This window comes from Marmota monax, unplaced genomic scaffold (genome assembly GCF_021218885.2).
Source record: "Marmota monax isolate L192 unplaced genomic scaffold, Marmota_monax_Labrador192_F-V1.1 WCK01_AAM20220418_F8-fsc00201, whole genome shotgun sequence".
Taxonomy (NCBI): Eukaryota; Metazoa; Chordata; class Mammalia; order Rodentia; family Sciuridae; genus Marmota; species Marmota monax.
Genome location: NW_026695150.1, coordinates 1,809,373 through 1,881,461, shown reverse-complemented (window position 1 = coordinate 1,881,461; position 72,089 = coordinate 1,809,373). Strand labels below are relative to the sequence as shown.

At 40.9% G+C, this 72,089-nt stretch overlaps 2 protein-coding genes and 1 pseudogene across 2 annotated transcripts in view; 2 read left to right on the top strand and 1 right to left on the bottom strand.

Moving 5' to 3' along the window:
* The window catches only part of LOC124081851 (serpin B4-like), a 6,847-nt gene extending 4,324 nt beyond the window's left edge, over window positions 1-2,523 (top strand). Inside the window, exons 6-8 of the mRNA XM_046428229.2 lie at window positions 217-359; window positions 623-778; window positions 1,668-2,523. Of these exons, the coding sequence (XP_046284185.1) occupies window positions 217-359; window positions 623-778; window positions 1,668-2,075 (707 nt within the window). The 3' untranslated portion in view covers window positions 2,076-2,523. The remainder of the gene's footprint in view (window positions 1-216; window positions 360-622; window positions 779-1,667) is intronic.
* An 18,939-nt stretch (window positions 2,524-21,462) lies between these two features.
* Window positions 21,463-24,570, bottom strand: LOC124081852 (serpin B13-like; annotated as a pseudogene).
* A 29,155-nt stretch (window positions 24,571-53,725) lies between these two features.
* Window positions 53,726-60,589, top strand: Serpinb4 (serpin family B member 4). Its single transcript, XM_046428200.2, has 8 exons — window positions 53,726-53,855; window positions 54,449-54,633; window positions 55,135-55,191; window positions 56,384-56,512; window positions 57,175-57,292; window positions 58,263-58,405; window positions 58,669-58,824; window positions 59,728-60,589. The coding sequence occupies exons 2-8, from the start codon at window positions 54,472-54,474 to the stop codon at window positions 60,133-60,135; spliced, it is 1,173 nt and encodes a 390-aa protein (XP_046284156.1). The 5' UTR covers window positions 53,726-53,855; window positions 54,449-54,471; the 3' UTR covers window positions 60,136-60,589.
* The last annotated feature ends 11,500 nt before the right edge of the window (window positions 60,590-72,089 follow it).

Below are 72,089 nucleotides of genomic sequence, written 5' to 3'. Positions count from 1 at the left end.
CTCCTCAGTGTCCCCTAGACAGTCTCACCTCCTTTCCTGTCTCCATCCCTGTAGCTCTCTAGGGCTGGCACCATGAGAAGGCTGCACCTGGTGGCAGTCCACAAGTCCCTAAAGCAATGGCACATAAATATAAGGACCAGTCATGAAATTGTGCATAGCATTCTCTCCAGAAACCATTTGTACTTACATGATGACCTTTTTTTTTTCCCCTTACAGAAAAAATCAAGGACCTATTTCCTAGTGGCAGTATTGACCAAACCACCAGACTGGTTCTGGTGAATGCAGTCTACTTCAAAGGGCTGTGGGATAAGGAATTTAAAAAGGAATTGACCACAGAAGCAAAGTTCTGGCAGAATAAGGTATTGCATGTGGAAAGTTAAATTTAAACACATCTTATGGGATGGACCACTAAAGTAGAAAGTGACGTGAACAAGCAGATATTGTTTTGTTTTATTCTTATAATTTTAGTTAGTTAGGAGTGCCTGCAAAAAATAGTAACTTCTGTCTTTATTGCTCAAAATTCCTGAGTTGTTTCTCCAAAAGAGAGGGATGTGTTTGGTGTCTCATTAATATTATCTTTTTGTCTAACTTGGTATTTATTTGATGCCTTAATTTATTGTAGAATGTGAGCAAATCTGTGCAGATGATGGCCAAAAGCGGGCATTTTAATTTTGCCTTCCTGGAGGATGTGCAGGCCAAGATCCTGGAAATACCATACAAAGGCAATCACCTGAGCATGGTCCTGCTGCTGCCCAATGAAGCAGATGGCCTGCAGGAGGTAACACTCGCATTGACCTTTCTTCCTTCTATTGCCTGATTTTTCCCCCCATGGTAACTGTTTAAGTCTAAACAAGACAAAAACTTTGAGGCCAAGGTGCCTCGAATAATAAAAAGTTCAAAACAAGGAACAATGACTCCGTCACTGAATCAGATGATTCAGTGGCATATACCTGTAATCAGCAACTCAGGAGACTAAGACAGGAGGATGACAAGTTTGAGGCCAACCTCAACAACTTAGTGAGATCCTCAGCAATTTAGTGAGACCCTGTTTCAAAATAAAAAAATAAAAAGGGCTGCAGATATAGCTCCATGTTTAAGTGCCCCTGGGTTCAATCCCCAGTATATCCTTACATTATAAATAGTTTAGCTTACAGCCTGACACAGGCTTTATTTATTATCATTTACATAGAGCTATACACATTAAATGATGGCAACAAGCAACAATTAAACCTAGAGAAATGTATAGCAATGTGAGAAATGTTTAAAAACATATCAAGCAAAAACTAAGAGTAAAAATAAGTCATGTACTATAACTGCAGTATGTAATAAATAATCTGTGCAAGAAAATAAAAAGTCTACAAAATGACACATACAGAAGATGGATGGCATAAGAAGTAGTGATATATAGTTCGTTTGGTTCAAAATAATGTAATTCTATTTTTACATACATGTTTGTACATGTGAACACATATAATCAAATAAGTCTTCATATACATTCAGGCATGCTGTTTTTGCTTATTAGAATAATGTCTAATAAACTGGATCAACTGTGTATATTGCATTTATTGCTGAACTCAAAATTTCCCACGTATTCCATTCATTGTTAAAGTGTGCCAGAGTCCAAAAGTTGATCATGTCAGTTTCATTTTTTTTTTCCATCTTTATAGCTTGAAGACAAACTCACTGCTGAGAAGTTAATGGAGTGGACCAGCCCAGAGAGCATGGAGATGACTAATGTAAATGTGTGCCTCCCTCGATTCAAAGTGGAAGAGACCTACAACCTCAAGACCATGTTGAGCGCCATGGGGATGGAGGACGTCTTCTGTCCACAAAAGGCTGACCTCTCCGGCATGACAGGGACACAGGGCCTTTCAGTGTCCAAAGTTGTGCACAAGTCCTTTGTGGAAGTGAATGAAGAGGGCACAGAGGCTGCGGCCGCCACGGGCATAGTAGTTAAACCAACGTCCGCCCCAATGCCAGCTATTAGTTTCTATTGTGACCACCCCTTCCTGTTCTTCATTAAGCAAAATAAGACCGACAGCATCCTCTTCTTTGGCAGAGTCTCTTCCCCCTAAGTAGGAGGCCTCTGTCTCTCTTATGAGGACAAGTCACAGAGCAAAAAGTAAACTGAGGCTGGAAATAACAGGTCCTTTGTGTATTCATTTTCTTTTCAGCCTCAGAGTCCCCGCTAAGAATGCGATGGTTGTAGGAGCCTCTCTTTTCTCTCTTTCTGCACACACATATGAACCAGTTTCCTTCTTTTTTTTTTCTTATAAAAATTTCCTTAGAGAACAAAACGTTCAATGTGAAGATTAAAACAATCCATACCTCATCTTCTAAATTGGACATGATTGCTTCTGTCCTGTTTTGGATGAACCAAAGCAAATCACACTTTCTCTTCAAACTCATCAACCTAGACACCCACTTTTCCTTCAATTGAGGTGATATCTGGGACCCTTCTTATATTTCTAAATTCTGTGATTCTATTAAATCAGTCAGCAATAAAGGAATGACCTGCTCAAATTGTTTGTTCCTTTACCTTTTTTTTTCTTTCCAACAAAGTACAAGTGATCAACCACACCTAAGAAATAGGTCAGAAATATATTAGTCATAGAGAAAGAAAAATTCAGATCAAGCTCAGGAAGGCTGAGTCTAAAGTGGTAGGAAGATAAACTTCTATAGATATTCATTTTGTATTTCTTAAAATCAAGGAAATTTTATTTATTATTTGGCTGTTAGCTTTTGAGGTTTTTTTATTTGTTTTTTGTTTGTTTGTTTGTTTTTACACTTCTGGGGATCAATAAAATCCAAATATTCTACCTCTGAGCTAAACTCCCAGCCCAAGAAAATGCTAGAACTCTACTTTATGACAAAATGGACTTATTCCAGCTGTCCACATTTTTAAAATATATTAATATAATTGGCCATATTAACAGATTGCAGGGAGAAATTTCTTAGACCTGCATTGTACAATGCAATAATTATTAGCCACAGCAGCTATTTAAAATTAACATTAAACAAAATTAAAAGTATAGTTTGTTCATCTCACTAGCCACATATCACATTCTCAACACCCACGTATGATTGACAGGTATCATGTTGGACCATGCAACCGCTGAACACGTCTAGTATCAGACCCCATCACCAGAGAGAACTTGGCTGGACAGCAATGCACAGCACCTGGAACATTACATGACAAAATTAAACATATGTGCTTTATGAGGATTCTTAATAGGATAAAAACAGAAGGAGACTGATTCTTTAACGTATTAAAATATGTTAGATACATAAAATATAGCTATCTAAATTTCAAATCCAAAATCAAGTTAAATAGGAAACAATTAAAGCATTGAATTCAAAGGGTAAAAAAGAAATCCAATATTATTGCTATTTTTGACAATCTCTGACAATGAATTAGTTAAAAGGAAAAGGGCAGGTCAGTGTATAGATTGTGGTACCATTTGTGGTTTTTGAGAAAAAATAATAATAGTAAAGTGTGCACACATGATTTTAGCTAAACCTGTGGTTTGTCTCTGGAGGAATATGTAAGAAGTTGGACCATTTGTTTTGGGGAGGAAGGGTACCCCAGTGGTTTGGTGACATTGGGGACAGAGGTACTTTGAACTATAAACCCTTTTCACCTTTTGTGTTTTAAATATATCTCCTATTCAAAATATTGATCAAATCTATATTTTTAAGAAGTCAACTGATTCTGATTCTTTAGTTTTACTTATAAATCAAGGTCTGGCTTTTAAAGTAATATCATATTTGCATTTATATATACCAAGTCTGGGGCCCTGGGTTCAATATTCAGCACAACATAAAAATAAACAAATAAAAATAAAGCTATTGTGTCCAACTACAACTAAAAAATAAATATTAAGGGGCTGGTGTTGTGGCCCAGTGGTTGAGTGCTTGCCTTGCATGCATGAGACACTGGGTTCGATCCTCAGCACCACATCAAAAAATGAATAAATAAAAATAAATATTAATATATACCAAGTCTCTAGGAATGTAGAGTATGATAAAAATACTGCTACTGTGTGGTGAGCCGTGTTTGCAGACTGTTGCCGCCATTAGAAGATGGCGCCGGTCTCCGTTGTAGATCTTGGTAAACAACTCCTTATTAGGAAAAGTCGGCGCGCTGTCCCTCAACACCCTATGAGAAAACCCCGCGTGGCAGCTTTGGATTGGACTTGAGTAAGCTTTATTAGGCTGTGTGTGGGGGCGTGGAAAAAGCGCGCGCTTGAGAGAAGACTAGAGTTAAGGCCTGAATAAACCGCTGAAAGAAGAATCCTGTGTCGTGTCTTCCTTGCTGGCAAGGGGGTCGCGACAATTGGTGGCCCGGACGGGGAACCGAATACCTCTCAATCCCAGGATCCAGAACTTTCAGCGGTCAGGGTGGTGCACCGGTAAGTTCCCAGGTAAGTGGGAATCCGCGGAAAAATTAGCGGGTCGCTCCTCGGTAAAAAGAGAGAGCAGGGATTTTTTGGACTTTCGCTTTATTTCTTTGCTTTCGCTTTCTGCATTAACGCCATGGGCGCCTCTGCTTCTAGCCCTATTCTGTTAGCCCTGGATGGACTGCTACGATCTAAAGGTTTAAAAGTTAAACAGAGTACTTTGCAGATGTTCTTAAAACAAGTAGATCTAGCAGCCCCGTGGTTTGCTTACTCGGGCAGTCTCACGACCCCCAGCTGGGAAAAACTAGGCAGGGATTTAGATTTTGCATACGAACAAGGGACCCTCGAAGGTGGGGTGATCCCCTTATGGAAGTTAGTAAGGGGTTGTTTATCTGACAGTAGATGTCAGGATGCCCTAACCAAAGGACAGGAGGTTCTTGAACAATTACATGAGGAGAGGTCCGAGGGAGCTGAAAGTATTAAGAGTGGGGGAAGTGATAGAGATAATAAACGTTCAAGCCAGCCAAAGACTAGACTTTATCCAGATTTGGCTGAATTGAAAGCCATTGAGGAAGACAGTAGTTCAGACAATGAGGAAGTATTGGAATTGCTATCACGGCAAGCTAGAGAGAAAAGGGGAAAAGGTGAAACTAAAGGGCGAAGTGATCCCCATAAGGCTGTCTACACAGAACATAAGTACCCAGAGACAGATGTGGGATATGAGAAAGAGGGGGAGGATGCTTTGGAGGTTCCTCCTGACCCTCCACCCTATCCTAACCCAGGACTCAATAGGACGTTTCATGCACAAACATGGAGAAAGGTTCATTCGGACATGGGTCTAGCATTCCCTGTGTTTCAAGATGCCAATCGGGGGCGATATCATGAACCCCTTGACTTTAAAATTGTCAAGACATTGGCTGAATCAGTCCGAACCTATGGTGTGGATGCTGCATTTACACTTACCCAGGTGGAGGGCCTTTCTCGCTTTTGTATGACTCCATCTGATTGGGCGAGCCTGGTGCGCGCCTGTGTTTCTCCAGGAAAGTATCTGGATTGGAGAGCATTTATGTTAGAGGGGGCAGTAGAGCAGGCGGCCCAAAACCATGCGGCGGGACGCCCTGCCTGGGATAAGGACATGCTTTTGGGACAGGGCAGATTTGCCAATCAACAAACAGGGTACCCACCGGAGGTATATGAGCAAATCAATAACATCTGCATCCGAGCCTGGAAGTCCTTGCCTAACAGAGGGGAAGTATCTGGTAATTTAACTAAGATCATTCAAGGCCCCACAGAGCCTTTTTCTGACTTTGTGGCTCGGATGGTGGATGCAGCAGGGAAGATATTTGGGGACCCTGATAGAGCTATGCCCTTGATCAAACAACTTGTTTTTGAACAATGTACTAAGGAATGCAAAGCAGCTATAACCCCATATAAAAATAAAGGAATAGAGGCATGGATGAAAGTCTGTAGGGAAATAGGTGGGCCCCTTACTAATGCAGGGTTGGCTGCTGCCGTTCTCCAGCTAACCCGAAAACCACCACCTCATACAGGAAAGTGCTTTAGATGTGGCCAGGAGGGACATTTTAAGCGTGATTGTCCCCGAACATGTCAGTTACAGGACAAAAAAGGGTCATCCTCAATTGTTCGACAGCCGGGACTATGTCCTCGTTGCAAAAAGGGTAAACATTGGGCTAATGAATGCAGATCAGTCAAGGATATCCATGGACAGCTAATATCAGATAAACAGGTGCCAAAAAACGGCCGGAAGGGCCCTCGACCTCAGGGCCCGCAAATATATGGGGCAATGGAGAATGGGACCATGGAGAGCGAAACATGGCCATCTCTACGACATCCCAAAGACCGCGGAGAACCACTACAGGTGCCGCGGGACTGGACCTCTGTTCCGCCTCCAGACTCGTATTAACACCTAAAATGGGAGTCCAATTGGTGGAAACTGACTTTAAAGGACCTTTGCCACCTGGTACTGTAGGGTTGTTAGTGGGGCGTGCTTCTTCCGCTTTACAAGGCCTTTACATCTTCCCTGGAATTATTAATCCGGATACAATAGGAACAGTAAAGGTTATGGTAGAAGCTCCAAAAGGTATTGTGTCCATCTCCCCAGGAGACCGGATTGCTCAATTGTTAATTTTACCCAGTCTACATACCCGTTTTCCTGCTGGCTCCCATTTGAGATTAAACGATAAGATTGGAACTACGGGGGAAATTGTGTATTTTTGTCCTTAGAAATGGATGACCGTCCCACATTGAAATTAACTATAGAAGGCAAATCAATTTTAGGATTACTGGATACTGGAGCAGATCATAGCATAATAGCAATGAAGGACTGGTCAAAGGGGTGGCCGGTACAACTCTCGGATCAATCGCTGAGGGGTTTAGGATATGCTCAAGCTCCACAAGTCAGCTGTAGACATCTATCATGGAAAGATTCTGAAGGACATTCTGGCATTTTTCAACCATATGTACTTGATCTTCCAATCTCCCTATGGGGACGTGATCTTATGAAGGACATGGGGTTTCAACTTAGTAATGAATAATCAACAGTTGCCCAAAAGATAATGCAAGACATGGGATATAGACCAGGTCTTGGATTAGGTAAAAATTTACAGGGACGTAGACGTCCCATACAATCAATACCAAAACTTAACAGACATGGGTTGGGTTTTTCTTAGGGGCCGCTGAGGATCAGGTGCCCATTACCTGGAAATCAGGGGAGCCAGTATGGGTGCCTCAGTGGCCACTCTCCTCTGAGAAACTGACTGCAGCACATGTTTTAATTCAAGAACAGTTAAAGTTAGGACATATAAGGCCATCCACTTCTCCTTGGAATACACCCATATTTGTCATTAAAAAAAAAGACTGGAAAATGGCGGTTGCTGCACGATTTACGGGCTATTAATGCTCAAATGCAACTCATGGGATCTATTCAGAGAGGGTTGCCTTTGCTTTCTACTATCCCTAAAAATTGGCCAGTGATATGTATAGATATTAAGGATTGTTTCTTTTCCATCCCATTGCATCCTCTAGATTCAGAACGTTTTGCTTTCACCTTGCCTTCGTGTAATCACGAGGAGCCTGATCAGAGGTTTGAGTGGGTGGTTCTGCCGCAGGGCATGGCAAATAGTCCTACTATGTGTCAAATGTTTGTCGGTGCGACTGTTGCTCCACTCAGACAAAAATATCCATCATTAAGGTGTGTACATTATATGGATGATATTTTGTTAGCAGCAAAGACCCAATGTATGTTGGAGGCTGCTTATACTGACTTAGTACATTTGCTACAGTTAAAAGGCTTGCTTATTTCACCTGATAAGGTACAGATAGGGGACTCCATTAATTATCTTGGTGCTACTATCTCTTGTAAAACTATCACACCCCAAAAGATAACTCTGAGGACTGATAAATTACAGACGCTAAATGATTTTCAAAAATTATTGGGTGATATAAATTGGATTAGAAGCTACCTACATATTCCCAATGTTGAATTAAAACCTTTGTATGAAATTCTTAAAGGCGATTCAGATCTTACTTCCCCTCGACATCTTACTGAGGAAGCCAGGTCAGTGTTGGTTAAAGTGGAAGAGGCTATACAACATGCTAGCCTTTGTAGGTTTCAAGAGGATAAACCTCTCCAACTATGTGTGCTCGCCACTGTGCGACAACCTACTGGAGTTTTATGGCAAGATGGTCCTTTACTGTGGATACATCCACGTATGTCCCCTGGAAAATCCCTTGAGTATTATCCTGATGCAGTTGCTTCCTTAGCTATGTTAGGGATACAACAAAGTGTACAATTTTTTGGTTTCTCTCCAACGTCTGTGATTGTTCCTTATACATGTCAACAAATTCTGGTCTTATGTGCTAACTTGGATAATTGGGCTATATTACGATGCTCTTTTTTAGGAGAGATAGATAATCACTATCCATCACATCCTCTTATTACATTTGTTAAGGAACATCCTGTCATTTTCCCTAAGATCACCTCTTCCACGCCTATTCCAGGAGCTGCAAATATCTTTACAGATGGATCTAAGACTGGTATTGGAGCTTATGTGGTAAATGATCAGCCTCCTATCCAACATCAGTTTGCTCCTGGTAATCCACAATGGGTGGAGCTGCAAATTGTCATAAAAGTTTTTGAACAATGTCCATTTCCTTTTAATTTGATCTCGGATTCTGTCTATGTAGTTCAAGCTTTAAAGGTGTTGGAAGCAGTGGGTCCCATACACACATCAGGAGTAATGTCTTCCCTTTTTCTCCATCTTCAAACATTGATTTGGAATCGTTCCACCTGTTTTTACCCCTTGCATATTCGAGCCCACACAGGTTTACCGGGTGCTCTTTCTGCGGGCAATGCCCAGGCAGATCTTGCTACTCGTCCTTCTTGGGTGTTCCCTATTTCCTCCTTAGATCAAGCTCGAAACTTTCATAGTAAGTTTCATATTAATGCACGAGCACTTCAGAAACGCTTTACCATCTCCCGTGCTGATGCTCGACAGATTGTGTTGGATTGTCCTAATTGTGTGATTTTACATCATCCTCCCTCTATAGGCGTAAATCCTCGTGGTTTACGGCCTTTAACTATATGGCAAATGGATGTTACTCATGTTCCTGACTTTGGTAAACTTAAATATGTCCATGTATCTGTAGATACTTGTTCTGGCATTATCTATGCTTCCGCTTTGTCTGGGGAAAAGCTGGAAATGTTACCACACACTGCTTGGAAGCTTGGGCAGCCTGGAGCTTACCACAGTCCATTAAGACGGACAATGGTCCAGCATATACTGGGCGACAATTTTCTTCCTTTTGCATCAAGACGGGTATCCAACTTGTCCATGGTTTACCTTACAATCCACAAGGCCAGGGCATTGTAGAGCGCGCTCATAAGACTCTAAAAGAGATGTTACTGAAACAAAAAGGGGGAATTGGCTTAGGCCACTCCCCGAAAGAGCGCCTCTCCCTGGCTCTATTTACTATCAATTTTTTAAATCTGGACATCCAAGGGCGCTCTGCTGCAGATAGGCATTGTTCGCCCTCTTCCCCGAATTTTGGGTATGTTAAGTGGAAAGATGTCCTTTCCGGACAATGGTATGGGCCTGATCCCGTGCTGGCATGGGCACGAGGTTCTGTTTGTGTTTTCCCACAGGACCGAACAGAGCCGGTGTGGATCCCTGAACGGCTAACGAGAAAAGTCTCGAAGACAACTGACCAACAACGGGGGACCCTACGAGAGTCCAATGATGAGACCCTTCATTCTGCTGAGTATCCTGGCCCTATCACAGACGATGATGGTCCAGATGTTACCGATGCAGTGGTGGGCGATAGCTCGGACATGGCCAATGCCGATGCCAGTCCATAAAAATTCTAGTGTCCTCCCCACTCTTTTTTCTACTTCATGTGAGATGTCTGCCCCTTGTGTCTCCCCTAGAGGAGACGGGGAACGGGTTTTCAACCTTTCTCGTGTTAATCTCACAGGAACTTTCTGCTTCAGTTTCTTGAGAACCCGTTGTATTCGCTTACAGCGCAACAATTTGACCAATTGGGAGGACCCCTTACAGAACAGTAGGGTCTCATTGGGAATCTTGTTTGCGGCGCTTAGCCAAGTGAGTGCGGGGATGAAGGAGGGCTCAGGAGAGACTACAAATTCGACCGAAATGAATATCACCACTTTGGCTATAACTTCCCAGGTGTCACTCCCGGTGGCTTTTTCTAACGCTAGTAATGCCACTTATTTTAAGGCCTCTCCTTATTGTACCCCGTACTATTCTTTCCCCCCGACATTCATGCCTTGTCAAGATCATTCTTGGGAGAAGCGCCAAGTTGCTGTGGGTTTCTCTCTTTCCCCTTCTCTTAAAAGGTATTTGTATAACTCTTCCAAGGCTAATTCCACTACAGGAACAGGCTGGTCTTGGTTTCAATGGTTGATTTCCAATGAAAAGGGGGCCACAGCCGATGTCTCTGCTCTGGCTCAATTGAGAGGAGTCCAGAGTTGGCTGTTTAATGTGTCTGGCTCTGTACAGGACACTGTTAATGGTAGGAGGCTTAAAAACATTTCATACAATTCTCAGGTGTCCAATGCTACACTGCCCCCTGCAGCAATCTGTCTTCATTCTCCGTTTCTGTTCCTTTTGATCAATGATACCAATACTACAGAATCGGATATGATTGACTGTTCTAATTGTACATGTGTCTTGTCTGAGTGTTGGAATGGATCCTGGAGCACGGCAGTTGTTATGAAGGTCCCGACTTTCGTCCCGATTCCGGTTACTGCGGATCCGGACTCCTTCCCTATTATTGAGGTGCTCAGGAGCCGTAGGGATTTTGGAATCACGGCAGCTATTGTGACAGCGGTTGCCGTGTCTGCTGCTGCAGCGGTCACTGCCGGAGTGGCCATGGCTAGTCAAGTGCAGACTGCGGCCACGGTTAATCAGGTCATCCAACAAACTTCCAGCATTTTAGAGTCTCAAAGTAAAATCAATCAACATATTTTATCAGGAATTTTGGCCGTTAATCAAAGGGTGGATCTCCTCCAAGCTCAGATTGAGGAATTGTCAGACCTAGTACATTTGGGTTGTGCTGATCATCGTGCACATCTATGTATAACATCTCTCAGATTTAATGATTCCAGAAATACCTCTCAAATCATTGGACAGTACCTGGCCAGAAACTGGTCCATGGAAGCAGAGAAGTTGATCCAGACCCAACTGACACAAATTGCCATGTTGAACAACACTCGTGTGGACCCTGTGACATTGGGCCAATTTACGAATTGGCTGTCTTCTGCCTTTTCTTTCTTTAAGGAATGGGTGGGAGTAGGCATTTTTGGAGTGATATGTTGTTTTGGGGTTGTCCTTTGTCTGTGGCTTTTCTGTCGCCTAAGAGCTCGCCATAGCCAAGAAAAGGCTATGATCGTCCAGGCTTTTGCAGCCCTAGAGAATGGTATCTCTCCACAAGTTTGGCTTGCGCAACTTAAGCAATGATTTCCTGGGTTTTGGCCATTGCACCCCAAGTCATCTTTGACATTGCACTGGGTTTGGCATGCCCTCCTCTTCCTGCCTTCCCAGTTTTGGAAGGCCCATGCACTCTGCAGGCCTTGTTGCCATTGCACGCAGGTGGGCTTCCATGCTGGTGCTGCACTTTATGCTTTGGACCCTTCGTTTTCTCAGGGGCTGAGGGATGGTGTTGCCACTTCCAACCTCATAGTCACTGACCGGCTACTTGTAAAATCCCCTTTCTTTTTCACCGTCAGCACGATGCAGGATGCGAGGCAAGGCACTGCACTTGAGTGATCCGATCTCCGGACCTCAAGGAAAGCATGTCCTATTGCTTACGGGTTTGGCGTCCACGCCCCGTCCCACGAAAAAAGGCATCGGCTGATATGGTGTCAGATCTAGGGAAGGCGCCTCCTTGGGACTGAGCCATACATTGCAGCCATGTTTGCACAGTGGGATAGGACCTCTACTTTCGCCTGCATTGTTTTTTAAGAGATAAGGGGGAACTGTGGTGAGCCGTGTTTGTAGACCGTTGCCGCCATTAGAAGATGGCGCCGGTCTCCGTTGTAGATCTTGGTAAACAACTCCTTATTAGGAAAAGTCGGCGCACTGTCCCTCAACACCCTATGAGAAAACCCCGCGTGGCAGCTTTGGATTGGACTTGAGTAAGCTTTATTAGGCTGTGTGTGGGGGCGTGGAAAAAGCGCGCGCTTGAGAGAAGACTAGAGTTAAGGCCTGAATAAACCGCTGAAAGAAGAATCCTGTGTCGTGTCTTCCTTGCTGGCGAGGGGGTCGTGACACTACTGGAATAAGATATGACCCATATTAACCAAAACAGAATACTCTGTAATTATACCAGATTATTACTACAAAGATTCACTATTACACTGTATTTCTAGTATGTAGTTTTGACAACTACCATTTCCAAAAGACTGGTAAATCTAGTTCAAGGTACTAAATAGTGATAAAGAAAACAATGTAATGACTTGAAAAAAATGAGAAATTGAAAATATATTAATCCCCACATGGTTCTATATAAATTTTTGAATGAAATATGACAGTTAAGATAACAAGGTTGTAGCAAATGGCTATGCTGTCAAATGATAACCCATGTCAATGTCCCCTTTGTAAGGACAAATCCTCCTTGCTGAAAATAACCATATATTTTTAAGAGTATTTGCTTAGAAATTTTGTATTTCTAAATATTCTCCTCCTTCTTCAAAATGTAGATAAATCTTTTTGAAGAATGAACAGATCTTTTGTGAGTTTCATGGCCAAGGAATGTCTTTCTTAAGGACCTGGGAACCACTCCCTTGAAATGGAAGCATCAGAGAAGATAATGCCCCTATGTCCAGGAAAAGACTAAGAGTCTGACTTCAGGGGTACCTGACTCCAGATTCCAAACGACCCCCATCCTAAAGATAGAAGCTTGTTTATCCTTTGGGTGAAGTCAGTTCCCTAACTCAGGTGGCCATCCCAGTCGCCATGTGACTCCAGGATGAGTCATGAGTGAGGGATGGAGACATAAAGTGCTCTTACTGGAGGACTCACTATTAAAGCAATAATCTTGAGAACAAATATCTACTGTGTGTTTTCATGACTGTTGTTAGGGTTTGGCTATGAGGTGTGCCCCTGAGGTCCTGTGTTACCGCAGGAATATCCTGAAGTTAAAAAAAAAAAATAGACAATGAGAGCTGGGGCCTGATCAGTCCACCCTTTAAATGGAGTAACTATAGGCAGGTGGGGCATGGCTGGAGGAGGTGGGTCACTGGGAGGACCCCTGGAGGGTGCATCTTCCCTGTGGCCCCTGCCCCTTCCTCTCTCTTTGCCTCCTGGTGGGCTTGAGGTGAGCAGTATTCCTCCACCCCACACCTCTACCATGACATTCTGCCTCCCTTGGGCTAAAGCAATGAAGCCACCAACCATGGACTAAACCTCTGAAACTGGGCGACAAAATAAACCTTTCCTCCTCTGAGTTGTTTATATTGGATATTTTGGTCACAGTGATGCTGACTAACACAACTCTATGAAAGGGTGAGATTTCCTTTCCCTCTGTCTTGGTGATTTCTTAGCACATTATCTGTATGCACATTACATTCTGATTTATGTTTCCTTTCTCCCTTCGTGGGGAAGATTTGGGGGTTGGGAGAAGATTCTGGTTTTGATTCTATTTCCCCAACACATAATAAATACCTACCCACCCCACCCCTGAATCCTGCCATGGGTCACTTAAATAAATGTGTGTGCTAATTACAACAGTGAAGAGAAAGGTTGTTTACCTAGGAGCGTGCGATGCCTTGTGGGATGGAGAGGCCACTAGGTATCATCCTCTGTGACACCTCGGCCTCAGTATTCTGAGGTACCTGGAGGCAAGTGTGGGACCTATCAAGACTGGAAGGGTTCACAGAGATGCTGAGTCTTTAGTGCCTTCACTTCTAAATTCTCATTTTTAGAGCAACTGACTACATGTCTAGGAAATGGTGCCCTCAGACACCCAGGACAGCAGAAGCCAACTCCCTGGCCACAGCTCTGAAATTTTCATCTCCTAAATATCTTGGGAACAGGAGAGGAGTCACTGGCAGGGTCATTCAGAAAGAGAATAAAATCTCACATGAAATTCCCAGTCTTGGGAAGGATTCTGGTACCTTGCTGTTGGGGTAAACACTCAGTGCCCAGAAGCCATGCTGTGTCTGAAGGGGAACAAGGGGCTCCCATGGATGTATTGGGGGAGCAAGGAGGAGGGAAAGTGGTCACATCCCTTATCTCCAGTCTTAAGTGGGGATCAGAGCAAAAGGATCTTGGTTGTGAAGTCAAGTCATGTACTCATTAAACATCTGAAGAAACCCCTATGAGCAGTTGACACACACCTATCAGGTAGTTATTCCCCCTGCTGATAGGGACAGCACCACTCTGAGGAATCCACGAGTCTAGAATGTTCAAAAGCTCTCTGTTGGGTCCTCCAAGCTCTTCCTTTGGAATTAGAGAACAGCATGCCCAGGCCTTTGCAGCCCCGGGCTTGACTATTTTAACACTACCTTAAGATTTTTTAAATTTTACTAATCATTATAGTAGCAAATGTAGCTCAAAATTATGAGTATTTATAACACTGATTTTTTAAATTCACAAATCCCATAATACCCTCCATGAAATTCTCTGTTTGGATGTTTTTCACCATATGAGCCAGATATTCATGAGTAGGAAAAGAAGAGGGCCCCCTGGGAGACCAAAAGGATCCCTTTTCCCTCTTCTCCCGCCTGCCCCCACACCTCACGCGCACTCCCCTCGGATTGCTGTGCCACATCCAGCTCTGCCAGAGCCACCGCACACAGTCTTCCCTGATTTTACACAGGTTTACTCTATGGCTTCTCATAGGCCCTGTCAACTGACCCAAAATCCTACTGCTCAGGGGACCAATGTAAGCAATATCAGATGGTCAGCTTGGTGAGGCTGATGTGTGACCAGGACACTAGAGGTGGGCAAACAAAGCCTGGCCTCAGGGGTCCCTCTGGGAATGCATTCCCATGCCCTCGAGGACTGAAAGACTGATCTGTGTCCTCTGAGTATTACCCACATGGGTCTGGAGAAATCCTATCCCAGGTGAATTCAGTGAGTCCAGAGCAGATTTGGCATGAGTTTAACTAACAAGACTACTTGTTACATTAACCTGCCAGACGAGAGCTAACCAGCGGACGATTCACTCAGTAGTTAACACATGGAGGAAAGTCCGGGAGTTTTAAGGGCTAGAAAGAATGGCAGTTATGCCAACAAAGATGAAAATTGGATAGTGTTATCATAATTATGGAACCCTCCTGGTGTACTGTTAGTCTTCTTGACTTCTGTTTCTCATTGTTTAGATAAGAAATTGAACCAATGAGCTCTGATGTGCCTTCCAACATTCTATTGGTCATGACTTCCTTTAAGAAACCTTTGACACACTTCAGTATCTATTTCTTTTTAGAGCAAATAAACTAGAACACCACAAAAAATTAAATTAATATGTACAACCAGAGATATGAAAAATTGTGCTCTGTAACAAATTAAAATTTTAAAAAATGAAAGGAAAAAAATTAAATAAAATGTTGATGATACATCTTGAGACAGGAATACAATGGTGCAGGAGTGACCATACAGGTAAACTGTCCAGCTTTGGTGGAGTCTTGAGGTCACAGCAGCCCTGAAGACAGTTTGCCATGGCCTTGGGAGAGACCCTAAGCCAGAAGCATGCAGCCAGGTTAGTCAGATCCTGACCCACAGGAGACATGAAGTCACAATTCTCTATCACTTTCAGCTGCTACATTCACAACAACTTTTAGGTACCAATAGATACCTAACACAGGAACCTAATGCTTCATTTTAATTCGTTTTAAACAGTGTAGCACATTGGGCTGGTGGCTCCCCTACTGAAGAGCACAGGCTTAAACTTCATGATGGACTTTCTGTTTCATGTTTCCATTCAGGAATTTGGAGCCTCAAACAACATAAGAAGCCTGTAGTTGGGTTGGGGATGTGGCTCAAGCGGTAGCACACTTGCCTGGCATGCGTGCGGCCCAGATTCGATCCTCAGCACCACATACAAAAACAAAGATGTTGTGTCTGCCGAAAACAAAAAATATATATATTAAAAGTCATTCTCTCTCTCTCTCTCTCTCTCTCTCTCTCTCTCTCTCTCTCTATATATATATATATATATATATATATATATATATATATATATATATATATAAAAGACAAAGAAGCCTGTAGTGGTGTAGCCCTGTGAGTTCACCACGTTTACCCTGAATGGCCAGGCTGCCTGCATACTGCTGATCAAGAGTTATGTGAATTCCCCCTAAAACTTCTTCAGACAGTAGAAAAAGTGATAGCTAAATAGAAATTTAAATCTACACAAAACAATGAAGAGTGACCAAAAGAGTAAATATGTGGATAAACATAAAAGACATTTATTACTTTTAAAAGATAATCAACTTTTTAAAGCAAAAGAGTAGTGACATACTATGGAATTTATAAGAATTATAAAAATAAAATCTATAACTACCATAGCACCAAGGACCCAGGGATAAAATGGAAGTACACTGCCATAAGGTGGTCACATTAAAAGTTAGTTGTGTAATACTATTTAAAGGTAACCTGTACTAAACTAAATAAACATTTTATTGGTGTACTATGATTATACATAATAGTGACATTTGTTGTATATATGCATATTTTTAACTCTAAAGCAACCATAAATATGTCAAAAGGGGAAATGAAATGGAATACTAAAAATAATCAGAAAGAAGTCAGGAGAAGAAGAACACTGAACAGTTGAAACAAGCAGGAAATATATGGCAATATGGTAGCTTTAACCCCAGCCACAACAACCACAGTAAATGTTAATGGTCTAAACACCATTTAAAAGGTATCTCGTCAGACTGCATTGCAGAGCAGGGCCCAGGGCAATAAAATCTGGCCCCATGTTTGATGTTTGACTGCAAACAGGGTGAAACTCTACCCTCCTTCCTTTCCTTTGAGCCCCATCTGGCTTATAAGAAAGCCCTAGAGCTCCCTCCCATGTGGCACCTATGGGAAGTTCAAACCAGGCAGGCCCAGTGGTCTCAGACACCCTCACTCTGGGACCAATCCTAATCACAATAAAAACCAAAACCAGTTGACCCTTCCTGGCTCCCTCAAGCCCGCTAGCGAGCCTGTCTCGAGCTCCAGAGAAAGTCTCATTCATCAAGTACCAGCCTTTCTTACTGTCCTGGTGTGTGTGCAGCATCACCAGTCACAGCAGCTGACTGATTTTGAGTAGATGGGACCCATCTATCCTCCATGGAGAGATCACAACATCCAACTATAAGCTGTGTATTTTAAAATTTATTTTGAAAGTAATAACACATTTAAGTCAAAAATAAAAATATAAATAAATACTATTCCAATCCTAATCAATGGAAACTTGAGTGGATACAGTGATATAAGACAAATTAAACTTCAGCACAAGGACCATTATCAGGGATCATGGGGAGTTGAAATAATCATAAGGATGAGAAGGAAAGTAAACAATCCAGAAATAGGCCCATGTATTTACATCCCACAAAGTGTCAAGGTAATTAACCCAATAGTGTAAGGAGTTTTTGCAATTGATCATGCCAAAAAAAATGAATATATGAAAAATAGGTAACTCCAATCCTTACTTCACACACACTCAAAAAAAAATCAGAATAAGTCAATCATAGGACTAAATACAAACCTGAAACCATAAAAACTCTACAAAAAAAATGCAGATCATGGCATAATTGAAATTGGCAAAGTTTTCTTAGATTTGACAAAGTAAAAACCATAAAATAAAAAGTTAATGAATTGGATCTCATCAAAATTCAAAACTGGCCTTCAAAAAACACCATAAAAATGTACTGCATGTATCTCAAAAAGAACTCTTGCTCAGGAGAATTTTAAGAGGGCAGAATAGAGGTCACTTTCTGGGACACTGCATGGTGTGAAACCAAGAAAGCAGTTAGGCAGCTTCTCAGCAAGGAGGGTGAAAAAAAGGTGGAGGTACTTTATTCGAAATTAATTCTGGACATTCAAAGCAGATTGGGGACTTGAGAGGTTGCATATAATAAGGAAGAAATCTCCAGCACCTCCACCACTGCCACCTCCATGGGCACCACCAGCCAGAGTGGTACCCCATGAACAAAGTGGAGGGATGAGAAAATTAAAGGAACCCACATTTTTAGGAGGCCTGAGGCATGCCTGGATTCAGAGAATTCAGAGATGAAAAACACTGCCAGACTAACCTGAAAGGCTTGCAACACAGTATCCTTGTGCAGGAAAGAAGCCACCTCTGTCCCAGCTGTGTGCAGAGGACCCAAGAAAGAAACATTTTGCAGCAACAGCTCAGAGGCCAGCAGCTGGGGAGCAAGCAGGGGCTTAGTCCTAAATACAGACCTGGTACACCCACACTGCATGACACAGAGTGTGCCTAAGTGACCAGGAGAAAATCAAACAGGGAGAGAGGTTTACACAGGGGAATACTGGTGGGGGAAACTCACCCGGCTCTCCCCATCCCTCTAATCCAATTGCTTGCAGGACCAGCTGGCTGGGAGAGATGCACCTGGCCTGAATTCGAAAATTTAGAAGTGGGAGAGATTGAGTTTGGAGACTGAACCCAAGAGACCAGAAAATGTGGGGTCTTCAGGTGACAGAGGGACTTAATATTGGCTCCTCCACCACACTAATGGATCCCCCGTGAGATCCCTGGGTCACAGTCTTCCAGTGTGGACCAGCAAGTACTGGGTGCTGGAGGTAGACAGATTTAAAATCCCCAGGCCAAATGGCATTCAGCAAAGAGCCTGGAGCCTACCTAAGCCTAAGCCCTGCCTCCAGGAGCTCCACCTACAGGACTTCCTTGCACACTGCAGCAACCCAACTAACACTGCTGAGAAGGGAAGCCAAGAATCCTTTGAATCCAATGAAAACAATTCTTTAGCTTTTCATGGAGATTATTTTTTCTTTTTATTTTCTCTGTTCAATTGTGACTGATAGTTCATGGAAACTTATACAAATTCATATTTGTTTCTTTATTCTCATTTCCAGCATTTTTTGAAGGTAGTTATTTTTCATGGATCAGTATTTTGAGAACTAGGAGACTTAATGAGTCCATTTCATTTTGTTTTGTATTCTTTCGATTTCATTTTTTAAAGTTTTTAGTTTATATCTTTCTTCTCTCGCTTTTCTGCTTCTCTTGATTCTCTTTCTTTTCTTCTGCTAATAGCCAATTTCTATTGTTCTCACTTTCACTCTTCCTTTAATGTTTTGCTTCTATTTTCTCTCCTCCTCTCTCATAATTATCACCTGCTACCTCACTTCTGTTCTCTCCCAGTTCACCATTCAAAATGGCAAAGCCTTACTCTTTTTACTGCAGGCAATATCGGATTACATCATTTCTTTTATATTTGCATTGATTGTTGTTATTATCTCTCTCCCCCTAATAGTGAGGTTCTAGAAACCTTCAGGGACACTATAAGTCTACAGGGTAGGAACTCCACTACTGCAGATCCGTACAGTTAGACGGGTAGACACACAGACAACATGAAAAACATGACCAGAGTGAGATGGAATCTCGGCATAGTTTTGATTTGCATTTTCCTGAGGGCTAAAAATGTTGGACATTTTATCATTGTTGGCTACTTGTACTCCTTCAGAATACATTTTTTAAAACAATGAAGAGTTAATAAGAAGATGATGTAATTTTTAAATGCGTAAAGATTTGAATAGACGCTTCACAAAAGATACATATACGTTAATAAGTATGTGAAAATATGTTCCAAATAATTAGTCTTATAGGAAATGTAAAAGTTAGAATTTTGCTGAGGATTCCAGCATGACGGCAAAGAATGACATATTGAGTCATACTACATCTTAGATGGACTTTGAATGTATTGTGCTAAATGAAACATTATAACATTAATATAACATGTCCAGAATAGGCAAATCCAGAGAAATGGACAGTAGAATCATGATTTCCATGAGTTGAAGCAGGGAGGAACTGGGAATCATGGTTAGTGGATATGGAGTTTCTTTGTGGAGGATTACAAATGTTTAAATTTAGATAATAAATGTGTCTACTACATGACTCTGTGAATGTACCCACCACTGAATTGTGCACTTTAAATGTAGAAATTTTGTGATATGTAAATTATATCTTTAAAAACTGTTTTATTTTTAAATAATATGAAAAATAACATTTAATTTAATTTAAAACTTTAATTTAATTTAATATTAAAACTAAAAGAAACCACAGACTGTGAAGAAATATTTATACATCATAGATTTGATAAAGGACTTATAGCCAAAGTATATAGAAATGTCTTTAATTCAATAATACAGGAAGAAGACAAATTACTTAATTTCAAAATAAGCAAATGATTAGAATATAAGAAGGCATACAACTGGCCAATAACTAACATAAAAATTATAAACTTAATTAATCATGGAAATGTCAATCAATGCCACCTTCACCCATTAGAAGGACTGTAATCATGAAAACACTGATGTTGGCAGGGATGGAGAGACACTAGAACTTCATACATTACTGGAGGGATGTAAAGCAATACAAACACTGGAAAACAGTTTACAGTTTCTTTAAAGCTAAACAAATTATCATATGACCATGCAGTGACACCCTTAGGAATAGACCCAAAAGAAATAAAAACCTACATTCACACAAAGACCTGTACACAAATGTTCATAACTCATAATGGTAATAAGTGGGACAGAGCATAGGTTCATGAGCTGGCATCTAGATAAATAAATTCATCTTTTTTACAAAACAGAACAATATTCAGCAATAAAAATGCATTAACAATCGATGCAGGCCACAATGAACTCCATTATTCTGTGTAGTTAAAATGCACTAATAATTTTTAAAAGCATCAATACCTGCTACAAAAGGATAAAACTCAAACACATTATGCAAACGAAGGAAGACACACAAAATGTGCATTGTATAGTTCCATTTACATGAAATGTAGGAAAAAAATTATAAACGTAGAAAACCAATCAGTGACTGCCTAGGGCTGGAAATGGAAACAGGCATGAGGAAAGTGCTTTAGGGGTAATGGAGATCTTCCAAACTTCGATTTGGGTGATGGATGCACAACTCTGGGAATTTACCAAAAATCAGTTAGCTGTAATTTACAATGAACATGAATTTAATGGTATGTAATTTATAGTTCAACAAGACTGTTGAAAAATAAGTCAGTAAGATGATCTTACTAAAAACTGACAAAAGTAAAATGGGCTTACAATGAAGAGCACCAGAAAAGATTCCAAGTTTTTAAAAAGAATCTTAAAAAAAAAAAAAATTGTTGACCAGGGATGTAGCTCCATGGTGGAGTGTTTACCTGTTATATAAGAGGAGCTGGGTTTAGTCCCCAGAGCCACAAAAATAAAAATAAAAAACCATTGGGTAATACTTATGTCTCACTAAAAAATTAATAGAAATACATAAATGGGGACAGCAAGTCTTCTAAAAGTTTTTTCAAGTATTTAGGTTCCAAAACCTAAAAAAAAAAAAAAAAAAAAAAAGACAATGTAGGAGTACTGATGGCTGCAACATTTATCTCCTCAATTTATTACATGCATTTCCAATATCAAAATGTTTATGGAACATAACAGTGGATTATGTTTGACTGGAAGGTGAAAACAAGTAAATCCTCTCTCTCTGGAATATCATTTCATTCAATACTCCGGCTTTTGCATTTTAATTTACGTTTCCCTAATGTGTTTCTAAGTTCCCTCCGCTGTATGCAGTTACACAATATCTGCTGAAAAGAAACAAGGAATGCACACATTGAATGATTGTCGTATTTTACTTGTATAATATGCCAAAATACTGGAACCAAAGAGAACCCTAAAATCCCAAGAAGAATCCACTCTCTTTATCCAAGATACCCCTTCTCCCCACTGATGCACAAGACTTTACAAGAGGTTCATTTACTTCCAAAGGAAACCCCTGGGGAGTCTCAACGAGTTTGGGTCTGATTCACATTCTGCAGGGCACAAACAAAAGGACTTTCACCTTCAAGGAAAGTCATAAATACACATTATTACGTCATTAAATCACCGGTTTAACGCTGGGATTGGAAGGCCAGCAGCTCAAGACAGAAGCGCACGGATGGTTTCCAGGATCCTACCGCTGCCCCAACACTGCTTCCTGATCTCCAAGGTCATGGCCGCGACTTTCTTAGGGAGAAGAAAATCTGCCAAAGAAGAGGACACTGTCGGACCCGCGGTGCCTGATGAAGAACAGGAAGGGGTGATCGCAGTGGACTTGCTCACAGCCCCCAGCCGATGAGACCATGTAACCTATGCCGGTGGCCGCCGTGGCCTCCGCGCCTTCCTCGGTGACCTGCACGAAGGACCGGTGCAGGAACCTCTGCGCCTGCAGCCCCGAGCGCGCGCACATCCCCGAGAAGTCGGCGTCGCTCTCGCTGAAGGCCGCGCGCAGCCCCAGGGCTGCCAGGACCGGCTCCAGCTCATAACTGCCCTCCACCTCCAGCCTGGGCAAGCGCAAGTTCACGTTCCTGACCTCCATAAGCTCTGGCCTGGTCCACTCTATCAATTGCTCAGGAGTGACTTGATCTATAATCTGTTTTTTAAGAGGGGGGAGGAAAGCAGATTGGCATGATTGTGGATAAAAATTTAAAACGGCAAGGTACTGATTTGTATCAGAAATTAATAGTTTTTGTAATACATAAAAGTGAAACTTCATTTTACCCTGCTGCTGTCACTATATAGCAGGCATTTCTATTTCTCTCTTTAAATTATCTGTGTGCGTGGGAAAACTCAATACAATTGAATGAATTTTTAAAGATTAAAAATAAGTCATGTTTTATTCTAGAACTTGATACATATTTCATTTTTTTAACCAATTCCTCCAGTCTTTACATGTGCACATATATTTACACAGTTGCAATCACAGTGAATATCTATGTAATTTAAGTTTTTCACTCTATTGCATATCTCGCCTGAATACCTTCAAATTGCTAGATAATATTCCCATCAAGCTGATACATTTCATCTCTTCATTCACTTTACAAACATTAGTATTACCAGGCATTATGATAGATGCTAATACTGCAAGAATTAAAAACAGTAGGTATCATGAATTTCCAATTGAGTATCCTGATGTATTCAATACTGAAATTCCTGATTTGACTCAGAAGGGCAATTTTTATCTTGTTGTTTCCTTAGGGTAATTCTCATAATTGACATTTTTTAATAAGAGAATAAATACTCTTAAAGCACTCATACATATTGCCACTTGGCTCTCCCAAAATATTTCCGTCTTATAATGCTACTAGCAAGGTAACAGCACAGAATAAATCTGGTATTTTAAACATACAGCAGCTACCATTTATTGAGTGCTTGCTATACCCTCCACCCATTCAAGGCTCCATCTCCCTAATCATACAACACTACATATTAAGCACCATGAAGCCTGATTTATGCCTGGGGAAACATTGAGGTTCAAGAAAGGTACACAGTGGTCAGAAAGCTACTAAAGGAGCAGGGATTTGAATTGAAGCCTTCCTGATATCTAGAACACAGGATATTAGCCACATTCACGTTTTAACTCCAAAGTGGGTGAGAATTTGCTATAAATGAGTGTATGTGATTTTTTTTTTCCAAGAAAGGGATTCATAGATATCAACCATGTCTTGGAAAGGTGGGGAAATCTTTAGAAAAACTCTCACTGAATCCTAAATGTTCATTTTAGCTCACCCCAAAATATCTGAGTACTGGTTACTCCCAGTGAGCCTGATACCATTTAGTGTTCCCCTGCAGAGCTCCACTGTGGCTGCAGAGGGAGAAATGCTCTAATGTACACCTCCAGGCACCAGCTACTACTCAGACACCTGCTTCCAGAGCACAAGTGTTGGGAGCAAAAATTTAGGAAAGGAAAGCACAGTAGGGACCAAGGGGTTTACCTTCTCCAGACCCTCTAAGTCGTTGAGTAGAAGCACAAACATGCTGAGGTCATTGTTTTTATATGGAATCCCCACGATTTTGGCCTCCAAGTCCTCCAGGAAAACGAAACTAAAAGAATGGTGCTGTTCCATCATCCACACAGATTTACTTGTATTCTGCAACAAGTTAACAGAGCATAGGATGTCAAAAGGCATTAGACAAAGGCACAGGCAACAAGCTAGCTCACTGAAGTATTCAGATAATAATGATGCTAAGGATCAGTCACAGAAGGGGCATTTGCCACCAGTGTATGTTTGCTCAAATATGACTTCAGATCTTATACTCCATGTGTAAGCACATCACGTAAATAAAGAACCATACCTTATTCAGCCAAAATTCCTCTTCCTTGGTATTTTCTTTATTAAACTCCTTATCCCACTGTCCTTTAAAATAAACTGTGTTTATCAGCACCAACTTGGTAGAGCTACTAAGAGAGCCATCTGGAAACAGGTCCTTGATTTTTTCTGCAAACAGAAAAAAAAAAAAGGAAAGATTGGTCCATCTTCCAGATCAAAGATGGTATGTGTGGCAGATAGGAAGCAGACAGCCTTGACTGATTACTGAAAATTCAGCCAGGTCAGCACCTGAAGGCCTTGCTGACAATGCGTTCGCTGCAGAATCGGTGGGGAGGTTGTCACTCTGCCCATCTCCTATTTATCCCACTGGATAAATTGAGGTTGATGGTTAAGAGTCCCGGCTCTGGGGTCAGATTGCCTCTGATGGCATCCAGTTCTGCCTCTTATCAGCTGAGGAATCTTGGGCAAGTTATTTAAGCTCTCTGTGCCTCAGTTTCCACATCTGTAAAATAGGAATAAAACCTGCCTCACAGGGTTGTTGGAAGGAGTCAGTGACTTAATATGTAGAAAGCCTCAAACACTATCTGGCACATCATAAGCACTTGGTGTGCAACTGTTCTGCCCTAGTCAATATGGCTCCCACCTGAGGTTGAGAGATTGTTTATTCTATGAAAAATGGAACTGATATTTTGGGCTCTGGGTTCAGTCCATCCCACACTACATTCTGAAAACACTGTTCAGCCAATCTTTTGAAAGACCCTTATATTCTGATTATTTTAAGTTTCTTTCTTTGAATGAAGCATGAAAAAAAGTGCATTCTGTAATAACAGCAATCTCCCTGACAAATGGAATAAAAAATGCTAAATATCAGCTATTGTTTCCCAAAGTGAATCTCCACATTAACTTTTCTTTCCAGTATTTCTTGTGTTTTTGACCCATACTGGGAATGAGAAGGGGATAATCGGGAGAGGAATTCATCCAATTCTCTGATGTAGATGGGACTGAGTACTGTATCATCCCTGAATGATGCCCAAGTGGAGATGAGGCCCAGGTGGCCCCAGCTGTAGGTAGCAGAGACAGGTCTTGATGGAGAGCTGTGTGCTTCTCATGTAACAAAGGGAAAGGGAACTCTCTGTGACATTTGCACTTGGGGACCCAGACACAAACAGAGATGTTCTGATATGCAGGAAAGAATATACTCAAGAGAGGCAGGAGCCCAGGTCCAGGAACCCCAATGGTACTCTAATACACAGCCGTGCGCAAAGAGTCCTCCAAGGGTCTCCACACAGCCGCTTCCTACGGTCCCCTCCTTGGTTCCCCTTGAGTCTCCCCATTTGCTGTGTCCATTTCACTATCTGCAGTGTCCTCCCCTTACGCCCAGCCCTGCCTGTTCAACCCAGCAAAACCCATCTCAAGCCCCTCCCAGAGTGTCCACCTGGCTCCCATGCAGAACCAAGCCCAGGGCTTCACTCACAGAAGACAGTCAAGAAGTCTTTGTATGACCAATGACCCACCCATACTCTACCATTTGTTTGACTTTCAACCCAGGAATTAATCTTCTTTCGACTTTCATCAGCTTCATTTATAAAATCAACAGGTTCCAGAGATGCATGGTAATATTTTTCAACATAATCTAAGTATTTCTTTAGGAAAAACAGGAAAGACATAGAAGTTTAACAGTCAATTTGTCAATTGCCAACAGCTCTAAATAAAAGTACCAGTTGATTAGGATGACTAAGGTCAAAAAAAAATTTAATTCCCTGCAAAATCACTTTAAATGCCTCCACACACAACTTTATGCAGATGCAAGAGGATTAAGGCAAAAATTATGCTCAGAATGCCAGAGTTAAAAATAAATGTCTAGGGCACAGACCATCAGTGATATGGGTAGAGCCAAGCAGCCAACTTAGGTGGCACACCCCTAGGACCCACAGTCCTGATGGTCACTTGGCCATTCAAACTCACACTCACAGATGTGGTGAACACAGCAAAACTTACTTGAAGGAAGAGGAATGTTTTTTCTCCAAACAGCCTGTTGGCTAAGTTCAGTTCATAATCATTAGTGAGTTTGCTTATTTCAGTCAAAACCTGTTGGAATTGGTGATGGATCTCTTCTGTCTTCTCAATCTTGAAAATCAAGACAAAAACTCAATAGGTTATCTGGGCAAAGGCAAACCTAGATTCTCCTTCAAGAGGATTCAGCTACTGGGTCTTCCCCTCAGGTGGGCACCCTTGAGTGCAATCTGTGGGTTCCTGTGGCCCTTAGATGACAGTAGGCTTCTACATGAATCATATGATCCTGTAAGTCATGACAAGTCTCAGCTCCACAGAGAAGCTTTGTCCACCAGCCCAACACCACAGGTCTTTCTTTTCTGACTCAGGTTGCATTTTTGGTCTCAAATGTAATTGTCTACTATGTTTTATACATTGTTTTTATTTGCCCACGACACTCCAGGCACCTAAGAGAAGTAGATAATTCCCACCAGATAATTCTTATCTGCCAGAGTTTAGACATTTCTGTTCTAGACAGACAGTGGATAAGAAAAGTGACTCTTGATGGAATAAGTATGTATTTTTCAGAACTACATGTAGAACTAAAATGAGATTTATCACTGTCTCTAGGAAACAATAAAGCTTTTCTGGACATTTCCTACAGGATCCATCCATTTTCTGATTGAGGGCTGAAGTGTGTTCCATGGCAGGGCCAGCTAACCCCGAACACATCTCTGGAACAAAGAGGAGAATGGTCTCATTGCCTGTTTAGTGATATCTGTCTGCTTAAAATCACAGTGGATGCAAAGAGAGGGCATTCTAGTTTTGAAGTGGATGACCTGTTTGCACCTGGGAACAGAAAGGCCAGTAGAGTGTAGCACAGACAGACAGCAGAGGGCGCTCCAACTAAAAAAAACAACAAACCTCTTACAGATTATGTCACAAGGTTGAGAAGTCCCCTGAAAATAAGTTTGAGGGTTTCTAGAATCTCTAATTGAAGGAGGTACTCCATATACTAAAGCAGACCATAGGAGAGGTGGCTAATTTTTCAAATGCCAAAAACTAACAAAAAATAGCAAGGAATACAAAAAACAAGAGAGAAAAACCCAATCAATGAAACAATCTCCAAAAACTGACCTAGAAGATATAGAGATAGATGGGACTGGGGTTGTGGCTCAGGGGTAGAATACTTGCCTCGCCAGCATGAGTCCCTGGGTTCGATCCTCAACACAACATATATAAATAATCAAATAAAATAAAGGGATCGTGTCCATCTACAACAGCTTTTTTAGTGCCCAGAAGTCAGAGCAATTCCTTTTCTCTCACTCTATGTCCTTCAAATTTTCTAAATTTTTGCTCAGTCTTAGAAATAATAGAAATTTCCAAATGCACACCACATCACACAAACATAAACCCTCAGACTTTTACGCCCATGTGCAAAAATACACATATTAACAGACTACTGTTATAGCCATAAGAAAAAAAAAAAAAACACAGAACAAACAAAATAAAGAAATTCTTTCTAACACATGGTGATTAAGGCCAAATGAGTGGAGATGAAATCCTTCAAGGAACCAAGAGAGGTTTCATCCTACAGGAAACAGAGCTATGCATGACTAGCTCTGTTTCAAATAAGGATTATTATTAACTAGAAAATATCCACGGATTTTCATTTTACTCAACAAATCAGAGATTTGAAATCAAGTGAGCCCGCCTCAAAAATTTTAAAATGCACATTATCAAGGATATTCCAGTGTGTTCATGGATTCATAAAGGAATCAACAAAAGCCACACTTATTAAAATATAAGCTTCCCCCTCATTTGGCTCACATGTCAAAGGGCCTTACTTTGCTTTTATTGGTTCCCCTTTGACAATAAGCTCAACCAGGATAAATGACAGAAATACTTCTCCTTTGCTGCTTTCTGATGGTGAAGTGGACAGCTTGGCAGGCTGGACTGGAGCTGTGTCCCTCAAGGAAATGCAAGCCTTCACTTTTTGGCCCCTCCCTTTCCATTTGTGTCCTTAGTGACTCAACTCCCCACCTGCTGGGCACAAAGCCCAGCCCTAACAGGAAGTGCTTGTCAAGGGCCCTGAGAGCCACTGTGAGGGATGGCTGGGCTCTCTGGAGAAGCTGGAAGTTCTAACCCTCTTTCTGCTTTACTAATAGGGAAACATTGACAAACCCAGCCCTGATGCAAGAAAAATAGGCTCTTTCTAAAGAGAACCACATCGGCACATCACGTTGGCAATGCCATACTCAGAATTCCAGGGATTGCCAGTGTCCCTGAACATGACACAAAGCTACTCAACAGGAAGGATTCAGTTGTGACAGATGCTTCCCAGCCTGAGGCACATTGCTCCCAAGATCTCCTGGGAGCATATATATGTTTACATGTGGCACTTCGGCAACCCCCCAGCAGGCAAATCCTGTCCCTTAAAAAGAACACAAGAGTGTGTTTAACCCAGAGTTATTCTGTGGTTTCCATTTAAAACCTTGGCAGGTAGAACAAGCCTCTACTACCCACAGGCTGAGATTGCAGAACTGGGGGAGAAAAACTACCGATGAGGGGTGGGGTGAGAGCTGCACATGAGAACTCTTTGGGGCATGCAAGAGGCAGAAGCAGCATCAGAAGTAAAGCCCCACTTCCCCTGGACAGTCTGTCCACAATCCAGCTGACCCAGAAGGACACCACCTCCAGCCTTAAGCTGTGAGGGCCGACTGCACTATGTGTGATGAGAGAAAGTCCATATGGCATAAATTTTTCTCTTCTTTCTCAGCATGCAATGTATCTGCCCTCAGTCAAAACTCAACCATTCTACAAAACACAAGAACCAGAAACTTTGATCTAAGACCTAATGACCACCCCAGGTTCTCATAAAAATAATTGTACATGAGCAACCACATGGAACTCAAAGTAGCTCACCACCTTCCAATCCCTTCTTTGTGTTGAGAGGAAGTATTTTCTGACATGAGCCAATTCCCCAATCCCACTGGGGCATCCATGGTTGGGAAGGTTCGTATCCTCTGTTGAAAACTAATCCTCTACCTCCTGATTTTGTTTTCATCTTTCCTGAAATCCCATAAGAAGAGACAAAAAGTTCTTAACTTTCTTTCTATGTAAGTATCAGGCTATTTAAAGAGACTCTTTATGTCCTTGGTCAGGATCCTGTCTCTGTTGTCCCTATTGGAGAGGCACTTACTTCTTTCAGATGGGAGGGTGTACGTTGGCCCAGCACTCTTGCCTCTGTTTACCCTCCCATTGACTCCTCCTCCCCTAAGGTCCTAACCTGGATTCCTTGGAAGAAGACCCATAGACAGAGTCTTACATTCGGGTCATGTATTTGGAACATGATCATATGGAATAGAAGTAGGAGAGAAAGAGGTGGATCAGGAAAGGAGGGAAGGCTACTGCCATGATTGTGCTTAAGTTAGGCTCTGGCACCTGGGCCTTCAGACCTTCCAAGGAACCTTGCTTTCCACCCAGGAGGAAAACAGGGAAAGCAGTTCTCTATTGGCTTTCGTCCCCATGGGTCCAGGAGGGCTCCATAGGTGCTGTGGGCTGGAGCCACACTTTATTAGTAATTTAAAGTGAGAAGGACACTTTCAAAGGGTATTTTGCTGTGGCTTGCAAAGTCGACACCTCTCAGGCCTCCAGATCCCTGGATTGTGATCTCCACAACCCACCTCCATTTTTTGCAAAAGTTTCATCATTTACTGGCAGGACATTAAAAAAAATTAACTAAAATAAAATAAAAATAAAAACAGGACTTTCTCAATGAAACACTTCAACTTTTACTTTCCCATGCATAAGGCAATTCTTTTAAAGTAAGTCATGTGGTACAAAACTAATAATTTTTTAAATACCTACAGCACTTTCCATTCAGTCAGACAAGCCTTTGACAAAGAACTATATGTGAAAAAAGAAAGAAAGAAAATGTATAAGGCACATATCCATGAAAAATAATCAACAATGTCATTGTTATGTTTTCCAGAATGGAGAGAGAGAGAGCCCTTTAACAATAGGGAACCTTTCTATGTCCCTGAGGGTGGATGCTTCCAATCTCACATGGGCCTCCTTACCTCGTCTTTACACTTGGAAATATTTCTCAGGCAAGTCAAGAGGGATCCCCTACTAAAAGATAAACTGAGAGAGAACTAAGTACATAAAAACAGGCTGTAAAGTTCATCAATAAATACTATTAAGAAGTAAACAAGGGGCTGGGGTTGTGGCTCAGTGGTAGAGCACTTGCCTAGCATGTGCGAGGCTCTGGGTTCAATTCTCAGCACTGCATATAAATAAATGAATAAAATAAAGGTCCATCAACATCTAAAAAAAATTTTTTTAAGAAGTAAACAAGCCATAGACTGGAAGAAGATATTCACAATGCAGATTTAAAATGATATTTGTGTGCAGAATACATAAAAATACTGCAACTCAAAAAGTTACAGATACAGAAATAGGCAAATATCTTGTACAGGAAATTCATTGAAGAACATGTGGATGGCCAATAAGCACACAGAGAGCTCAATGCCATTAGTCATTACAGTACCTTGAATTAAAACCATAGGGACACATAACATCACACCCATGAGAATAAGCCAGTGACACAGTGACCAACCCAAACTGACAGGGTTGTGGAGCAACCAGAACTCTCCTACAAGGTTTGATATGTATTTACCCTAAGATCTAGAAATTCCTCCAAAGTACTTCTCTAAGACAATTGAAAGTATGCCCACTACAAGTCTTTTAGAAGAACATCAGTAGAACTCTAAACATAAGAGCCACACACTGGGTGCCCACCAAGAGGAAAAACCATGAAGAAACCACATTGCACCATGTGGTGAAGCATGACCCAGCCTCAAAAAAGAACAAAACACAAACACACAGTACAGATGAAGCTTAAATGCATCACACTGAGTTACATAAAAGGCACAAACTTTTTAGCAAAACCATCATAAAATAACAAAATTCATGAATAGTTATCTTTGGGAAGGATTGGCTAAGAAAGGATGAAAAGGAACTTTCTGGAACAACAGAAATGCCTCATTTCTTGACAGGAGTATGGCTTCCCTGGGTCCAGAATGACCTGACGTGTTTGAGCATTTCACTATATGTAAAGAATACATCAACAATAGTGTTCTATTTTAAATCAAACTTTTTATTTTAAGATAATTGTGGATTCACTCATAGGTTTATAGACATAATACAGTGATCCTGTGTACTCCTGTGTGTTTCTCAAGGGTAGCATCTCATAGAGTTATTTTACAACTCTCAACCAGGATATTGACATTAACAAAGCCAAGAGACAAATATTTCCTCTTCCACCCTCTGGTAGCCACTCCCACTCCCCCACCCTACCTTCTTAGAGCCTGGCATCCACTAATCAATCTGAATCAATCTGATTTCCATTCTTTTAACTTTGTCATTTCAATAATGTCAAATAAATAGAATTGTGCTGTATGTAACCTCTGGGGTTTGGCTTCTTTTTCCCTAACCACGATTTTCTGGAGATGCATCCAGGTTGCTGCATATATTATTGCATCCCTTTTTAAGTCTGATTGGTATCCCATAGTATGGATAGAGCACAGTATATTTAACCATTTTCTGACTGAATGATACCTGGGTGGTCTACACTTTGTTGGTCTTACAAATGAAGATGGGTCATATGGTAATTGAATTTTTTTTTAAGAAATTGCCAAATCCCTTTCTAAGAATACCATTTTGTATTCCACCACTAATGAGCAAGTGACACAGTTCACATCGTTGCCTAGCATTTGGGACTGTCACTATGCTTAAATTTTTGCCATTTTGATGGGTGAGTAGGGAAAGCTAACTGTAGTTTTCATTTCAATCCCTAATAGATAATGGAATTTTTTCATGTGATTATTTGCTATTTTTCACAACTTCTTTGCTGAAATGTCTCTTCATGACTTTTGAACCATTTGCTAATTCAATTATTTCATGATGCTGAGATTTGAGAAGACTTTCAATATTCTTATGGCTTGTCCTTTGTCAGATACCCTGTAGTTTTATCTTCTGCACAAGGTCTTCTACATAGAAAAGGCTTTTAATTTTGGTGTGGCCCAATTTATCAATTTTTTTCTTCCATCCCTCAAGTTTTTGGTGTCAAGCCTAAGAATTCTTTGCCTAGCCTTAGTTCCCAAAGATCTTTTCCTATCTTTTTGTTGATGAAAGTTTGATAGTTTTATATTTGCACCTAAGTCTGTGGTCCATTTTGAGTTCATCGTGAATGAGGTTTGAAGTTTAGATCAAGTTTTCACTGTTGCCAGTGTTTGTTTCTGCACTGAGTTTTAGGGAAGACCATTTGCTTATTTTCCTATAGATTCTGACTCCTCCGGCCCCATGGGTTGGAAAGGCCATCATTCCTCCATGAGTTGCTTTTGCACCTCTGTCACTAATCTGCTGAGCATATCCCTGTGGCTCTATTCTGCGTTTTCCATTCTGCTTCATTCTGCCAACACCACGGTCTTGATGATGTCTGTAAATAAGGCTTGAAATAAAGTTGACCAATCTTTCTACTGTAGTCTTCCTTTTCAAAATAATTATTTTAAAAGACATTTTCAAGTGGTGTTAAGCTTACATTTGTTTTTCAAATACTATAATAATAGTTTGGGGGGCAGAATTTATAAACTAATAGAAAGTTACTATGCCTTAATGACACCTTCAAGGAGCTTTATGACCTTTACAACACCTCCCTCTGCCCACACTAAAGATGACTTCCAAAATTTCTTGTAGGACTTCTTCATCATCACAGCCATGAACAAAAGTAGGTTCCTGTGGTTCTATAATAGTTTCATGCATATAAATTACTTTTCTGACATAGTGGCCTCTTTTTTAAATTTTAATTAATTTACTTATTCTAATTAGGTATGTATGACAGCAGAATGCATTTTGATCCATTGTATACAATTGGATATTTGCAGTCAGACTTGTACCTAGGGTAATGATGTCCATCTCATTCAACCATCTTTCCTGTCCCCATACCCCCTTCCCTCCCCTACCTCCCCTTTGCCCAATCACAGTTTCTCCATTTTTCCATGGTGACCTCTTATATTGGTGGTCCCCAAAGAACTTCTCAATATTCACACTTTGTGTAGTCTTCTCCCCTGTTGACTGGTTTTAGTGTTAAAATATGCCAAAAATTATGTTTTATTAGTATGCAAAATTCATTACTTTATTATATAACAAAAAAATGAACACATGGAATTCAAAATTAAAAATATAGAACTGTTTATATTAGCACCAAAAATATGTGTAAATCAAACAAAGACAAGGAATACTGCAAAATTTTCATGAGAGGACTCAAAAATGATCAAAATAAATGGAGAGATATTTCATGTTCTTGGTTAAAAATACTCAATGATATTCAGATGTTAGTTCTTTCCAGTTTGATCTAGAGATTCAATACATACACAACAAAATTCCAGAAAATTACATTGTGTATATCTGCAATCTGATTCTAAAATTTATATGGAAAAACAAAAGACCCAAAATAACCACGATTAAAGGAAATATCAGTCTTTTTTGGTAGAGAACTGATACTCAATTTTAAAATTGACCATACAGCTATAGTAATCCATACAATATATTATTGATGAGAGAAAAGGCAAATGAATCAATAGGGTAGAAAAAAGAGCCCAGAAGTAGATCTACACCAGTAGAGTCCACAGATCTTTAACAAAGGAACAGAGGCAGCTCAAATGGAGAATGGATATTCTTCTTAACAAATTATGCTACATACCAAAAAATCATTCTAGACACTAAACCCACACTTCAAATAAAAATAAACTCAAAATTAATCATAGACTTAAAATGCAAAGTCGTAAAATTTCTAGAGAAATACTAGAGAAAATCTATGCAACTTCTGGTTTCATGATGAGGTTTTAGACTCAACTCCAAAAACATGACCTAAGAAAGAAAAAAAAAATCATGGTAGGTTTAATTAGAATCAGAAACTTCTATGCTACAAAAGACATTGTTAAGAGATAACAGGTGATCCCACAGACTAGGAAAAAAAATATTTGCAAAACACTCATCTAATAAAGGATTTGTAGCCAACATATACAAAGAACTCTTAAAACTCAATAATAAGAAAACAAACAACTCAATTAAAAAGTGGGCAAAAAGTCTGGACACTCCACCAAAGAAAATATATAAATGGCAAATAAGCACATTAAAAGATACTTAGCATCACACATCATGAGGGAATTGCAAATTGAGATACTGATAAGATACGCATCTAGTAGAATGGCTAAAATTCAAAGTACTGACAATGTCAAATGCTGCTGAGCATATGGAGCAACAAGAACTCTCAGTCACTGTGCCAGGAATTCACACTGGTTCTGTCACTTTGGAGGACAGTTTGGCAACTTCATAACAAAACTAAATACAGTCTTATCATTCAACCCAGAAATCATATTCCCAAATTATTTACCTAAATGAATAGAAAACTTATGTGCATACAAACACCTGCACACACAAGTTTACGGAAGATTTTTCATAATGGTCAATAATTGGAAGCACTGAAAATGTCCTTTAATTTGCAGACAGATAAACAAACTGTGAGACATCCCCACAGTGGAATATTAATCAGCACTAAAATCAGTGAGCTGTCAAACTATGAAAAGACATAGAAAAACCTAAATGTATCTTGTTAAGTAAAGTCACTCTGAGAAAGCTACATGCAGGACAAAACTATGGAGCCAGTAAAAGACAAGTGGTTTCTAGGACCTCAGGGAATGGAAGGGGATTGGGAAGGGTTGGACAGGTGGAGTACAGGGGACTTGTGAAGCCTTGGGAGTTTTCTATGTGACACTGTAATGGTGAATACATGACGTTGTGCATTTGTTAAAGCACATAAAACTGCAATACAAAGAGTGAAACCTAATGTAAACTATAGACTTAATTAATGATATATCCATGCTGGTCCATCAAATGTAACAAAAGTACCACATTAATACAAGATCTTGTTAATAGGAGCAGATATGGTGTTGAGTGGGAGACAGAGTATAGGGGAGCTGCCTGTGTTTTTTCTGCTCCATTTTTCTATAAATCTAAAATGCCAGCTTATGATTGGCTCACAGCGGAAGGGGCCCCAGCAAACTTCCAGCTGCCGGCTGATGATTGGCTCACAGCGGCCCCAGCAACATCTAGCTGATTGGCTCCTCTTTCCCTGCCCTTTCAGACCATGGAGCTGCTCATTGGGGGACTTTTTTGGCTCTGCCCACGTGACCCAGTCAATCTGCCTCAAGAGCAGGAGGATTGTGGGAGGTGGAGAGAGGCTTGTGTTGGAGAGAGAGGCTTGTGGAAAGCCCCTGGTGGCAGTTGGGGCTCTGAGGGTTTTTCCTGAGAGGCTGTTTTGTTTGGTGTGTGTGGTTCCAAAAATAAAGTTAGTTTCTTTTGACAAGTGGCTCCTGATTGTGCCCAGCCAGACTGCGGCACTAAAACAACTATCAAAAATAATCTACTAATTTAAAAAATGATGATGATGAACTTGTTTCAGCCCTACATTTTAAGTAAACCTAATGACTTCAACTCATGCTCTTAGGAGCCTATAGCTACTATGTAAAAACCCCACTCCACTCCCTTCCTGGAGAGATCATGTGAAGAGATGTGAAGAGACCACATGGGGGTGTCCAGTAGAAAGGATGAGGCCTGGCAATAGAAACAACCCTGCTAACAGAGAGATCCATGGCCCAGACATGTGAGTGAAGGAGCCTTCTTAGACTTCCCAACCTCATCAGATATCATATGGAACAGAAACTAGGCCCTCCCACTGTGATGCCTGAATTCCTGACGCACAGATTTGGAAGTGAATAAAATGATTGTTGTGTTAAACACGCTTTGTTCTATGATATTTGTTGTTTAAAGAATGTGTTGGTCAGCGTTCGGTTACTATAACAAAATATCTGAGATAATCAACTTTAAAAGAAGAAATGTTCACTTTGGCTCACAGCCCAGAGATTTTAGTCCATAATCAGTAGGCCCTGATGCTTTTGACCTCTGGTGAGGCAGTATATCATGGCAGAAGGCATGCAGTAGAGCAACCTGCTCACCTCATGACAGCCAGAAACCAAAGACAGAAGAAGGGCCAGGGTTCCCATTTCCCCTTCAAGGGCACAACACCTATAATTTACACCAAGTAAAGTAAAAGCTGTTCAAGAAGAGATAACATTTTATTTTGCTTCTCCTCCCTGTAGTGTCCAGGTCTATGAAATGGAAAGTGTGATTCTGCAGAAGGCAGTCCTGCTGGTGAAGGCATGCTGACTGTGTTTCACTGTTCTTTCAGGATCAGCGGCAGGCACCAGGAGGGGTGCACCCAGTTTAGATAAGTACTTATACTATCCTTCAACTGGGAAGTCAAGGATTAGCTGATGTCACCCTGAGGAACGAGCATGTTTAGGGGGTGAACTGAACTCTTCACAACAAAGGAAGAGTGATGTGTATAGTGACCATTTCTAATTCTTCCTCACTAGGAACTCATCCAAAGCCTTAGCTGGGTGTTCTACCAACACTTACTGAGCACCTCCTACATAATGGGTACTGGTCTAGCATGGTGCATACAGCGGGGGAATTCAATAAGTCCCTGCCAGGGGCTCTTTTCTGTAGAGATCATGTGGGAATTGGTGAGCTGGGCCGTCAGGACCAACTGAGTTTATGCCAACTTTGCAAATCCTGCTTTCCTATGGGTCCAGAAGACACCTGATGCTGTTGTTACAAAAATAAATAAATTATAAAGAGAGTACTAGAGAAACATTATCACTCATGAATACAGAAAATTCTAAATCTCCATCTGCAGTTTGGACTTTGATACGGCATCTATATCAAGTGTGCTGAAGCTGAGCTCTTTCCCCACAGCTGCCAATGTCCCAGGAAACACTCCTGCCACCTTCAAACCCTAAAGCTTCTGTACAGTCTCTGCTCAGCTGCTTTTTTGTCCACATCTTGGCTTGAACAGTGGGAGGCTGGGTCTGGACTGAAATGGAAAGTCCGGAGTGCCCAAACCATGCCTCTCTGATCTTCCTGTGAGCCCTAGTAAGCCCCTCCTCTGAAGGCCACTAACCCGGAGTTTTAGAATATTCTCGCTGGTTCAATTTATTAGGGCTAATTTGCTTCCTGAGTTTCTCAGTCTTTCAAAAATTCATTACCTCCTCCCGATTCTCACACCACTCTCTGTTCCCATGCTCCTGAAGACTGCCTTCCACAGTGTTTGTGTTAGTGGGATGGGGAGGGAGGCAGAATTCAGCCTGTCAAATAAAGGCCTATCCAAAGAAAGGTGCTGGTGTGGTTTGAGCTCTTCTTCTTGTGTACCCAGTGGGGCCAAGAGCAGGAAATAGCAGGACGTGTTTCTGTTACTTGAGATTTGTATACAATAGAGTCTTAACCAGAGAACAGAGAAAGACATAGAGAGAGGGGAAGGGTGGAAGGAAGGAAAGAAGAGAAAGAGAAATGGAAAGAAGGAAGAGGGAGAGTCCCGATTAGGGGAAAAATAGGTTCCTTTGAGGGGCAGAATTCAGATCCAGTTTCAGTGACACAGAGAAGTACTGTAATTTAATTAATGGGCTCTTTTATTTTAGAGAGATAAATATAAAATATTTAATATATCCACCTATAAAATAAGATTTAGGCAGAGTATTGATTTAATAAGGATGAGGACATAAAAATAGGATGTCAAGGAAAGAAGAGGGGAAGGTGCTAGAACCAACATGGCGGGTGCCAAGTGGAGGATAAAGAGGCGGGGGGTGTGGGGAGGGTGAGGAGGGACAAGCAGGAAAGGAAGATGCCGGAGCCAAAGGAAGGAGAAAAGGAGAAGCAGACCACAGGCCCCAGCAGGGATCTGGGAGTAGAGTCCATGTCCCTCCACTGTCTGGTTCACCTCAGACCTCACTACTCCCTCCCCCGGGGCAGTCTTGGGGAACCCTCCCAGCCTGGTTTTCATCAGTGGCAAGTCTAGGAGGTTTGATGCAACCCTTTCTGATGTCCCTTCTCTGTCTTGCTTGGCCCCTTCTCTCAGGCCTACAGCTGACCCCATGCAGGGCCATGGCTGGCCAGACCCCCTGAAGAACTTTAGCTGCTGTGGTTTTGCTAGATCATTATCCACACTATATTTTCCCTCCTTGAAGTGTACGCTGTAATTGAATTCATGTTTACTGCTTATTTTGCCTTCGAGTCCTATGGTTCTGGAACCAAGGGCTGTCTGATTACCTGCTTCTCACAGCAGAGTCCAGGCCCAGAGCCTCTGAAAGGTGACACCGTGCTCTTAACCAAGCAAAATCTACAAAGTGTGGAATTGCAAGATTCTGTAACTGTCCCAGGCACAGTGTTGGAAGATTGATCTGTTGCCTACATGATTGCTTCACAAGGAGGAGACAAGCTAGAATTTCTTCTTCCATTTACCCAGCACAATGAACAGAGACAAGACAAGGGCATTTGTAGCTCAGGTTTGCACAAGTTATTAGAGAACAAAAGCTTGCAGATTAACTGGAGCTTGCTCAAGGACGCCAAGGAGTGCCAAGGCCTTGGGATTCATGGTGTTGAAACAATGGTGCCACATTTCCTGGGCAGATTTACAGAGTCAATGCCAATGTCTTGCCCATTGAGCTTAAACACATTCAATGCCTTGGCCTCTCAAGTTACTTATTTACATTATTTAATGGGAATGTATTGGCAGATATTGCTGAAAAAAATGGCTTAGAAGCACCAAGGGTGAATCTGTCTTATTGTTTGTTCTTACTCTTTTACAGGATGCAATACTGGCACTGAGTAAGTGTGCAAGGATATAATTTGTTAGTGACAACGAACAAATAAATAAGTTATTAATGAGTAAATGATCCAATTGCGGTTGAGTGCACACGGATGTACCCAATCTGGTCTCTCCTTCCCATATTCCCCAACCCTAATTGCCTTGACTGCTAAGAGAAATTTCTGGAGGAATCCTGGCCTATCCTTCTCACTTGACAAAGTGGAAAAAGAATGGATTCTAGTTTGCTGAAGGAGTCCAAAGTTCATTTAGGGAAGACTACTCATCTTACAGAAGGAAGAACTGGAAACTTAGGGTTAACTAAATGCAAAATGTTGGTTAGGGACTGAGCTAAGCCTGGAGCAAGCTCATACCTGGTCTCCACACCAGACCCACTTGGTCTCTTACCTTGGTATCTGAATCTTCTTTCTTTCAACAGTTGCCTGTGTCCAACCAAACAAGCCCTGTAGGAAATTTTGAGGGTATTCTTTCTCATTTAAAACTTTAACCCCCAAAAAAGCAAAGAAAACTTCTTATGTTGTTGTATATTTAATACTTGAAAGTGAAAGAGATACAAGATGGGGTGGACTTGTTTCTCCCCAATCCTGATGCTAAGTACAAATATGAGACCCAGAAATCACACAAGTAACAGCCAAGGGCAGACTCTGCTGAGAAAAAGCCAGCTGGCTTGTGCCCCCTGCCCTGGAGGAACCACCCAGCAGCAGAGCGTCTTATATCCTCTCACCCAACAGAAGGAGGGACCCACACCCTGCCCTCCCTACAAAAGAACTCAATCCAGCTAGGCTCGCTCCTCCCTCCTCTCCTAATGGAGCAGGAGCCCCTCTGACAACACAGGTGAGCCCCTGGCATGGGAGCCATTGGTAGCTCTGCAAATAATAACCAGCCAGGGATGTGCTTGCTTGCTTCTCCTGAGACTCAACTCCTCCTTGGAGAGATACTAGGTAGCCAGGTAGCTACCTGGTAGCAAGGAAGACCATGGGAAGGAGCTAAAAGTATACCACTCTGGCATATCGACTTTTACATTAAAGGTACTTGAAAAAGAGTAGAAACAAAAAGACCATTCTGACCCTCATGCTCTTTCTTAAAAGCAGGAGATGAAATTCTCATGTAAAAGACAGATGCCCTGTGGAAAAAGCAATAGCATCCTTGACCTCAAGGGTGAGACACCGCCACCAAAGTAACTCTGTACAGACCCTGTTAAAACAACTCTGTTAAGCCTCTGCAGGTTTGGGGTTTTTGCTTTTTTGTTTTTGTTTTTTTCTTTTGCTTCTTTGCAACCTACCGTTCTTTGCTCAATGCGACATATCAGTAACTACCTCGACCTGCTTCTTTGGGTCCTGGTTTCTCTATGAGGGCTGCCCTGCCTGGTAAAGCTTGCAGTAGATAAATGCATATGCTTTTCTCCTGTTCATCTATCTTATGTCAATTTGATTCTCAGACCCAACCAGGACCCTAATTAGATGAAGATGGAGTTTTGCTGCCCCTGCACATGGAGTATTATGAAGTGATAAAAGGAAAAGATTACTGGTGCCTGCAACAGTTGAGATGAACCTTGGGGGAACAATGCTTGGTGAAAATGCCCGACCTGAAAGGTCACATATGGAATGATCCATCCATCAATTTATATAACGTTGATGACATGGCAAAATCATAGAAATAGAAAATAGACTAATGGATGCCAGAGGTTAGGGACAGTGGGAAGGAGAAGAAGAGCAGAGTCGTTATAAGGAAATAAAAAGTCTCCTTATGGTGATGTAAAAAAACGGCTCTGTCTTCACATCCTGATGGATATTCAAACCTGTTCTTGATGAATTTTTGCAGAGAATGAAACGTATACACACTACACACACATGCGCATGAATACACATAAAATTAAATAAGGTTGGTAGGTTGTATCAATGCCAACGTCCTGATTGTACATCTTTCCTACCCCCATACCCTCTCCCAACCCCTCCGTCCCTTTGCCCCATCAAAGTTCCTCCATTTTTCCCATGCCTCCCCATTATGGATCAGAATCCACTTATCACAGAGAACATTTGGCCTTTGGCTTTTCTTGCACCCAAACCTAAACCCTTTCTGCTGTTAGAAAATTTCAAAGGAAGTAACTGACAAACTTCTTCCTGCCTGAAACTCAAAGGATCAGGACAATTTCAGGACACTCAGATTCTATGAACTTATACTATCCTAGGCCAGCCTTTCAATCTTTTGGCTTAAAGATTTTTCTTCGAGAAAATGCATTTCCTCTGGATTCAATAGCTTTAAAAAGAGGATGAGAAGGACAAGCCACAGAAATTTTCTGGCTATGGGATATAGATTATCTTGACTTACCTCTGCTCTGGATTGGACCATCTACTGGGTAAAAGATATGAAGTTTCATGCAACTAAGCACCGTTGCCCTCAACCATTGCTGGTTCTCATAAGGGAGAGCAGTGAATAGGTTCTGCTACCTTCTGCTGACCTTCCTCTTCCCTCTTTCTCTCAGTCCTCTCTTTCATGAACATCCATCTCTATGCACCCTGCTATCCAGGATTTGGGGTTCCTTGTAGTTTCAATCATGACTATTTAATCATGACATCAATAATGTTTTATGTATTTAATAAATAAATCTTACATAATCAAAATTTTATTAACTCTAATTCTATTAATTATCTTAATAAAAATATGGTTATCTAAAGTTGTTGGAGAGTGGACTCTTTTGTCTGTTTTGTTCACTGATTTTTTTGTTTGTTCTGTTTCTTAATTCAACATTTCATAGCCTAAGGAAATTGCAACTCAAGGGTTTAGTTTTTTTGGACTTGTAAGCTCATCATCAAGGGAGAATTCTGTGCAGACCAGTTCCCCCAGCCCAGGGCAGCTTTGTGTTTTCTTTTCCCACAAACTCTAGGCATTTTTATACCACTTTTTTTTATATCAGTTTCTAAGCAAGGTGATTCTCAAATTAATCCACTAATATAAATTCAAGCCTATAGAATAGCAGGTCAATAGTAAGAATTTGCTATTGATTATTAATGTTATGCAGAACTTCAACATAGTTATGCTTCCTTTAAGTCTCTTTTCAATATAGTTGAATTATTTTCCTAATTCAACATTTCATCACTTGTCGTTGCCCATTAGGGGCTCCAGTTTGATGCAGTTTCTCAGTTCCAACAGTTTTGAGGTTTGGTGTAGTATCCAAATGCAATATCACAGTTAATTGCCTATAAATATTTTCCAATTATACATGTCTGTGTGAGACCAGAGTTTCTTCATGTACTTTGATCTAAACAACATACAGTAATAGAGTAAATATGTGTGTAGATATGTAAATCTAGGTAGACATCAGTTATACTGTCACACTTGAAAGAGATTTGTAAAAATGAAAATTTAAATGCCTCTTTTACCACTATTTGGGGTGGAGTAATTGGAAAACAGGTTCGTGAATGAAAAATTTATATTAACATGCAATGGTTGCATTGTTACTTTAATGTTAAGATATTATTTATATATTTAAGGAGGGGGTTTTTTGGCTTAAATTTCTAATACAGTGAATATCATTAGAGAAACGCACAAAAACAAAAGTTCTTCAAGACCCTTAATTCTGACGAGTGTGAAGGAATCCTGGGCCACAGTGCCTGGCACCAATGCACTGGACATGTCTTCCATTTCACATGTGGGTCACTCCCTCCTGGTATCCCATCCCTTCTCACCTTTCCCAGTGAACTACTCCAGCTCCTTTTCCTCTTTACACCACTGACTTCATCTCAGTTTTTAACCTTCCCCCCACCACCATTATTATATCATGCCCTCCCTCCAACATTCACATTTTAACAACTTCCTGAATGAGCGACACCCAAATCGGATTACATCACCAGACTCTACCTGTAAAACCAGCCATCTGCACCTTTGATGTGTCTTGGAAAGCCAAATTCTAATATTCCCACCTGAGTGTGCAAAAATGGTGCCATCATTAAATTCTGCCACCTAAGTCAGAAATTTGTGAGTCATCAAATTTCTCTCTTTCTTCTACCACCTCTGTCAATAACCAAGACCTGAAACTTTTCCTTCTTACATATTTCTGGAATTTCTCTTCTTATCCATCTTTCCATCTATCGTATTTCTTTCAAATTTCTTGCCATAGATTACTACAAACCCTCCTAATGGGCTTCTTGCTGTTAATCCTTCAATCTTCAAAAAATCCACAGTTATCATTCTGAAATATAAATCCATTCATGCTACCTGCTGCTTCAAACACTTCAATAGCTCCCAGGACCTCAGCATAAAAACTAAAACAAAGGAAAAAACATATTTAAAACCCTCAGGCTTTTTCCGTCATGACTCAGAAGGTCTTTGTCACTGGGCAATTTTTCCTTCCCAATCTTTCAATCTCATCTTCTACTTGAGTGTCTATTCCTGTATTTTGTTGGTTTTTGTTTGTTTGTTTTTGCTCTAAGAAATTGGAATCATTTTCTTTAACGAAACAGAATTATCTATTTTTCTCTAACCACAACTTTCATCTTTTCTTCCTGCTCTGTGAGGCACCTCCCTCCCCGACTTACCACTTACCAAATTCCTTTTCATCTTTTATTATCTGAATAAGAAGTATCCTCTCTTCTTCCCAAGAGTCATTTGACTTGCACCAGCACCAATGCCTGGCTTCTCTACTTGTGCTGTAGTTATGCAAAATGTTACTACCTGGGGGGAAACTGGTGGAAGAGAACAGAGAACCTCCTTCTACAGGTTTTGGCAACTTCCTGCACATCTGTATTTCAAAGTTGTAAAAAGGTGCTGTATATTCATCTTTCATTTCATCACACAAAGTATTAAAAAAATGTATACACAAAAGTTGAGCTTTAATAAAGCTCAGATTTTACACCTCCTTCAAGGACACTCAGAAGTAGAAAGTGGCATTTTCCTGTCCTGGACGTGTGGCAGTGAAGAACCCACAACAGCTAGTCCAGTTGGGAGCCAACACTTCCTGTGTAATAAATCAGCAGAGCTGTCCACCCCTCGCACACCTTCAGCACAAATCATAAGAGTTGAAAGGCAAATGATGTCTTGGTATTATCATGAAATGGTTTTGACTCTGGCCGCAAGAACCCATGAGTATTTGCAGATAACAAACGAAGAACCTTCATCAGAAATCCCTTGGTGAATGTAAGGAAAAACGGGACCACGAAATGTTTGAGAAAAAAGCCAGAGGGCAGAAGGGAAGAGTCTAGACTCCTTCAAAACTTGAACGACAAACGGAGAACCACGTTGGGATAGAGTGGCTATAAGCAATGGTTTGTCTGAGATTAGAAGAATCTTCCAATTTAGGCCAGGGAAAGACTCCACTAGAGACAAGGAGACCCATTTAGAAAGCTTTACAACTGGTGAAGTGTGGCTGAGAAATGGAAGATATGAACAATACAATAGAAAGAAGAAAGAAGAGTGAGGAGATGTGAAGTGTGTAGTTAAGGATTCAAAGTCCTGAATATTTTTTTTAATGAACTAGGAGGCAAAGGCATCAACTCAAGTCATCAAGTTATGGAATGAGTAGAGAATTTGAGAGGAAAGAAAGTCTATAAAACCATTTAGGTAAATATAAAAGGGAATTGAAAAAAATAAATTAAATTTTAAAGATTTAGAAACACGGTTGGGAGAACAATAAACATCAGACTTTGATAGGTATAAATTAAGGCCACGTCCCTTTGCACAATCAGATGAAATGGCATCTCCAATCCCCACCCATCAATGTATGACCTCATGCTCCCTCCAGGGATCCTCCCTCTCTGAAGAACCCCAGGGTGTTTCCCCGGCAGGTGTGTGGAGGGAACCTGTCATCCTTACTCTTGCCTAAAAGAGGAAAAACCAAACCTTCTTTCCTTGCCAGAAAGTCTTGGGCTGTTAGGTGTCTGCAGCAGCCGCAGCCACACTGTGACTGGTCCCAGGGCCTGCAACATGTGGCAGTTACAAGTTCCCAGCATCACCAAGGAGAGGCTGGCTCTTGGAAGGTGATCTCCAAATCCTCTGCTCAACAAAACCTGTAGCTGTTGTATTTTTAAAGGATATGTTCCTTGCAAATTTCTAAGATGACACCTAAAATTTTGTCCATACTCCAAATAATTTCAAAAAACATCATTTCTGCCAAATTGTAAAGTCTGTGGTTTCAAATTAAAACAGTTACATGCATCCAGCAGAGTATGACCATGTGACACCCACCATATTAAAAAACAGATGACAAACCTCTTAAACAGCTGGATATTTTACCTCATTCCTTTTTACCTTGAAACTATATTTCTACTCCACTTCCCCCAAAGAATTTTCTCCTAATTTAATATACTTTTTATATTCAAATGTCTTGTATTAACAACCCTGTTATTCTCCTCTGCACTAAAACTGTCTAGGTAAACTTAAGATATGGAATATTTTTGTGTCTCTTGACAATTTTATTCCAAGTGTTCAGAGAGTTCATCAGGCTTGAATTAAACTACACTTATTATTGGTATATGATGGAAAACACATAGTAAATATATTTAGATTTTGGTTAATAATTTTTAAACATGAAAGTTGGATTTTTAATGTTTAATGTGATGAATGAGAACAAGCGTGTTTTTCCATGATCATTCATTGAGGACATGGAAAGAATTCTCCTCTCATACTTTCCTACATATATTTTTAAATTGTTTTAGCTTACTATAGCAAGCATCTGGTATTTGGGTAATTTTTTTAAAAAATAACTTTTAGAGAAGCAAAATTCACCATATAGAATCATACTGTGAATCTAGAGAGAAAAGTTACCCTAGCCTCCACCTCTTCTGAGGTGTGGCCCTGTGAACGTTTTAGTAGAACCAGTATTGTTTTTTGGAAGACAGTCTTTTAACCAGTAGAGACCAACTTGTCTGCCTCATGAAATCTGGCTATCACTGGGAAGAGCCGGTTGATGGAAAGGTAACTTTTTTAATAAGATCAGAAGGTATGGAATCAATTTTTCACAGAGGATGTGTTGGCATAATGTAAAGTATCAATCTGAAATGTTAAGGATTAATCCAAAATGAATAGAGGGGAAGAGATTTACTAAAGGAGCAGGAGATATGTCACAGAAAGGATAGAACTTACAGGTGGGAGAAACGGAAGGGAAGGGGACAAGGCTGAGAGTCATAGACTATGAAGCCACCAGAGGGGACCAGACCAGTGGACCAGTGGAGAATGAAGGAGAGAAGACCAATGCCTGGGGAATCATGTCGGCTGGGATGGGTGGCTGTGGAGACAAGCCAAGAAGAGGAAGCCAGGGGTGTTTAGGAGAATGAAGACAGGACTTCCAGGAAGAGAGCTCAACAAAGAAACATGTTTCAGAAAATTCGGTTAGGAACAGAGAAGGTCTTACCCAGAGGCTGCTGATAAATCACCAAAGGGATATTTTTCCCAAAATTTCTTATATTATAGTAATACACATAACATAAATTTCCCCTTTTAACTGTTTTTGACTGTACAAATTCAGCCACATTAAGTACATGGGCCACCGTCACCCCTGTCCACCTGCAGAACTTTTGCCTCATCACATACTGAAACCCGAAATCCATTACACAAGGTTTCGCCATTCTCCTGGCCCCAACCTTGGTGACCCTCTTCTGTTTTCTGTCCCTTTGAGTTCTACTATTATAGGTCCCTCACATAAGTAGAATTAAACAATATTTGTCCTTTAGTTTCTGGCTCATTTCATTTAGCACAATGTTTTGGGTTCATCCCTGTTTTAAGTTGTATCAGAAATTATATCCCTTTTTAAGACCTAATCTCTCTCTCTCTCTCTCTCTCTCTCTCTCTCTCTCTCTCTCTCTCTCTGTGTGTGTGTGTGTGTGTGTTTGTGTGTGTGTGTGTGTAATACCTTGTATATCCATTCGTTATACACACATAGAACCAGGAGGCTGAGACAGAAGGATCACAAGTTGGAGACCAGCCCTGGCAACTTAGCATGATCCTGTCCCAAAATGAAATTTTTTAAAAAAGGATTAGGAAATTACATACAAGAAGAAGTGAGGGGAAAGGGGAAAAAAAACAAGGGGGAGAAATTAATTACAGTAGATGGGGTAGAGAGAGAAGATGGGAGGGGAGGGGATGGGGGATAGTAGAGGATAGGAAAGGCAGCAGAATACAACAGACACTAGTATAGCAATATGTAAAACAGTGGATGTGTAACCGATGTGATGCTGCAATCTGTATACGGGGTAAAAATGGGAGTTCATAACCCACTTGAATCAAAGTATGAAATACGATTTGTCAAGAACTATGTAATGGTTTGAACAACCAACAATAAAAATTTAAAAAATAAATAAATAAAATAAAATAAAAATGCTTGTATTAGGCTTCATAGTTATATAAAAAAAAAAAGGATTAGGGATGTAGTTCAGCATTAAGCCACCCCTAGGTTCAATTCCCAGTACTGAAAAAAAAAATACACATACATGTTTGAGTCGTTTCCACCTTTTGGCTATTGTGGAAATGAGAACAGTCTCATTGGTTAATAATGCTGTTGTGAATATTAGTACTCATATATACTTAAGCCTCTGTTTTCAAATTCTTTGAGTATACATCTTAAAGCAGAATTGCTAGGTAATTTGGTAATTCTATGTTTAAGATGTTGAGGAAACACTGTATGGATTTCCACAGCTGTTGCATCAATTTACATTCCTACATCAAGTTTCCAATTTCTTCACATACTCACTCTTATTATAATTTTCAATCTTTTTACAGTAACCACCCTAACGAATACTCATTGTGACTTTTTAAAGTCAATATGGTATATTGTCTTATGCAGTACATATTTTTAATTGATTCATAAAAACATAAAAGTTGTACATGTTAATGTGATACCATGTAATGTTTAATACAATGTATACATTGCATGATGTGGAACCAGGTAAGCATGTTTATCCTCCCAAACATTTATTTCTTTCTGTATAGTGAAAATTTAAAATTCCTTGCTTCTTTTAAAAATGTAAATACATTATTGTTACCTCTACTCACCGTACTGTGCAATAATATCACACTGAGCTTCTTGCTCTATCTAACTGTAACTTGGTAGCCATTGGTCAACTTCCCCATCCCTTTTCCCCACTTCCGCCCACAGCCTCTGGTAACCATGATTCTACCCTCAACTTTTTTGTAATCATCATTTTTAGATTCTACATATGAGTGAGATTGGCAGTACTTGTCTTTCAGTACGTAATTACTTCACTTAGCATAACATTCTCCAGTTCCATTCTTGTTATTGCAAATAAGAGGATCACATTCAGCACTTCACTGTGTATATATATTTACCATATTTTCAATATTCATTCATCTACTGATGGACAACTCAATTGACTTCATATCCTGGCTATTGTGCATAATGCTACAGTAAATACGTGAGTGTAGATTCACTTTATCCTGCTGACTTCATTTCCTGTGGATATATACCCAGTAGTGGGATTGCTGGAACATATGGCAGCTCTATTTTTAATATTTTGAAGAACTTCCACGTCGTTTTCTGTAATGGCTCTACTAATTGACAGTCCTACCAACAGAATGTGAGTTTCCTCTGTGCTTCCATGCAGGGCGTAATACCCATTCTAAGGGTGGCAAAACGTTATCTCAGGGTCTTGCTTGGCACTTCTCCAGTGATGGGCATGGTTGGGCATTTTTTCATATACTTATTGGCCAAGTGTGTACCCTTTTTTAAGCCATCTCTATTCAGGTCATTCATCCATTTTTTGAGATCATTTTGTTTCTGTCAAGTTGAGTTCCTTTTATATCCTGAAAATTACTTCCTTGTCAGATGAATAGTTTGCCAATAGTTTCTCCTGTGGGTTTCCTCTTCATCCCTTATTCCTTTGCTCTACAGAAGCTTTGGAGTTTGGTACAGTCTCATTGGTTAGTTTTTGCTTCCTTTGCCTGTGTTTGGGTTTTATAGCTCACACCAATGTCCTAAAGCGCTTCCCCTATATTTCCCTCTGGTCATTTAGAAGTTTCTGTGTCTTACATGTAAGGCCTTCATCCGTTTAGAGTTGATCTTTGTATATGGCAAGAAAGAGGGATCTAGCCTCTTCCTTTTGCATATGGATATTGTTTTCCTAGCACTAAGTATTGAAGGGCCTTTCCTTTCTCTGATGTAGATCTTTGCTGCCTTTATTGAAGATCAGTGTGTTGTAAATATGTGGGTTTATCTCTGGGTTTTCTATTCTGTTCCACTGGTCCATGTGTCTGGTTTTATGCCAGCACCATGCTGTTTGGGTTATTATAGCTTTGGAGTATATGTTTAAGCTTCCACATATTTTTGAATTTTCCTGTTTTCTAGTCTTAATTTCTAATTTGATTCCTCTGTGATCAGAAAAGATAGTTGATATTTCAAGGGTTTTGTTTTATTCATTAAGATTGTTTGTGGTATAATATATGGTCTATCCTCAAGGATATTCCATGTTCATTTGAGACAAATGTACATTCTGCTATTTTGGGACAAAGTATTCTCAATAGGTCTGTGTGGTACCTTTGATTTATATAAAAAGCATATTCAGATTCATAAGGAAATACCAGTATTCTCATGAACAAAAGAGCAAAAAAAGACAATTCACCAAAAAAGAAATTCAAGTAGAAAACAGAAGTACATATACAAAGAGAAGAATGAGATGCCATTGGTCATCAATCAAGTGAAAACTTTGAAGTCACTCAGAGTAGTTAAAGCAGTTAAGTGAAAAATAGAAATACAGGGGGCAGGGGGGTTGAAAGGCAAGAGACCACAGAGTGAATGTTAAGGAGGCACATGGGAAAGGGCAAGGGGGTCCATGGTGTGTACTTGATGGCCAGGAAATTAAGACTGGACCCTGAAAGGAAGAGGACAGTGGTCAGAACAGGCATGGGAGTACAAGAGAAGGATGTGGTTCCTGTGTGCACGGTGAATGGACAGTGGGGTGAGCAGGACTCATGAGAAAAGATTAAGGGAGATCCAGACATGGAGGCAATCCATCTCAGAGAAAACAAAGAGGAAGGGGACATTCTAGAAGAGGCCGGCAATAAATCAAGGGTGTCAAGAGGAATCAGGGAGGGACTCATAAGAGATCAGTGAAGAAAAAGGTGAGATTTGCTTGAAAACAAAGAGGACAAGTCTGTCTTGGGTGTTGCTGGAGCAGGAAGAGAGGAGGACGGGGAGATGGTGCAGTTCCGTCTGCATTCCATGATGGGCTTACCTATGAGGCTCCTTGCCCAACTTCTTTTTAAACTTACTGGGGTTATTTTTCCACTGTGGAAACTAAAAAGGAAAGCCAATTACTCTTGCTCTGAAGTTACTCAGCACATACCTATCTATACCTATGTCTGCAGGGAGAGCCTACGAAATACAGTAATAGAGACTAGTAAATCATACTCTAACTTGATGCTTGAAGAATCTTCCTCACTAACTACTTCCCTGTAGACAGGCCTGGGCACATTCTTGGGAAGAAGGAAGTAATAAAAGGATCACTCTGATTTATTTGCAATTTAACAATGCTGAGAATATTTCACACACTGTGCCAAGAGGTAAGTTTCTGGAAAATCTAGGAGATACTTCTTCACCAACCTGTAAAGGTATTGGTAATAGCAGGATGCTTCCTGAAAGAACAATTTCCTATAGATTTCATTTTATTATTTGATTCCCACAACCAATGAAATTGGCATAGCTTTATTAAATATCGACAACATAAACTGGCAAGGGTTCACATTCAAAACATCCTGAGGATTTATGCATCTCCTTGACAATCCTGTCCCATGCCAGGAGCACTTTTCAGGAACAGAAGAAAAGCATGGAATGATTTCTCATTTAAAATAATCCCAGCTCTGTCTCAATTTAAGCAATCTCCTAGACGTTATCAGTTAGTAACATTCTTCAAAGTTAATCTCTTCATAACAAACCCCTCATCTCGAAACAATTTAGCTTTAGTCTAAAGTCATCTTCCAAAGATTGGCCACCTGGAACCTCGGTCTGTCTTAGGTTGTCTTTCTACTCGTCCTTTCCACCTCCAGGCTGAGATTTCTGTTCTGTCCCACAGGGAAGATAATGCTGTTTCCCTGTGGAATCCAAGTGACCCCCTCCTGCTCCATAGAGGAAAGGTCACTGCTGTCTTGTGGCTGTAGCCATGGTAAAGACTCAGCCAAGGAGACCACATTCTTCATGTGTGGAATTCTTCATCTCGATATCTTATCATTTCTTTTGCTTCTTTCATTGGACAAATCCTTAGTTCACCAACAATCCATAAGACCATGCCTCAACTCAACTCAGGGAATTTGTTTTCACAGCCTCCTCAGGGATTCACACACATTGGTAAAAAGACCCAAAAAAGCTTCTCTTGGCATTTCCTCAAAATGTTAAGCAGAATTACCACATGACCCACTGATTCGACTTGTAGGTATATATTCCCCCCCCCAAAAAAAATGAAGACATGCTACACCAAACAAAGGTATCCATGAACAATCACAGCCTCATTATTCATAACAACCAAAAAATAAAAACAATCCAAATCCACATCAATGATGAATGGATAAAGAAATCATAGTCTATTCATACGAAGGAATATTGTTCAGTCATAAAAAGGAATGATGCACTGATCCATACTACAACATGGAGGAACCTGGAAAACATACCAAGTGGAAGAAGTCAGTCACCAGAGGACAAATATTGCCTGATTCCATTTATATGCAACATTTAAAACAGGCAAATCAGTAGATGCAGGAGGGAGATCAGTGGTTTGCAGGGTCTGAAATAAAGAATGAAATACAGGTTTTCATTAAGAGATGATGAAAGGAATGAGATTGTGGTGATGATTCCATCACTTTCTGATCATACTAAAAATATCAGTGAATTGTGGTCTAAGGTGGTGAGAATTATGGTATATGCATTATATGTCTGTGAGAAATGGTTCCTCAGAACAAGAAGCCCCTTCCCTGTGGTCATTTAGCCAGATCTACTAGGGACAATGGCTCTCTCCTAGCCTCATACATCCCTCAGGGCACAGAGTTCAGTCCAGTGAAAACATCATTTGTTTTACCCCCTAACTTTTTTCTCTGACAAGTTCTCATTTCTTCTAAATTCCAACTTGATAGAGCAGTTTTGGGAAAGAATCATTGTGTATAATCCAGATGTTGAATGGCCCTCAAAGGTCCATAAATAAAATGTTGGACCCCATGATGGTGGTATTGGGAGGTCCTATGGGGATTTAACATGTGGGACTTTACTGCAGTTCCTTAGACAGTTGGTGACAAGCTCTCAGTGGGACTGTGGGACCCCAGTCGCTTCCTCTCTCTACATCCCAACTTACAAGGTGAGTGATCTTCTCTAACACATGTCCCTATAGTGATGTTCTGCCCTCTTCAGAGGCCCAAACAAATGTGCCAACCTACCTTGGGCTTGGATCTTTAGAACTATAAGCCAATAGAAACTCCCCTAGTCCATAAGTAGCCTGTGTCAAATATTTCATTATAGTTTGAAAAATGGATTAACACAATTGAGCAGGAATTTATTGTCTCTCTGAGCTCCACACTCAAAGGAAATCATTTTCCCATCACCACTCATTTCCCCACATGCCATGTTCTTGGGTGTCTCAGGATATCCCCCACCATTCTCTCCTAGCTCCTATGCCATGGACCATGGACGAATATGTTTCCTCAGCCAGACTACCTGCCTTGAAATCTCACCTGTGCAATTCACTAGCTACGTGACTTATTCCAACAGTTGTCTCAGTTTGTCAGAGTGAAATGGGGATAGCAAATGGACCTACTTTCCTGAGTTCTAAGGTGTAAGTGAAAATATCTACTGACCCAATAGAAGCCAGCCATCATCGACGTTAGTCTGCTTGCAGGAACACCACGCATCTGCAGAGGACAAGGCTCCAGAGGAATATGCACATAACAACAGCATCCAAAGAACACCTCCACCTGGTTATTTCTGACAGGTATTCGACCTGGCATCCAGCCCATGAGTCTGAAGCCAGGGTGCTTACTGTCCAGGGGGTGGGGAGGGGAAGGGGGGACAGAGCTATAGTCTGATCATGACAACCCAAACAACTCATTTTTCTGTTTGACTGTGTATGGGAAATTAGAAGACTGCTGTTCAAAACAGCCTCTGTTTGTTTCGATCGTTCTTACTATTGCCGCTTGTCAATGTAGCAAGGCAAATAACTGTCATCACAGACCTCAAGCATCAGAAAAGTCAGGATGGCTGCAGGGGACATGGGAAGAGACAGGGAGAACCAGGGGCAAGGCAGAGCATGAGGGTCGGGAATGAGCATGAGGGTAGGACCCTGTTCCCAGTGTCTGCAGAGACCTCCTCAGTGCCTCTTTGCACTAGAATAAGATCGATTTTCCTGGGTATACAAAGTAATTCCTACAGAAAGGATGAGTGGAGCCTTTCAAAATTGAAAAATCACAAACATAAGTAAACGTTGTAGGTGTTTGTGTGTCCAAAGTGTACCTTAAAACAGTTCAACATCAAAAGAAAAAAAAAAGATTGTTTTTTAAGATGGAGGAAATGTACAGAGGATGGAATTGAAGACAATGAGGAAGTTGGAATATCTAACACATCGTCCCCATTGGTATTAGAAAAGCACCTTTCCATGCATTCAAAATGAGTCAATAATTACCAAAGATTACAGTTTCTTAACTGTCCCCACAAAAAGACAAAGGAAACACAGCAGTAGGACAGTAACCTGTCTTTTCTCATAAATTGTCATGCCCAGGAAGTGTGGGCTAAGCTGATTGAGAAATCTGAAGTTGATTTACTTGAAAGACAACTGAATTGATGAGGCAGCCTTTGCAGGAGGAGGATTATAAACCCAGGATCTTCCTTTCACCACATCAAGGCTCACAGCTCCCAACCACATCGGCTTCTTCAGGAACACAGGTGAGTGCTTCCAGCCACTACGACTTAGCAGGAATTCCTTTCGAAGATCAAAACAGAGATGTGGTTTCTATCATGCATGTACTTTGTCTTATTGTATTGTACTTATTCTTCCAGGGGAAAAAAAATAACGTACCCCCTTGACCTAATTTGGTCTTTATCTAAAAAGATATATTTCGAAGAAAACTGATCCATGCTTACAATCATGTGGTGGAGTTGGGGGGGGGGGGGGGGGCAGCCTCAGAGCTTCAAAGAAAAGTCAGAGAGTTTCTTCCAGAGACCTGGCTGCATGTTGGCCCCAGGAAACCTTGTCCTGGCATTTGTAATAAAGCCTTTCTCCCCAAACCTAGCCATCCAATGATAAGGGAAAGATACAGGAAAGATAAAGATGTTCTATGACTGGTCTACAAAAGTCTTTTTCAATAGTACTTTCATGAGTCTTCCAATTAGAAGATGAACACATGTGCATTCAGAAGGCTTGGAAAGTAAAAAGGGTAAAAATCTTAATGGCCAGAGTTCCACAACCCAGATAAGTCATTTTTAAGAAAATTTCATGACAATAAAGTCCTTCTAAGCTGGATCCACTGCTTTCCTAGGAGTTCCCGACCAACCAGTCACCATGAGTTCACTCAGTGCGGCCAACACCAAGTTCACCCTTGACCTGTTCCGGCAGCTGAGGAAGGACGGGGACAACGTCTTCTACTCCCCGGTCAGCATCCTGTCAGCACTGGCCATGCTCGACCTAGGGGCCAGGGGGGACACTGCCCTGCAGATGGAGAAGGTAGGCCTCAGCTGACCCGCAGGACCTGCCCAGCTTTCCTCTTCACTGGGCTGGCTCACACACAGGGACGGTCGCAGCTCTGGGGACCTGGTGGCTAACACAAGATGCCCAGCAGACGTTCCAGGGCTGTGTGATCACAGAGCTCTTGGGGAGTCACCCCCTCCCCAAGGCTGCCCTCTCTTGATGACCCCCACCACTGCCCATCAACCAGAGCTGAGAAGGCAAAGTGACGGGCTGACTAAACCAAATCCAAGGGACCCATCACCAAAGGTCTCCCCAATGAACAACGAAGGCACATTCTTCAACGTATCTGGAGATAAGCCAGCTTTTCTGTGTTTTTTCAAAGAACAAATTCATACCCTGAAGTTCTAGGGTTGGGTGCTTTCAGTGTCTTTACGTTTTGTTCTCTTCCTTTTTGAGGCTTTTGTTCTCTTTTTCTCTACTCTGGATTCACAGATCTTTTGAGTAAAGTTGTCTTGACCCAGATCCTGTCTCTTCCAGGTCCTTCATTTCAATGAAATCACAGAAAAAGCAACAAAGAAAGCCACAGCCCCTCATGTAAGTATTCTGGTCCTGGGAGAGCTCCAGATATCTGAAGTATCTGAGAGGGTCATAGTTTAAACAGGGAATTTCACATAAACTCCGAGGAATGGAAAATCCTAGATGAAAGACTTTAGGACATACAGAACAATTCCACATTTTATTTTCATAATTATTACTTTCAAGTTTTTGTTTTACTCAGACAAGGTCAACATTGAACTTAAGAACAAAAGTCGGACACCAGATAGACCAGCTCCATTCTTCACAAATGTGAACATAAGCAATTCATTACTGCCCTGAGTCAGAGTGAGCTCATCCCAGTCAACCAAAAAGAATCTGACCCAATATCTGCAAATGTTGGCAACAGGGCCCAGCCTACTATAAATAAGAGGTCATAATTAATGTGAGCTAATGATCACACTCACAATAATGTTACTAACATAGTATAACTGAGTTAATTAAAATGAAAAGGAATAAGCACAAATTCAATTATATTTTGGAAAATGATGGCTAGCAGATATATTTGTTTAGGGCTTTGACAGAACAAAACTCTTAGTTAGTAAATAGAAATTTCCAGATTCAGATAGAGTTCAGTTTAAAACATGGCTACTCACTCTGTCTCTTAGGCAATTTAATCACTGAGCTTTTTTATTTTCATCTCAGCTAGACTGAGATTCAGATGACCTATGGGCTGTTCTTAGCTGAGTACCAGGCTCGAGGTGTGCTTACATGCAGAAAATGGCCATCACATGACAGATGACAGTCAACATGTCTTAGAAGATGATCCCACCAAGGGCTACATCAGGGCTTCACGTCATAGCATTTGAAATATCCAAACTTCAACATGACCATATGCTTGGTAGCTGTTACAAGTGAAATAAGGTTTGCACCTTAAGGAACTCCAATTTTATATGGAAAGATAAACCTAATTTTTTAAACTACTGAGAAGATACCCAATGGTGCCATTTAGTTCAGAAGAGAACAGATCAGAATATGTCAGAGCTGGATCAAAGAATTTCCTGGAAGAAGTTGAATGTAAGGTAAATTCTTCAGGGTATTTGAGGTAAATACAGCAAATATCAGAGAATAAGCCAGAGGTCATCTTTGAGATTATAGACATAAATGTTGGTACTGATCTAAGTGACTTCATGAGAGTTTAGCACACACATGGACAGGGTAATTCAATGAGCATCTTTTTTGGATGTTGAAGGCTGGAGAGTCAGGAAATGTGCACCACGAGATTCAAAAGTTTCTGACTGAATTAAACAAACCCAGTGATGCCTACAACCTGAAGATCGCCAACAGAGTCTATGGAGAAAAGGAGTTTCAGTTTCTTCAGGTAATTCCACTTGGCTCTCCACACCTGGAGTCTGCCTCCTGGTCCTATGTCTCTGGATGGCCAAATGGGGGAAAGCCAGACAGAGGCTTCTGGCTGACTCCTGGGCAGCTCTGGCCCCAGGGGAGGCAGCTCTATCACAGCTCTGACTGCTAGAGCATCCGGTCCCTGACCAGGCCTAGATGAAGTGTGGGTCAGGGGAAAGATAAGTCAGGAGATGCCATTAATGAACAGGCACTGACTCCATCACAGAGAGCGCCTTTTGTGGGAAATGTCTGACTAATGGGGTATTTCTGGAACAGGCAGGCTGGGATGGTTCCTGGAGGGGGCCGGGAAAGCACCAGGGAATATAAACCCAGATGAGAGACGCACTGGTAGAGCTCACTGGTGAGAAGTCTCCCATGTGATTGATCTCCTTTAACTTGCACTGAAATTTGCAAACCCCAGCCTCTTCTTCCCCTGGGTTTTGCGAGGGGGTGTTGAGCCTCAAGGAATCCTGCACTCTCCTTGCACACTTGCCCTCATGGTGCCTGTATACAAATATGCATGTGCAGAGATAGTGGTCTGGCCAGGGTCTGGGTTCAGCTTACTTTAATTGTAAATAATTAAATGGGGTGACACATAAATCTTTCTTATTTCCTTCTTTCTTCCTCCACTTCTCAAAGGAATATTTGGATGGGATTAAGAAATTTTACCTAGCCACTGTGGAATCCCTTGATTTCAAAAATGCTCCAGAAGAAAGTCGAAAGAAGATTAATTCCTGGGTGGAAAGCCAAACAAATGGTAGAGTATGGGAGGGCTACTCATGGCGGAAACTTTTGATCACCCTGTGAGGAAGCCCCAGATTTGACATGGTAGGGAGTCCTGGGTGGGGTGTTATTGGATCTGCAGAGAGGATGGAGGAGGCAGGGCAGATGGTCCCAATAAATGTGGAGAGATCTAGGGGGAGGGAGAGAAGTGAAGGAGGTCAATTAGGTGGAGACATGGCTGCAAAGCTACTTGCACATGGCCCCCGGCTGACACTATTTTTGTGGACCCCAAATTCCCACTCAGCCCCGTTTTGAGATTTTCTTGAGGTCAGAGCCAAGTGTTGATTATAAATCTTTAGAAGAAAACAGTCCAAAGAGCTCCTTCCTCTTACTCATCTGGAAACAGGCAGCCCACCTGGAGACCAGGCTTCCTGCCACTGAGCTGTCACTGCCTGGAGCACACCTCCACCAACCCTCCTGCAGGGATTACCCCAGGGTCTCCTCTACCCACTGCAGAGAGCTTCTCAAAGCCTCCATTCTGTGGACAACTAGTGCCACCCCTTACTACAGGCCGTCCTTGCAGCAGTTCTACAGGAGACTGAGGAGGAGAAGGAACCCCCGGGAGTAGCATCTGACAGCAGGGGACTGTCAGAGTACAGAGCTCAGGCCATTGTCCTTGAGGACAATCAGGCCCTGTTTCTCCATGTGAGGGGCCCACCTTGGGAAAACAGAAGGGGAGGAGCAGAGGAAGGAAGGAAAGAGTCAAGCTGAACAGCAGATAAGATCAGCTCCTCAGTGTCCCCTAGACAGTCTCACCTCCTTTCCTGTCTCCATCCCTGTAGCTCTCTAGGGCTGGCACCATGAGAAGGCTGCACCTGGTGGCAGTCCACAAGTCCCTAAAGCAATGGCAGTTAAATATAAGGACCAGTCATGAAATTGTGCATAGCATTCTCTCCAAAAACCATTTGTACTTACATGATGACCTTTTTTTTTTCCCCTTACAGAAAAAATCAAGGACCTATTTCCTAGTGGCAGTATTGACCAAACCACCAGACTGGTTCTGGTGAATGCAGTCTACTTCAAAGGGCGGTGGGATAAGGAATTTAAAAAGGAATTGACCACAGAAGCAAAGTTCTGGCAGAATAAGGTATTGCATGTGGAAAGTTAAATTTAAACACATCTTATGGGATGGACCACTAAAGTAGAAAGTGACGTGAACAAGCAGATATTGTTTTGTTTTATTCTTATAATTTTAGTTAGTTAGGAGTGCCTGCAAAAAATAGTAACTTCTGTCTTTATTGCTCAAAATTCCTGAGTTGTTTCTCCAAAAGAGAGGGATGTGTTTGGTGTCTCATTAATATTATCTTTTTGTCTAACTTGGTATTTATTTGATGCCTTAATTTATTGTAGAATGTGAGCAAATCTGTGCAGATGATGGCCAAAAGCGGGCATTTTAATTTTGCCTTCCTGGAGGGTGTGCAGGCCAAGATCCTGGAAATACCATACAAAGGCAATGACCTGAGCATGGTCCTGCTGCTACCCAATGAAGCAGATGGCCTGCAGGAGGTAACACTCGCATTGACCTTTCTTCCTTCTATTGCCTGATTTTTTCCCCCCATGATAACTGTTTAAGTCTAAACAAGACAAAAACTTTGAGGCCAAGGTGCCTCAAATAATAAAAAATTCAAAACAAGGAACAATGACTCAGTCACTGAATCAGATGATTCAGTGGCATATACCTGTAATCAGCAACTCAGGAGGCCAAGACAGAAGGATGACAAGTTTGAGGCCAACCTCAACAACTTAGTGAGATCCTCAGCAATTTATATGAGACCCTGTCTCAAAATAAAAAAATAAAAAGGGCTGCAGATATAGCTCCATGTTTAAGTGTCCCTGGGTTCAATCCCCAGTATATCTTTACATTATAAATAGTTTAGCTTACAGCCTGACACAGGCTTAATTTATTATCATTTAAGTAGAGCCATACACCTTAAATGTCAGTTTGATGGCAACAAGCTACAATTAAACACAGAGAAATATATACCAATGTGAGACATGTTTAAAAACATATCAAGCAAGAACTAAGAGTAAAAATAGGTCATGTACTATGACTGCAGTATGTAATAAATAATGTGTGCAAGAAAATAAAAAGTCTACAAAATGACACATACAGTAGACAGATGGCATAAGAAGTAGTGATATATAGTTCGTTTGGTTCAAAATAATGTAATTCTAATTGTACATACATGTTTGTACATGTGAACACATATAATCAAATAAGTCTTCATATATGTTCAGGCATGCTGTTTTTGCTTATTAGAATAATGTCTAATAAACTGGATCAACTGTGTATGTTGCATTTATTGCTAAACTCAAAATTTCCCACGTATTCCATTCATTGTTAAAGTGTGCCAGAGTCCAAAAGTTGATCATGTCAGTTTCTTTTTTTTTTTTTTTCCATCTTTATAGCTTGAAGACAAACTCACTGCTGAGAAGTTAATGGAGTGGACCAGCCCAGAGAGCATGGAGATGACTAATGTAAATGTGTGCCTCCCTCGATTCAAAGTGGAAGAGACCTACGACCTCGTGACCATATTGAGAGCCATGGGGATGGAGGACGTCTTCTGTCCAAAAAAGGCTGACCTCTCGGGCATGACAGGGACACAGGGCCTTTCAGTGTCCAAAGTTGTGCACAAGTCCTTTGTGGAAGTGAATGAAGAGGGCACGGAGGCTGCGGCCGCCACGGGCATAGTAGTTGAAGTAACGTCCGCCCCAATGCCCCCTGTTAGTTTCTATTGTGACCACCCCTTCCTGTTCTTCATCAAGCAAAAGAAGACCAACAGCATCCTCTTCTTTGGCAGAGTCTCTTCCCCTTAAGTAGGATGCCTCTGTCTCTCTTATGAGGACCAGTCACAGAGCAAAAGGTAAACTGAGGCTGGAAATAACACGTCTTTTGTATATTCATTTTCTTTTCAGCCTCAGAGTCCCCACTAAGAATGCAATGGTTGTAGGAGCCTCTCTTTTTCTCTCTTTCAGCACATACATATGAACCAGTTTTCTTCTTCTTTTTTTTTTTTCTTATAAAAATTTCCTTGGAGAACAAAACGTTCAATGTGAAGATTAAAACAATCCATACCTCATCTTCTAAATTGGACACGATTGCTTCCGTCCTGTTTTGGATGAACCAAAGCAAATCACACTTTCTCTTCAAACTCATCAACCTAGACACCCACTTTTCCTTCAATTGAGGTGATATCTGGGACCCTTCTTATATTTCTAAATTCTGTGATTCTATTAAATCAATTAGCAATAAAGGAATGACCTGCTCAAATTATTTGTTCCTTTTCCTTTTTTTTCTTTCCAACAAAGTACAAGTAATCAACCACACCTAAGAAATAGGTCAGAAATATATTAGTCATAGAGAAAGAAAAATTCAGAACAAGCTCAGGCAGGCTGAGTCTAAAGTGGTAGGCAGATAAACTTCTATAGATATTCATTTTGTATTTCTTAAAATCAAGGAAATTTTATTTATTATTTGGCTGTTAGATTTGGGGGGGTTGTTTTCTTTTGGGGGTTTTTTGTTGTTGTTTTGTTTTTTGTTGTGTTGTTGTTGTTTTGCAGTTCTGGGGATCAATCAAATCCAACTGTTCTACCTCTGAGCTAAACTCCCAGCCCAGGAAAATGCTAGAGCTCTACTTTTTGACAAAATGGACTTATTCCAGCTGTCCACATTTTAAAAAATATATATTAATATAATTGGCCATATTAACAGATTGCAGGGAGAAATTTCTTAGACCTGCATTGTACAATGCAATAATTATTAGCCACAGCCGCTATTTAAAATTAACATTAAACAAAATTAAAAGTACAGTTTCTTCATCTCACTAGCCACATATCACATTCTCAACACCCACGTGTGATTGACAGGTATCATGTTGCACCATGCAACCGCTGAACACGTCCATTATCAGACCCCATCACCAGAGAGCACTTTGCTGGACAGCAATGCACAGCACCTGGAACATTACATGAGAAAATTAAATATATGTGCTTTATGAGGATTCTTAATAGGATAAAAACAGAAGGAGACTGATTCTTTAACGTATTAAAATATGTTAGATACATAAAATATGGCTATCTAAATTTCAAATCCAAAATCAAGTTAAATAGGAAACAATGAAAGCATTGAATTCAAAGGGTAAAAAAGAAATCCAATATTATTGCTATTTTTGACAATCTCTGACAATGAATTAGTAAAAAGGAAAAGGGCAGGTCAGTGTATAGAGTGTGGTACCATTTGTGGTTTTTTAGAAAAAATAATAATAATAAACTGTGCACACATGATTTTTACCTAAACCTGTAGTTTATCTCTGGAGGAATATGTAAGAAGTTGGACCATGTGTTTTGGGGAGGAAGGGTACCCCAGTGGTTTGGTGACATTGGGGACAGAGGTACTTTGAACTATAAACCCTTTTCACCTTTTGTGTTTTAAATATATCTCCTATTCAAAATATTGATCAAATCTATATTTTTAAGAAGTCAACTGATTCTGATTCTTCAGTTTTACTTATAAATCGAGGTCTGGCTTTTAAAGTAATATCATATTTGCATTTATATATACCAAGTCTGGGGCCCTGGGTTCAATCTTCAGCACCACATAAAAATAAACAAATAAAAATAAAGGTATTGCGTTCAACTACAACTAAAAAATAAATATTAAGGGGCTGGTGTTGTGGCTCAGTGGTTGAGTGCTTGCCTCACATGCATGAGACACTGGGTTCGATCCTCAACACCACATAAAAAAATGAATAAATAAAAATAAATATTAATATATACCAAGTCTCTAGGAATGTAGAGTATGATAAAAAATACTGCTACTGGAATAAGATATGACCCATATTAACCAAAACAGAATACTCTGTAATTATACCAGATTATTACTACAAAGATTCACTATTGCACTGTATTTCTAGTATGTAGTTTTGACAACTACCATTTCCAAAAGACTGGTAAATCTAGTTCAAGGTACTAAATAGTGATAAAGAAAACAATGTAATGACTTGAAAAAAAATGAGAAATTGAAAATATATAAATCCCCACATTGTTCTATATAAATTTTTGAATGAAATATGACAGTTAAGATAACCAGGTTGTGGCTAATGGCTGTGCTGTCAAATGATAACCCATGTCAATGTCCCCTTTGTAAGGACAAATCCTCCTTGCTGAAAATAACCATATATTTTTAAGAGTATTTGCTTAGAAATTTTGTATTTCTAAATATTCTCCTCCTTCTTCAAAATGTAGATAAATCTTTTTGAAGAATAAACAGATCTTTCATGAGTTTCATGGCCAAGGAATGTCTTTCTTAAGGACCTGGAAACCACTTCCTTGAAATGGAAGCATCAGAGAAGATAATGCCCCTATGTCCAGGAAAAGACTGAGTCTGATTTCAGGGGTACCTAACTCCAGATTCCTAAACTACCCCCATCCTAAAGATAGAAGCTTGTTTTTCCTTTGGGTGAAGTCAATTCCCTAACTCAGGTGGCCATCCCAGTCGCCATGTGACTCCAGGATGAGTCATGAGTGAGGGATGGAGACATAAAGTGCTCTTACTGGAGGACTCACTATTAAAGCAATAATCTTGAGAACAAATATCTACTGTGTGTTTTCATGACTGTTGTTAGGGTTTGACTATGAGGTGTGCCCCTGAGGTCCTGTGTTACTGCAGGAATATCCTGAAGTTAAAAAAAAAAAAAATAGACAATGAGAGCTGTGGCCTGATCAGTCCACCCTTTAAATGGAGTAACTATAGGCAGGTGGGGCATGGCTGGAGGAGGTGGGTCACTGGGAGGACCCCTGGAGGGTGCATCTTCCCTGTGGCCCCTGCCCCTTCCTCTCTCTTTGCCTCCTGGTGGGCTTGAGGTGAGCAGTATTCCTCCACCCCTCGCCTCTGCCATGACATTCTGCCTCCCTTGGGCTAAAGCAATGAAGCCACCAACCATGGACTAAACCTCTGAAACTGGGCGACAAAATAAACCTTTCCTCCTCTGAGTTGTTTATATTGGATATTTTGGTCACAGTGATGCTGACTAACACAACTCTATGAAAGGGTGAGATTTCCTTTCCCTCTGTCTTGGTGATTTCTTAGCACATTATCTGTATGCACATTACATTCTGATTTAATGTTTCTTTTCTCTACTCCCTTCGTGGGGAAGATTTGGGGGTTGGGAGAAGATTCTGGTTTTGATTCTATTTCCCCAACACATAATAAATACCTACCCACCCGACCCCTGAATCCTGCCATGGGTCACTTAAATAAATGTGTGTGCTAATTACAACAGTGAAGAGAAAGGTTGTTTACCTAGGAGCGTGTGATGCCTTGTGAGATGGAGAGGCCACTAGGTATCATCCTCCTGTGACACCTGGGCCTCAGTATTCTGAGGTACCTGGAGGCAAGTGTGGGACCTATCAAGACTGGAAGGGTTCACAGAGATGCTGAGTCTTTAGTGCCTTCACCTCTAAATTCTCATTTTTAGAGCAACTGACTACATGTCTAGGAAATGGTGCCCTCAGACACCCAGGACAGCAGAAGCCAACTCCCTGGCCACAGCTCTGAAATTTTCATCTCCTAAATATCTTGGGAACAGGAGAGGAGTCACTGGCAGGGTCATTCAGAAAGAGAATAAAATCTCACATGAAATTCCCAGTCTTGGGAAGGATTCTGGTACCTTGCTGTTGGGGTAAACACTCAGTGCCCAGAAGCCATGCTGTGTCTGAAGGGGAACAAGGGGCTCCCATGGAAGTATTAGGGGAGCAAAGAGGAGGGAAAGTGGTCACATCCCTAATCTCCAGTCTTAAATGGGGATCGGAGCAGAAGGATCTTGGTTGTGAAGTCAAGTCATGTACTCATTAAACATCTGAAGAAACCCCTATGAGCAGTTGACACACACCTATCAGGTAGTTACTCCCCTGCTGATAGGGACAGCACCACCCTGAGGAATCCACGAGTCTAGAATGTTCAAAACCTCTCTGTTGGGTCCTCCTAGCTCTTCCTTTGGAATTAGAAAACAGCATGCCCAGGCCTTTGCAGCCCCGGGCTTGACTATTTTAACACTACCTTAAGATTTTTTAAATTTTACTAATCATTATAGTAGCAAATGTAGCTCAAAATTATGAGTATTTATAACACTGATTTTTTAAATTCACAAATCCCATAATACCCTCCATGAAATTCTCTGTTTGGATGTTTTTCACCATATGAGCCAGATATTCATGAGTAGGAAAAGAAGAAGGCCCCCTGGGAGACCAAAAGGATCCCTTTTCCCTCTTCTCCCGCCTGCCCCCACACCTCACGCGCACTCCCTCGGATTGCTGTGCCACATCCAGCTCTGCCAGAGCCACCGCACACAGGCTTCCCTGATTTTACACAGGTTTACTCTATGGCTTCTCATAGGCCCTGTCAACTGCCCCAAACTCCTACTGCTCAGGGGACCAATGTAAGCAATATCAGATGGTCAGCTTGGTGAGGCTGATGTGTGACCAGGACACTAGAGGTGGGCAAACAAAGCCTGGCCTCAGGGGTCCCTCTGGGAATTCATTCCCACATCCTCCAGGACTGAAATACTGATCTGTGTCCTCTGAGTATTACACACATGGGTCTGGAGAAATCCTATCCCAGGTGAATTCAGTGAGTCCAGAGCAGATTTGGCATGAGTTTAACTAACAAGACTACTTGTTACATTAACCTGCCAGACGAGAGCTAACCAGCGGACGATTCACTCAGTAGTTAACACATGGAGGAAAGTCAGGGAGTTTTAAGAGCTAGAAAGAATGGCAGTTATGCGAACAAAGATGAAAATTGGATAGTGTTATCATAATTATGGAACCCTCCTGGTGTACTGTTAGTCTTCTTGGCTTCTGTTTCTCATTGTTTAGGTAAGAAATTGAATCAATGAGTTCTGATGTGCCTTCCAACATTCTATTGGTCATGACTTCCTTTAAGAAATCTTTGGCATACTTCAATATCTATTTCTTCTTAGAGCAAATAAACTAGAACAATACAAAAAAATAAAATTAATATGTACAACCAGAAATATGAAAAATTGTACTCTATATGTGCAATATGAATTGTAATGCATTTGCTGTCATATATAACACATTAAAAAATTTTTTAAATGAAAAGAAAAAATAAAATAAAATGTTGATGATACATCTTGAGACAGGAATACAATGGTGCAGGAGTGAGCATGGAGGTAAACTGTCTAGCTCTGGTTGAGTCTTGAGGTCACAGCAGCCTTGAAGACAGTTTGTCATGGCCTTGGGAGTGACCCTAAGCCAGAAGCATGCAGCCAGGTTACTCAGATCCTGACCCACAGGAGACACAAGTCACAACTCTCTATCACTTTCAGCTGCTACATTCACAGCAACTTTTAGGTACCAATAGATACCTAACACAGGAACCCAATGCTTCATTTTAATTCCTTTTAAACAGTGTAGCACATTGGGCTGGTGGCTCCCCTACTGAAGAGCACAGGTTTAAACTTCATGATGGACTTTCTGTTTCATGTTTCCATTCAGGAATTTGGAGCCTCAAACAACATAAGAAGCCTGTAGTGGTGTAGCCCTGTGAGTTCACTACATACACCCTGAACGGCCAGGCTGCCTGCATACTGCTGATCAAGAGTTATGTGAATTCCCCCTAAAACTTCTTCAGACAGTAGAAAAAGTGATAGCTAAATAGAAATTTAAATCTACACAAAACAATGAAGAGTGACCAAAATATTAAATATGTGGGTAAACATAAAAGACACTTGCTTACTTTTAAAAGATAATGAACTCTTTAAAGCAAAAGAGTAGTGACATACTATGGAATTTATAAGAATTTTAAAAATAAAATCTATAACTACCATAGCACCAAGGACCCAGGGAAAAAATGGAAGTACACTGTCATAAGGTGGTCACATTAAAAGTTAGTTGTGTAATACTATTTAAAAGTAAACTGTACTAAACTAAATAAACATTTTATTCGTGTACTATAATTATACATAATAGTGACAATTGTTGTATATATGCATATTTTAAACTCTAAAGCAACCATAAATATGTTAAAAGGGGAAATGAAATGGAATACTAAAAATAATCAGAAAGAAGCCAGGAAAAGAAGAACAATGAACAGTTGAAACACGCAGGAAATATATGGCAATATGGTACCTTTAACCCCAACCACAACGACCACAGTAAATGTTAATGGTCTAAACACCATTTAAAAGGTATCTCGTCAGACTGCATTACAGATCAGGGCCCAGTGCAATAAAGTCTGGCCCCCTGTTTGATGTTTGACTGCAAACAGGGTAAAACTCTACCCTCCTTCCTTTCCTTTGAGCCCCATCTGGCTTGTAAGAAAGCCCTAGAGCTCCCTCCCATGGCACCTATGGGAAGTTCAAACCAGGCAGGCCCGGTGGTCTCAGACACCCTCACTATGGGACCAATCCTAGTCACAATAAAAGCCAAAACCAGTTGACCCTTCCTGGCTCCCTCAAGCCCACTAGCGAGCCTGTCCCGAGCTCCAGAGAAAGTCTCACTCATCAAGTACCAGCCTTTCTTACTGTCCTGGTGTGTGTGCAGCATCACCAGTCACAGCAGCTGACTGATTTTGAGTAGATGGGATCCATCTATCCTCCATGGAGAGATCACTACATCCAACTGTAAGCTGGGTATTTTAAAATTTATTTTGAAAGTAACCACACATTTAAGTCAAAAATAAAAATCTAAAAAAATAAAAACTATGCCAATCCTAATCACTGGAAACTTGAGTGGATACATTGATATAAGACAAACTTCAGCAAAAGGACCATTATCAGGGATCATGGGGAGTTGAAATAATCATAAAGATGAGAAGGAAAGTAGACAATCCAGAAATAGGCCCATGTATTTACATACCACAAAGTGTCCACGGTAATTAACCCAATAGGGTAAGGAGTTTTTGCAATTGATCATGCCAAAAAAAAATGAATATATGAAAAACAGGTAATTCCAACCCTTATTGCACACACACACACTCAAAAAATATTCACAATAAATCAATCATAGGACTAAATACAAACCTGAAACCATAAAAACTCTACAAAAAAATACAGATCATGGCATAATTGAAATTGGCAAAGTTTTCTTAGATTTGACAAAGTAAAAACCATAAAATAAAAAGATAATGAATTGGATCTCATCAAAATTTAAAACTGCCCTTCAAAAAACACCTTAAAAGTGTACTCCATGTATCTCACAAAGAACTCTTGCTCAGGAGGGTTTTAAGAGGGCAGAATAGAGGTCACTTTCTGGGACACTCCATGGCATGAAACCAAGAAAGCAGATAGGCAGCTTCTCAGCAAGGTGGGTGAAAAAAGGTGGGGGCACTTTATTCGAAATTAATTCTGGACATTCAAAGCAGATTGGGGACTTGGGAGGTTGCATATAATAAGGAAGAAATCTCCAGGGCCTCCACCACTGCCACCTCCACTGGCACCACCAGCCAGAGTGGTACCCCATGAACAAAGTGGAGTGATGAGAAAATTAAAGGAATCCACATTTTTAGGAGGCCTGAGGCATGCCTGGATTCAGAGAATTCAGAGATGAAAAACACTGCCAGACTAACCTGAAAGGCTTGCAACACAGTATCCTTGTGCAGGAAAGAAACCACATCTGTCCCAGCTGTGTGCAGAGGACCCAAGGAAGAAACATTTTGCAGCTCCAGCTCAGAAGCCAGCAGCTGGGGAGCAAGCAGGGGCTTAGTCCTAAATACAGACCTGGTACACCCACACTGCATGACATAGAGTGTGCCTAAGTGACCAGGAGAAAATCAAACAGGGAGAGAGGTTTACACAGGGGAATACTGGTGGGGGAAACTCACCCGGCTCTCCCCATCCCTCTAATCCAATTGCTTGCAGGACCAGCTGGCTGGGAGAGATGCACCTGGCCTGAATTCGAAAATTTGGAAGTAGGAGAAATAGAGTTTGGAGACTGAACCCAAGAGACCAGAAAATGTGGGGTCTTCAGGTGACAGAGGGACTTAAGATTGGCTCCTCCACCACACTAATGGATCCCCCGTGAGATCCCTGGGTTACAGTCTTCCAGTGTGGACCAGCAAGTACTGGGTGCTGGAGGTAGACTGATTGAAAATCTCCAGGCCAATTGGCATTCAGCAAAGAGCCTGGAGCCTACCTAAGCCTAAGCCCTGCCTCCAGGAGCTCCACCTACAGGATTTCCTTGCACACTGCACCAACCCCAACTAACTGCTGAGAAGAGAAGCCAAGAATCCTTTGAATCCAGTGAAAACAATTCTTTAGCTTTTCATGGACATTATTTTTTCTTTTTATTTTCTCTGTTCAATTGTGACCTGATAGTTCATGGACACTTATACAAATTCATATTTTTCTCTTTATTCTCATTTCCAGCATTTTTTGAAGGCAGTTATTTTTCATGGATCAGTATTTTGAGAACTAGGAGGATTAATGAGATCATTTCATTTTGTTTTGTATTCTTTCAATTTTATTTTTTAAAGTTTTTAGTTTATATCTTTTTCTCTCACCTTTCTGTTTCTCTTGATTCTCTTTCTTTTCTTCTGCTAAGAGCCAATTTCTATTGTTCTCATTTTCACTCTTCCTTTAATGTTTTCCTTCTATTTTCTCTCCTCCTCTCTCATAATTATCACCTCCTACCTCACTTCTGTTCTCTCCCAGTTCACCATTCAAAATTGCAAAGCCTTACTCTTTTTACTGCAGGCAATAGCAGATTATGTCATTTCTGTTTATAGTTTGCATTGATTGTTGTTATTATCTCTCTCCCCCTAACAGTGAGGTACTAGAAACCTCCAAGGACACTATAAGTCCACAGGGTAGGAACTCTACTACCGAAGATCCGTACAGTTAGATGAAAAACATGACCAGAGTGAGATGGAATCTCAGCATAGTTTTGATTTGCATTTCCCTGTGGGCTAAAAATGTTGGACATTTTATCATTGTTGGCTACTTGTACTACTTCAGAATACATTTTTCAAAACAATGAAGAGTTAATAAGAAGATGATGTGATTTTTAAATGGGTAATGATTTGAACTAACACTTCACAAAAGATACACATATGTTAATAAGTATGTGAAAATATGTTCAAAATAATTAGTCTTATAGGAAATGTAAAAGTTAGAATTTTGCTGAGGATTCCAGCATGACGGCAAAGGTTGACCAGATTCAACCTTGTGAAGATGTACATTGCTGCTAGGAATGGAAAATGATACAATGTCCCCTTTGGAGGATACCTGGGCAGTTTCTTACAGATTTCTTACAAATTTTCCACTAATCTTGAGAAAATTAATCAGACACATTTAAGACAGTACCTTTCAAAATTCCTTAGGTCATGAAAAACGAGGAGTTGGAGAAACTGTCATAGACTCAGGAACCTAACACATGATAACTTAATATGTTGTTATATCTTGAACTGTATCTTACAACAGAAAGGCACATTCATGAGGAAAACAAAGGTAACATCTGAATGAAGTCTGCAGTGCAACGAAACGTGATAGCTATAGTTCCCTATCACTACATAAGAAATTACCATGCTTTTTCTAGCCCACAGTTCTAGAGGTCTGAAGTCCAGGCACATTGCAACCAAGTTCTCTGCCCTTTGTCTTGCTCAGCTGAAATCAGGATATTCGGGAACTGTGCTCCCTCTAGAGGCCTGGGGAAGAACACACTCCAAGCTCCTTGGGGTCCATTTTTCTGCAGTTGCAGGAAAGAGGTTTTAGTTTCCTTGTTGGCTGCCAACAGCAGATCTCCCAGAACTGGAGACTGCTGTCAGAGTCTTGCTTCAGGGCACCTTCCACCTTAAAGTTGGATAAGAGAATTTCAGTCTTGCCAAATCCCTCTCAGGTACTGCATCTCTCTGACTTGCCTGCCTCTGATATATAGACCAAGACTAAAAGGTCTCCCGTGATTAGGCCAGGTCCACTCTGATAATTTCCCCATCTTAAGATCAGTTGACCAAGGATCTTCTTGACTTTCCCAAAGTCCCTTCCCAGCAACACCTACATTAGAGTTTGATGAGATAACCAGGAGAAAGTGTGTGTACACCAATGAGGGCCCTTCAATCTTAGGCACCATCTTGGAATTCTGCTTGCCACAGTGATGCACCAATGTTGGTTTCTTAGATTTTCCAAGTGTACCATAGTAATTAGGGAAAACAGAAACTGGGAATGGGTATAAGGAAATCCATGTAGTATCTGCAACTTTCCTGTAAATCTAAAATAATACCACATAAAAGGTATAGTTGTTGTTGAAAATCCCAGTTAAATATGTCAATTCTTTCCTGATGGGAAGTAAACTGATGAAACTATTATATTCAACTACTGTAAACAATAACAGGGGAATGAAGATCAAGAAGATGTCAAGCAAGAGTAGAGAGAAGGAGAAAGGGCAGCAGTTCATATTTATTGAGCATTTATTAAATACTAGGCATTTTCTTAAGCACAAAAAAAGTTTTATTTAATCTCCAAAACAGGTCAGTAAGTAACTATTTTATTGGGTAATCACTGTGTTTTACAGATGTGGAATTGTGATAGAGAAGGTTGTATGGTTGCTCAAAGTCACACAGCTAATATGTGGTAGAACTGGCAGTCAAATTCAGGTAATCTGATTTCAGAGAACTCACTCAGAAGCATCTCCCTGTTAGATCTCTGTCATTACCCACAACAACAACCCAGTCCTTCAGCCACTCTGCCCTCTTCTCAGAAGCTGAGAGTTTCCAAAGAATGTAACATAGGCAGTAGTTTACATCTGACCCAAATACTTCTATCAATGTGATTCATCACCATAGAAGTCAAAACTCCATTGTCCCAACTGACTGCAGAAATGAAGAACTGATTCTCAGTCATGTGGGTCTTTTTCTCCCTCCTCTATTCTTGGAGCTCAGAAGTCATTCAGATGAGTTTGTGTTCATTTCTAAATATATTCTGAGGCATATAATGTGATCAACTGCACTGAATTCTTACCAAGCTTAACTATTTTGAAACAAATTTGAACCATTAATTCATATATCATCTCAAATGAGAACAAGAGATTTATTTGAAAACCATTATTCACGTTGAAATTTTCTTAAGCTTTAATTCTCAGATTTTCTCCTTTTATTACCTCAAAGAAAGACAACTTCTCTCTCATGTCTACATGAAGTTCCAGGACCCATTTCCACATCCCTGGGCAAATTGTGTGGCTGAATGGGTACCATGATTGGGCAGGCATGGGCCATGTGACCAGCTGAGGACCTGTTTTTCTATGATTGGCAATTTACCAGATTAGCACCAGTTAGCACTCAGATTGGATTTAAGCAGAAGCTTCTCTGCTTTTGCCAAATAGCATGTTACCCAACTGTATCTCCTGGCTTTTTTCTAATATCAACCTTTTACCACTCACAAAGATGCCCAGATCCCCTTGTAAGCCCAGTGAAAGAGACCTTGGGGATATGGACTGAAGAGGCCCCATGTCTGTGGCTGGTGGGAAAATGCCAATAAAGGCCTGGACTGGAGCTGTGGTTGGCAACAGCCCTCGGTGTCTGTGTACCTGCTGGCCCATCCCTATTGCATTTTGAGTCACTGCGCTTCCTAAAGGCTTATTACTAACAGCTCCGATGAATCACTCCTCTCTTTCCTCCCTGCCTTTTTAAATAGGCGGGGAAGAGGTGCTCATCTGAGGTTGCCATGAACATGGGAGTGCAGGTATCTTCTGAAGGTGGTAATTTCATTCCCCTCAGTTTATACCCCAAAGAGGAGCTGCTGGGTCCTACAGTAGTACCA

What these genes read in the sequence shown, in the direction of transcription:
- Serpinb4 (XM_046428200.2), top strand. Translation starts at nt 54,472, where the DNA reads ATGAGTTCACTCAGTGCGGCCAACACCAAGTTCACCCTTGACCTGTTC. An exon ending in AGAAAGCCACAGCCCCTCAT is followed by an intron (nt 55,192 to 56,383) that starts GTAAGTATTCTG and finishes TGGATGTTGAAG; the next exon opens with GCTGGAGAGTCAGGAAATGT. An exon ending in GGTGGAAAGCCAAACAAATG is followed by an intron (nt 57,293 to 58,262) that starts GTAGAGTATGGG and finishes TTCCCCTTACAG; the next exon opens with AAAAAATCAAGGACCTATTT.